Below are 72,089 nucleotides of genomic sequence, written 5' to 3'. Positions count from 1 at the left end.
TTAATATCTTTAATTATGTGTAATAATAAATTATAAAAATTTGATATTAATAATCCTTGCATTTAGACATACAAAAATAAGATCTTACTTGACTATGGTTTAATTTATAAATTAATAATTAATCACAAATTATAACTTACAGATTAAAAATTAATCATAAATTAAAAATAATAATAAATAAGTATAATATTTTTAATGTTGTAAGTAATTTAGGACGGAGATGTATATATATATATATTTGTCTTTGAGAATGATATTCCTCCACGCCTTGTTTATTTTGGAGTATATGACGATTCCTCAATAAGAAGCTAGACGCCAGCCTCTTGAAGGCCTGTGAAACCTTCACATACAGTGGTAGTAGCAGAGCAATAGATGATAGGCAAAATACGTTTACTGGTGCCATGTGCTCACACCCTTTAGAATCATCTATCGGTTTAATGTACCAATCATCTTGATTGAATTCTTTTGAAAACATTTTTATTGTTTATTTTTTGTGGATATTAATAAATTATAATAAAATAATTTTTCTTTAAATTAAGGACAAAAATAATTGACAAAAATGGAAAAATTAATAATTTTACTGTAGACAGTAAAAATCAAACTAAGAATAAAAAACATACATTTTCACCTTAAGAATAAATCTTATTGTTTTTTGTAAAGTTAATTATTTAAAATTAATTATGTGTCAACTAAATTTTTCTAAAAAATCTAACTAATTATCCAACTCTCAATTTTGTTTTCCAGTGTACTCTGAGATTTTAATTAGACTGAAACCACTTGATATTAAAGTATAAATATCTGTTGCTAATTTTAAATTTGAAAACCTGTTTTATGCCCAACAGTTTGCTTTCCTTCACTAATTTCAAAATGAAAATTTTTTAACAATTTTTTAACTTTAAGAGATCCAAAATATTGAAAATAGATAACTAGATTAACAACAATATAATAGCATATCAAAAGTCTAATTCCAAACAAATTTTAGATGAGAAAATGAACAAGCGGCTGTCCTATGCCCTTCCATATTCATATCCATATCCATCTAAAATCTTCAAGTCTACCGTACCACTCATGACAAAAATATTGTATATCTAATTTAAAATTTCAACCGTTTAAAGCAAGACGATAATTAATATTCTTAATTTTTTTCTAATAATTTGTAAAAATAATATATAAAAAACTGATGTAAAACAATACATTGTAGATATGGCGAAAATGGGTATGAAGCGTAGGGGCTAGTAGTAGGACTTTTTATATCCATATATAGTATCTTACCCACCTAATTCATACCTAAAAATAAGTATGTCATTTCTAAAAGAAAACTTAGCAATATTATACTAATATCGTTATATTTCATAACTTAATATTGCGAGCTATGCCAAAAAAGTACATCTTAGCTTAATATTCAGAAAAAATAATACAGCAACGTCAGATGCTTGATCAAAGAGACTAAATGACTACATGAATTTAAACTTCCCAACTTATTGTGAGATCACAAATTCTTCATCTTTAATTAAAATTTATGATCTCAAAATTTATAAGGAAGGAACTTAAATGTATAAATTCTTTATTAAAAAAGGAAATTACTTGGTGATAAGTGTTGTAAGTAAGCATGCTTACCCTTTCCAATTCTGCTCAATTAAGAAACGTCATCTGTGAGTAAGAAGAACCCATGAAACTCAGGATAGATAGCGCCACTAATTTCTATGATTAATATTTGATAAATTTCTTTCATAATCAAGTTATTATTTTTCTAATTAATTTAATTCATTTTATATTAGCACAAAAAAAATTAATGGCGCTATCCCTCCTGAGCTTTACAGATTCATCTATACTTATTTGAATGATATATAGATAAGAGAAAAGAAGGATTATTTTCTCTTTTTTATAATAAAAAAATTTCTTGTAGAGAGAGAAGGATGAGAATGAGTGATGACTTTTTGTGGGGAATGTTGGGGAAGAGGTGGGGAAAGGGAGTGCTTATTTATAAGGCCAAAACCAAGAGGCTATCAATGTAAATTTGCCATATAGGTTAATATCCTATTTCCTTTGTCCTTTTATTTAACATTATTTTTATTTTACATTCTTCTTTCATTTTGTATCATTTGTTTCTTTGAAAATAGATTTAATATTCCCTCCGTTATTTTAAGTTTGTCCACCTTATTATAACGGATAATTTTAAAATTTTATTCGCTTTAGAATTCTTTCTATTTTTGGAAAATTTTTTTCCCTAATATGCCCTCATTTCTCTCTCTCACTCCCTTATTTCTCTAGTATATTCACTCTCTCACTCATTTTTTTGTTCTTTAAATTTTATTTTATTTTAATTTTTTCTCTCATACTTCCAATACAATCATTACTTTACACCACTATCTAATTAAAATAATATTCACTACAATAAAACATTATGTTTTTCTTAATAAGCGTGAAAAACTCAAATTGCACAAACTTAAAAGAACGGATGAAGTATATTTTTCTATTTTAATTTATACATTTTAATCTATTTTAATATCATATGTACAATTTAATATATTTTTTCATTTATTATCAAAATTCTACTCTCTCCTATTTACCACAAGTGTTCCATTTGCTTTATACATTCTATCTAATGTACTTAATTAATTTTTAATATCTCTAATATTGCATAATTAAAAAATATGGAAATTTGATATGAATAATCCCTATATTAAGATGAATCAAATAAGATTTCTTTTGACTATGTTTTAAGTTATAAATTAATAATATACAAATTAAGAGTAATAGATAAATAATGTCCAAATATTAAATAAGACACTTATAATAAATATGAAAGAATATTATCTTTTAAAAAACAACTCACTTTATCTTAAAATGTATTTTAAAAGGACAGATGAGCTACTCCTCTTCAAATTTGGTCAAGATTTCATGTGAGCAGATAGGGGAGTTTTGAGGACCTTTTCCTATGTTAATTATCTCTTTATTTATTTAATTTTTTTTTTTTTGTTTTTTGAGGATATAATCATCTCTTTAGTTCAAAGGATTATTTGTAAAAAAAAAAACTTGGATTATTCAAATTTAATTATGTCCAATTCAAAAATGAATGAAAACTTTGCCTATTTTACGTTAAGTGTCATTGTGTCAAAAAACCAACTCAACTATATATCAACGTCAATTTTATTGAGTTGGTTTCTTGATATGGTCTTAGAGTCAATATAAATAAAAAATTACGGATTCGCATCTCAATCACCCATTATTTAAAATATCATGTATAAGGAGGGCCTATGTTGCATCCACACTTCTAGTCCCAAGGGATTTTGTGTGAGTAGACGTATTAGAATATATAACATATCTTAAAGTTTCAACCATCAGTTTAAGCTTTTAATTGAGTTGGTTCCTTGATACATTGTGCCATTGAAAGTTCATAAATTTGAATATTGGTAAAAATAAAAATAAAAAATGATTATAGTTTATACTATTTCAAACGTTAAAATAAAATGATATATGTGTTGACTTGAATAATACTTCTAACTATGACTCATTTGTCTAATACTGATCTAATTATTAGAAAATTGTACTTCCTCCGATTTACTACTAACGTCCAATTTGTTTTTTGGATACAATTTATTTTTTACTCTTAATTTGTATTTTATTATTAATTTTTAAGTTAAGACATAGTCAAGTGGAATCTTGTTTGATTGTTTCAATGCAAAGATTATTTATATCAACTTTTCATAACTTTTAATTATGCATATTTAGAAATATTAAAGATTGAATAAGTGTATTGGATATAATGAATAAAGCAAATGAGACATTAGTAGTGAATTAGAAGGTGTATATTTTTATATCTATTTCTCAAGTCTTGAGTATTCATGGTAGATAATTTTTTTTATTCACGTAGTAATTTTATGTCAGAATTTAATAGACTAATGTGACCTTATTGATCATATGACACAGTTGACCATTGAAAAGTGTGCAATAAGTTACTTTTTGTGTTTCTTTAAATTTGCATTTTAGAATTTAAAAAAATTTCACATATTTAAGTTTTAAGGTGTAAATTCAAATAATAATAGAGTAACTTTTAATAGCCGCTTAATTAATAAAAATTGAACTTTTATTAAAAGACCACTTATATTGATGAACCAATGCCTTTGGACTACCAAAATAAAGGGGCTATTGGATTTTTTTTAGATGTTTTTTTTAGGTAGAAATTAAAAGTTAAGATTTGGAAGATACTATGTACATTAAGAATATTTAAATGAAAACAAGTTCTATTTTTGTGCTTTTTGCATCTCTTGTTCTAGTAAAGGACCGAACACAATTAAGTAGTACTAAACTTGGTTAGTACTAGTAATGTTTGGAAGATAAATTGCTGGTAGAGAAGCTTATCTTTGCAACCTAACCCTTCTTGTGATAGGATCACTTTATTGATCAAGACTGCACAAGCAACCTACGTTAGAAAGGCCTAATTGGTTTCTTCGAGGGTCTGCTACGATGCTCAAGTCAATCAGAACAATAGTTGAGTACTTAGGAAGACAGATCCCAAGTACATTGTGACCTAAGCATGGAGAAACTTTGTTAGAGTTTATTTGTGTTGTGAAACCTTGATTAATGTTTTTTAAGAGTAAATGCAAATGAAATTATTCTTAAATGATTGAGAGCAATAAGTTCAGTACTTAATTTTTGGTTACCTTGAGGGTAGGAGAAATAGGGATACTTATATATCATCATTGACTTGAGCAGCTTAAAACCCTAAAATTATTAAGAAATGTTCTTTTTGATCTTTGTGTGTACCGTAAGGATTTTTCAGTGGTGGTCCCTATTCTTTTTCATAACTTTGTGTGTAGAGTAAGTTATTTTTACTGACATGGTGATTTCATATTCTTTTGTGAAAATTTCTCTACTTTATTAGAAAAAGTAGCATTTCGTCCTTTCACAAATGCAAGGTATTGTTCTCTTTCGCCATGTATTTAATGCTATGTCTTTGTCAATATCTAAAGTGATTATCTTGTTTGAGCATCGAAAACTAGACCCAAATTCATAGGATCTGAATCCAGACACAAAGTTTTTCCTCTAGCGTGTGAAATACAATATTTATTTTACGGGTATGTCTGGGGGATAATCCCTCATCTGAATCATCTCGACATTAAAAAATTCCTCCCCATGTAGGGGCCTTTTTAGAGTGATCTCTTGGCTCATCATCTGGGATGCATTTGATTCGTACACTAACCCCCGATTTCTAATTTTCAAATTTGTTGGTAAATGATTGCAATTTACTTGATGTATCCCATGGGTATTCACCTCTCCTATAAACACCCCCAATTTACTCTCTCATTATTTCTTTAGTTTTCGAGGGCTGAATAAAGAAATATTACCATATAAAAAAAGAATATTTATGATCAACATGCCAAATAAGAAAATGAAATTACTTTCCGTTACATACAATTTAAGAAGATATCGTATATAACATATTGATTTAGATATGTAATAATGTAATTTTATAATTTGTATCAGTGTAGTCAATTACCAATGCTCAATAAATTATATATGAAGTATAAAAATTGCAGAAAATATAAATTTTCAACATAACTAATATAAATTTTCCAACACAATTAATATAAATTATATTGAGTATGAAAAATGCAACTAATACAAATTTTTCAATACAACTGTCACTTATCATCAAAATAACCTCAAATTTTTTGACTACAGAATAACACGAGTCACAACAAAGAGTATATTGTATATAAAAGACTATACCCATGATTTTTGACCTCACAAAAGTAACAATGATAAGTATGTAGCATAGATTAATCTTCATTTGATCACACGTCTTTTTATCAATCTGAGAATATCCATTGCTTTGATACTTGCCATCCCTAAGAAAACAAAAAATTATTGCAAAATAATAATTCGAATTTATCTGAAATAAAGTCGGAGGGTGGATCCACCCTTTGCCATCCCTAATTTGTGCTCCATTTTACTTATTTTCATAGACCTATTTAAGAAATTAAAACTAAAAAAACCTTTAAAATGTAAAAAAGGGTAAAGTAATAAAAATTAGGGAAATTCCACATGGTAGCATCGAACTTTCATGAAACGTCAGCGGTAGCACTTTTGTAAGATTTTTCCACATGGTAGCATCGAATTTTCATGAAACGTCAGCGGTAGCACTTTTGTAAGATTTTTCCATATGGTATTACGCAGTTTATGTGTTATTTAACTGCCGTAGCATTTTCTGTTAAATTCTTATCAATTTCCGTTTAATTCATTATTTTGATGTTTCTACCCTTATTAAGTGTTGGTTGTTATCTTTATAATTTGTCGTAAATCATTTTTATTGTAACATTTGAGAAATTAATATTTCAGAATAGAGAATTTAAAATAAATATTTAGAATAACAATTAGCTTGTATCAAAGTTAGAAGAAATTGGAGAATAACTATAAGGCCTTAAAACTGTTGTATGATTCAATTGAATGTTAGAATATATATATAAAAAAAAATAAAAAAATAAAAAAATAAAAAAATAAAAAAAGAAAACAACAAGCCATCAAAATGAATCAGATTCTTTTTCAATTCCCACGTAGCACTATTCACCATCTTCAACATTTGCTCTTTTCAAAACCAATTCGTGAGTTCAAGAACCAAAACAGGTGGTTGTTTCCATTCAAGCCTTCGAAACCTTCTCACACTCTCGATATTGTTCTCCCTCTTCCTTTGAATTCCCGTTGAACCCTTCTCCATTGATTCTTTGTTTCGGAATTCACCCTAATCCGCCATTGTTGATGGCTTAAACACCAAACACAACAAACATTGTGAGATTTCGAACAAAGAGAAACCCACGACTGCAGGTGGTGGTGGATGTCTAGGGTTCGAACTACACTTTCCTATTCTTCTTACTTAATCTTTTCCCTTCCCTTGTACCCTAACACATGAACATTGGAGCTGAATTCTGAAATTTGGGGCTGGAATTCGAAGCAGACAAGTATCCTGTTCCTTTATTCATTCGAAAACAGGGCCATTCTCTTACAAATTGAGGTAATGGCTTATCTAGTCAACCCTTATATATTACCTAGACCTTTTGTACATATATTCTTTTCTTTTCTCTAGTATTTTATTTCAATTGCCTATTTTTCATGAAACTTCAATCAAAGACCAAGGTTGAGAAAACTATAATACGGGAATAATCTGTGTTGTCCTTTCATTAATTCCAACCAATATTTATATAATACAAGATGGTAACCGTAGAATTAGTAAAAAACCGTCACCAAACCGTCACCAAAGATAATGAAACTGCTGAAAGTGTGATAATGTAACCGTCACCAAATATACCAAACCGTCACCAAAGATAATGAAACTGCTGAAAGTGTGATAATGTAATCGTCACCAAATATCTGATGTATACCGCGGAGTGCACATATCCTCAATACCCCCCTCAAGTTGGAGCATGGGGTTCAAAAATGCCTAACTTGGACATAAGTAACTCAAATTGGAACTTTCCGAGAGCCTTAGTGAAAATGTCCGCCAATTGAGAAGAAGTAGAAACATGAGATGTTGTAATCAAACCCTCGAAAATAGCATCCCGCACAAAATGACAATCAACCTCAATGTGCTTCGTACGCTCATGGAAAACCGGGTTTTTGGCAATATGCAAAGCAGACACACTGGCACAAAAAAGGGGAATAGCTTTGGGATGATGAACTCCCAAGCTCAACAACAAACCTTTCAACCATTTCAACTCACAAGTAATGGCGGCCATAGCCCTGTACTCTGCTTCAGCAGATGATCTAGAAACCGTATGCTGTTTCTTGGTCTTCCAAGAAATTGGAGAATGCCCAAGAAACACAAACCAACCTGTCAAAGACCGACGAGTGAGAGGGCAAGCCTCCCAGTCAGAGTCACACCACCCCTGTAAAGAAAGCTCACTGTCTGCACTCAACAAAATACCTTGTCCAGGAGTACCTTTCAAATACCGAACTACACGCATGGCAGCCTCCCAATGATCAATGCGAGGCTCCTGCGTAAACTGAGACAAAATATGCACCGAGTATGCTAAATCTGGGCGAGTTACTGTAAGATAAATCAAACGACCCACAAGCCGTCTATAAGGCGCAGGATCGGAAAGGCGATCTCCTGTAGCTAGACCTAGTCTGTGTTTTTGTTCCATAGGAAAGCCACAAGGTTTCGCCCCAAGTAAACCGGCCTCAGAAATAATATCCAACGTATACTTACGTTGACAAAGAAACAAACCCTGTGAACTTCTAGCAACTTCAATACCCAGAAAATATTTCAAACAACCCAGATCTTTCATTTTAAAACAGTCACTAAGATATGCTTTGAAAACACCAGTGGCAGCGGAATTATTACCAGAAATAATGAGATCATCAACATATACTAAGACATTTATTTGAACTGTGCCTTTAGTATAAGTGAAAAGAGAGTAATCAGAGTAAGATTGTAAGAAACCATACCCTTTCAAAGCAGAGACCAACTTAGCAAACCAACAACGAGGGGCTTGTTTCAAACCATACAAAGACTTGCGAAGACGACACACCAAGGACGGATCAGAACTCTCAAAACCAGGAGGGAGTTTCATGTAAATCTCCTCGTCAAGATCACCATGAAGAAAAGCATTGTGAACATCCATTTGATGAAGTTCCCAATTCTTAGAAGCCGCAATAGCAAGGAAAGCGCGAACTGTAGTCATCTTAGCAACGGGAGCAAAAGTCTCATGATAGTCAATTCCGACCTGCTGATGATTGCCCAAAACAACCAAACGAGACTTCAAACGTTCAACTTCGCCATTAGACTTGAACTTGGTTTTGTAGACCCACTGGCTACCAAGCGCACGCTTACCCGCGGGTAGATGTTCCAAAGTCCAAGTTTCATTGTCCTCCAAAGCCTGTATTTCATTCTGCATAGATTTTTGCCAATCCAAGGATTTCATAGCCTCTTTAAAAGATTTTGGTTCCTTGTCAATCACAAGGGCTGCAATAACCTTCCTATAATTCACAGAATACTTATGACAATGTATGTAATGTGCCAGAGGATAAGGATTACCTGAAGAAGCATGATTAGACCGAGTGTTTGAAAGAGACGGATTATGAGCAATGATGGAATGAGTTACAAATGGTTTCCCAGAAGGATCAACAAAATCACGGAGCAAAACCGAGGGATACTTATCCCGAAAACCACGACCCAAAGGCTCCGGAGAAGAGAAGTCAGTGGTAGGCTCAGGGGACAATGAAGCAGTGTTGTCTGGCTGCTGTGGCTGCTGATCAGCAGCTGAAGGAGAGGAAGACGCGCGCTCCTGCAGTAGTCCATTACCTACGCTCGGGGAATATGTAGCGTATGGAGCTGACTGCTGCGAATGTGGCTGCTGCAAAGGAGAAATAGCTGGCTGCAGACTGTCCGCATCTAAAGTTTCTAAAGTCTCAAACTCCAAAAAATCATCATGAACAGGAATAGGTCCATCAAAAGTATTAGGAGCAAGATGGACATCTTCCGGGGATCCAAAAGGGAGCACATCCTCAACAAACTTCACATCTCGGGAAACAAAAAACACCTTTGAATCAAGATCATACACTCTCCAACCTTTCATACCGTAAGGATAACCCACAAACACACACTTTCTACTACGGCTAGCAAATTTATCGCCATGAGTTTGCTGATTATGCGCAAAACACAAACACCCAAAAGTACGTATGGCATCAAAGGAGGGGGGTTTGTTAAAGAGGATTTCAAATGGTGTTTTGTTGTGTAAAAGTGGAGTTGGTGTGCGATTAATCAAATGAGCAGCGGCAAGGACACACTCCCCCCAAAAGTAAATAGGTAATTTGGCCTGAAATCTCAAAGCTCGGGCAACAGATAAAATATGTTTGTGTTTACGTTCCACTCTCCCATTTTGTTGAGGCGTACCCACACAAGAATGTTGAAAAATTATTCCAGTCGCATTGAAAAACTCAAACAAACAATTAAATTCATTACCATTATCACTTTGCACGATTTTAATTTTTTGATTAAACTGACGATCAACCATTGCAACAAACATCATAAACATTTTAAAGACCTCCATTTTATCAAGAAGTAAATAAATCCAAACTGCTCTAGAATAATCATCAACAATTGTCAGAAAATAACGAGCCTTACAAGAAGAAACATGTCTATACGACCCCCACAAATCACAATGCACTTTTTCAAAAATTCTAGAAGCTCTATTAGTACTCAAAGGAAAACGAACTCTAGAGTGTTTAGCACGCATACATACTTCACACCCCTTATCTAAAACATCTCTATTATTACGAAGTTGAGGAAGCAACTTTACTACTTTCTCGGAAGGATGACTCAAACGACGATGCCATAAATCCAGGGACGAAGCTTCAATCGCACCCACTTGAGGAACCAATTCCGTATTGCTAAAATAGTATAATCCGTCTCTCCTAGTTCCCGTCCCAATCAGCTCCTTCGTTGGGTCCTGTATGACACAAATGTGTTGAGTAAATTGAACAGTACAATTAAGATTGTCATTAAGCTGTGAAATAGAAAGCAAATTGCAACGCAAATTAGGAACAAATAAAACGCCTGTGAGAGTGAGTTTATCCGACAAGCGAACAGAGCCAATTAAAGAAGCATTAACAATGTCACCATTGGGCAATCCAACAGGACAATTAAAACTCTCAGTGTCGAACAACCAAGAAATATCTCCTGTAACATGATGTGTAGCGCCGGTGTCAATGATCCAAGAGGTGGAATCAAACTTAGGTGGCGGCGGTGGTGGTGTTTCACTGTCCACCATTTTACTGAAAAAAATCTTTGAGAGAGAAAAAAAAAATTAGTGTTTAACGTGGCTCCGATACCATGAGAAAACTATAATACGGGAATAATCTGTGTTGTCCTTTCATTAACTCCAACCAATATTTATATAATACAAGATGGTAACCGTAGAATTAGTAAAAAACCGTCACCAAACCGTCACCAAAGATAATGAAACTGCTGAAAGTGTGATAATGTAACCGTCACCAAATATACCAAACCGTCACCAAAGATAATGAAACTGCTGAAAGTGTGATAATGTAACCGTCACCAAATATCTGATGTATACCGCGGAGTGCACATATCCTCAATAAAGGTATTATACCAAGATTCGTTATTATGCTTGTTTTAGTTATCTTTGGCCAAATTAAGATTAGTAACAAGTATTCTTTGTGGAAATATTAGATTCTTGTGGAAATTATGAAATTAAATAGAAGATAATGGTGATGGTAAATATTGAATAACTTGATATTTTGGATGGATAATTAGATTCTTTTGAGCGTTGGGTGATTGTAGGTTTGAATGGCCATCTTTATGTTAATAAAACATAATAAAACATACATAAAAGAATAATGATGTTGGATTGAATTTGATAGATTTTAATATTTAGTACAAAAATTATACAAAGTATTTAGAATATGGGTGTTGTTGAGAAAGGTTTAATATTGGTGTTGTTTAATATTAGTCAAGTGGGAAAATTGATATTTATAGACTTTTGTTGAGGAAAATGCTTGCAAATGAAAAGCGTGGGATAAATTTAAAATTCTTGGATGTTTCTTAGATTTATTTGGATAACTTGATATTCTTGAAGGATCATTAGATTCTTGCCTAGATTATTTATTTTGGGTAAATAAACAATTGTGTTTGATAAAAATATATAAAGAGGATGATGAGTGTTGAGAAACCTTTAGGAGAGTGTGAATAATGCTATACTCTTGGATCATAAAGTCTTTGTGGCATATGATTGGACTAAGTGATGAACATTGTTCGTTTACCCTAGATTCTTTAATATATTTAGAAGTGATCTTTGGACATGAGAGGTTGTAACGCTAGAACAAGAGTCATAGTTAAACTTTAGTTGTAAAAGGAGATGTAATAAGTTATATGTTAGATTAGTTGTATCGAACGCTCTTGGTGATTTTGTTGTACTTCAGGAGACGATATTATCAAGGAAACCCTTCTACTTGATAGCTGCAAATCAAACTTGACTCCTTGAAGCGACATTGTCGGTGAGTAATAGCGTTCCCTTAAAAAGGGTCTAGTCAGACTACAGTTTCTAAAATTGTTTTATTAAAGTTTGTGTAATTTATATTGTTGAGATAAATTTGTATGAATGATTATGTTGATATTGATATGGTCAATGAATGGGGCTTACGAGCTGGTCATTGACGGAGTGGTGGGACATTGTCTCCTATTCCCCTGTTTTGAGGTGAATTGTCATTCAAATATTGACTAGCCTCACCCGAGAGTAACATAGCCTTAGAGCTATGAATGTTCCTCTCAACTAGACTCCCTGTGCGCACATAGATCTAGAAAACTGATGTTGCTTTTAAACCTATGATTTGAATTGTGTGTTTTGTTATTTTGGATTGTTACTTCTCGTTCAGTTAAACTTGACCCCTGTTGTTTCCATCTTTTAATTTGTTTGCAGATCGGAACCGGTCGGGAATGATGGGTTAGCAGTGATGATTAGAGTTACAGAGATGTTATATTGAGCTGAGTAAGTGAGAAGTGTAGTATTGTATTAGGTTTTTGATAAATGCATATTAGACTTGGTTGTACTGGTTATATTGAACTTATAGAGTGACTTTTATGATTACTTTGTCTTTTAGTTAAATGTTTGGTTTCAAAATTAGCTGAGTTAGTTACGTTAAAGAACTGGTGACTCCTTTGCTCAAGTTTTGAAAGTGTGATTTAAGTTTCTTGGGAAATAAATCCCATGATGACCTTGTTCTCAGTCAACAGTAAGTTGGGTTATTACATTTATACTCTCAAATATTTGATTCACCATTTTGATGTTTAATTCACCGTTTAATTTATCAAAGCTCTCAAATGTTGTAACAATTTTGTTTTTATTCAAATTTATTGAACTTAGTGTATATATATATATATATATATATATATATATATATATATATATATATATATATATATATATATATATATATATATATATATATATATATATATATATATATATATATGATTTCATTATCATTAATTAAACTTATTATTAGATAGATACTCTAAAAATATTACAATATTTACAATTCGATATATATAAAATTCATTTTCATCAGTTATTTTTAAATACTCATCACATCACATGTATATACTGTGTCAAAAAGAACTCAAAAAAGAAACCAAATTTTATACATGCAACAATAAGCAAGCATGAAAGCATAACGTTATATATTAATTTTATGAATCGATATAATAATAATATTAATAATAATAATAATAATAATAATAATAATAATAATAATAATAATAATAATTCTATATTGGTAAAAATGAAATTTCTATAAATTCCAGATTTTGGGGAATAGAAAAGGGGGGAGAGATTCGTTTTTGGAAAAGAAAATAGAAAATGAGTTGGAGGAAGTAGAAGAATTGGCCTGCCGACTACGCTACGTAAAGTCTGGTAATAAATATTGGAATACGAATATTTTGTGTACAAAAACATTATTACCAAAATATATTGCATGGCCCCTGCCTTTTGCTTCACTGTTTTTGCTAAATCTTTTGTCATCAACCATCTCAAGAACCCTAATTTTACTCATCTTGTCGGATCAACTAGTACTACTACTCGAACTAGTGTATTCATATATCTTATTTGGAGCAGTATTAGGATAAGATATTATCATGCAGCACTATACGTACAGTCTCATATACTTATTCTAAATATGATTTTTGTGATCAATAATTATACAAGTTTATATGAAAATGAAAATTGTCGAAAAATAATCCAAGTTTTCACTTATCGGCTTTAAATATTCTCCCATTCTGATTATTTTTTATAAAAATCTCATCTTTATTAATTAAAGAAATTATCAATGATACCTCTGAGTTTTTGACACTTTATAAATAGTACCCTTAAGTTTTTTTTATAATCAATGGTACCCTTGTATTACTGAACGTTTTACAACTGTAACCTTTTTTAACTTTTTCCATCCAAAATCGTTCAAAATCATTAACTTTCTTTTATATTTTTAATTGAAAAATAATAGAAAAAGAAAAAAAGTTAACGGTTTTGGATGAGTTTTAACGGAAAAAGTTTAAAAAGGTTACGGTTGTAAAACGCTCAATAGTACAAGGATACCATTAATAATAAAAAAAACTTAGGGGTACTATTAATAAATTGCCAAAACTCAGGGGGTACCATTGATAATTTTTCTATTAATTATGTATTTGTTCTCAGTATATATATGTAGCTCCCAGCATATCCGGTTACTCATTAGCAATATTTTTGGTTCTTAGATTATAGGAAAAATTACCTAGAATAATCCAACCTATTCATGATTTTCCTACAATAATCCCGCCTATTGATTAACCATAAATAATCCCAATTTTGAGGGGTATTTTCCTAGAGTAAACCCGGTGACTAGATGACTTGCTATAACAAGTTTTATTTATTTAAAAAAAGATAAATTAAAATAAAATGTCGAAAAAAATGTTTAAAAAAAATTTATGATTTTTTATTATTAAGAATTTTTTATGTAAATTTTGAATATTTTTCTACTAATTTTAAATTAATTTTCAGTTTATTTTTTTCATGAATTACCTATTATAGCAGGTCATCTGGTTACCGAAATTTACTCTAGACAAATACCCCTTAAAGTTGGGATTATTTATGGTTAATTAATATGTGGGATTACTGTAGAAAAATCATAAAAAGATTAGATTATTCTAGATAATTTTTCCTAGATTATATCGTGGTAAACATGTTTTCAACAAATGTGATCATTCTGCAAATAAAAAAAAAAAGATTTACAATATTTTTCTTAATAAAATCTTAATTCAATAATGTAAGTAGTAGGATAAGATATTATCATGCACTTATACAGTATGACAACTATAATTTTACATTGTAGCAATTAATGGACAAATTAAGATGTGATAAGATTTATGCAGCTAACTAGCTAATGGAAAATCTAAAGTAATTTATTAAAAAAAGGCTTAAGACTAGAGAGTTCCACATCATATTCTCATGTCATGACTCATTTGAAGTGGAAATTTTGGATATAACTCAAATCTTAAATATGATTTTTAGGATCAATAATAATACAAGTTTATATGAAAATAAATTATTAAATTTGAATTAATTCTTTGATAGGGAATAATACAACATCTACATAAAAATTAACAACAATCAAATACATTAAATTTAAGATCAAAAACAATCTAAATTATAAAATTATGATCATTGTAAATGATATACTTCATATTTTTGTATACCATCTTTCACATTATTGTTTAATATAACTTTTAACGAGTTAAACATTTTTTCTATCCCTTGTAGTATTCATTTAAAATTAAATCTGATAGAACTTTTTGTAGATGCATGCGAGATTGATATCTCCATTGACACTAATGATTTTCGCCAACAACAAATCAATTTTACAATGAATTAAAATTATGGACCCAAACTCTCATATGGAGATATTTAAAAATTCAATAAAATAATAAAAATTATACAATTTAATAATTTTATTGTAAAATAGTAAATGATAATCTTATAGGTATTATCATATGCAGCAATATGATTGGTTCTTAGATTCTTACAAGGTAAACATGTTTTCAGCATGTGATTATTCTGCAAATCAAAGAATCAAAAAAGATTAGATTTACAATATTTTTCTTAATAAAATTTTAATATAATAATAAGTATTTTAAGGGATAAAGGTAAATTTAAATATTTTATAACATTCAATTTTAATACCGAAGTAAAGATCATAAAAAAAATTATTGCTTTATTAGTGACGAATATTGAATTTAAGAATTTTCCTAGATTAAGTAAGGGAATCAGAAATTCAACATAGTGACCATGTGTTTACTTTTTTATATTTTAACCAAATTTTTTCGTCCGGTCTACTGAGAGACCATTTTTTTGAGAGATCGTCTTTTCGAGACACTTCTGTCATGCCCAACTCATTAAATTTTAATGTCCACTTATTGTATCTTTAATACCTACTTATAATATATTGAATGTTCACCGAAAAAGTACTTAAAATGTCTTTTTACAATATTCTTACTGCCTACCAAGAAACTTAACTAACTAGCCTACATATCAAATTCTTAATGCTTACTTACAGTATATTTAATGCCTACTTACACTATACTTAATACCCACCAATTAAGTACTTAAGTTTTAACAATATTCTAAATATCTACTTACAATATTTTTAATGCCTATTAAAAAATTAACTCTATATTTTTTCTTTTTAGGCTAGTCCAATTAACTATAATCTTTAAAGATACTGTTTTTCACAAGAATTTGGGAAAGTTTTTTTACTCCCGACTTTTTTTAAGGAAAAGTTGTTAGTGCTCTGTCATTATGGTTCAATTACCATAGCACCCTGTTGATTTTGATTGATGAAGTTCAAAGACAGCAGAGAAAGAAAGAGGGGAAGAAAGAGAAGAAGCAATGAGAGAAAACAGAAAAGAATTGACCTCCTTTTTTTTATTTCAATTAAAAATCAAAAAAATAAAATAACAAGAGAGTATGAGTATATATACTAGACATAAAGAAAATAAGAAAATATAAAGCTAATTATGTCTAACACCCCCCCCCCCCCCCCCCCCCCCCCCCGCGCAAGTTGGAGGGTGTTAACATCCCCAACTTGGAAATCAAGGTGTGATGAGCAGGCCCTGAAAGACTCTTGGTGAAGACATCTGCCAATTGGTGTTGAGTGGGGATATTGCAAACTAATCAAACCATCTTGCAGCTTTTCTCTCACAAAGTGACAATCAAGATCAATATGTTTAGTGCGTTCGTGATAGACTGGGTTCTTGGCAATGTAGATAGCAGCCTGACTATCACATTTGAGAGGTACAGGAACAATTGCAGGTATTGTGAATTCATGTAACAATCTTATAAGCCAAGCAAGTTCTGCTGTAACCCTGCGCATTGATCTGTATTCAGCCTCTGCTGAACTTAAAGAGACTGTAGCTTGCTTTTTACTCTTCCATGAAATGGGACTACCACCTAGAAGGATGAAATAGCTACTGACAGATTTCCTAGTGTTGGGACAGGAAGCCCAATCTGAGTCACAATAGGCTTCAAGAGTTAAATCAGTAGATGCATTGAGATAAATACCTTTAGTATAATCTTTGCTCAAATATCTCAATGTATGCAGGGCTGCTTGCCAGTGAGGTTCTCTTGGATCCTGCATGAATTGGCTTAAGAATTGTACTGCATAAGCAAGATCAGGCCTTGCATTTGTTAAGTAGTTTAACTTGCCAACCAATTTCCTATAAAGACTAGGAACTGGGATAGGTGTGCCAAAGTCAGGTCTTAATTTCAGATTGGTTTCCAAAGGGCAATGTGCAGGTGTAGCATGCAGATGATCAAATTCCTTCAATAATTCTTCTACAAATTTTCTTTTTGTCATGATTACACCATGAGATCCCTGTAAGAATTCTATACTAAGGAAGTAATGTAAAGGACCCAAATCCTTGATCTTGAATGTGGAATGCAAGAATGTTTTCAAAGCATCCATCTCCTCTAGATGATTTCTAGTGAGTAAAATGTCATCCACATAGACAGCTACAAATATGATACTTTTGCCCATAGTCTTGTAAAAAAGGGAATAGTCATTCTTGGACTGAATATAGCCCCTTGATCTTAGTGCTGTAGAGAGTTTAGCATGCCACTGTCTGGATGCTTGTTTAAGGCCATACAAGGATTTCTTTAACTTCAGAACGTTAGTTGGATCAGATTGAATTAAACCAGGAGGTGGTTTCATGTATATATCTTCATTCAAATCCCCATGTAAAAAGGCATTATTAACATCTAACTGATGCATAGGCCAATACATCTTAACTGCGGTAGCAATAAGACTCCTTATGGTTGTCATCTTCACTACTGGAGAGAACGTTTCAGTATAATCAATTCCATCTTTTTGAGTGCAACCTTTGATAACCAATCTACCTTTATACCTTTCCACAGTACCATTTGCGTGCCTTTTGATTTTGTAAACCCATTTACTGGAAATTGGCCTTTTGCCCTGTGGTAATACAACTTCTTCCCATGTGTCATTGGCTTCAAGGGCAGAGAGCTCTTGTTGCATAGCGTCTTGCCAAGTAGGTATAGTAGCAGCCTCTTCATAACTTGCAGGTTCTTGTATATTATTAGTAGAGTTAAGCAACTGCTGACTAGGAGATGAAATGGTGAAACAACAAATATGATTTGGAATAGAAAACAATGAGGTTAATGTGTGAGGACAATCATGAATACAAGCAATGTCAAAAGGAGATGAATTCAGGACAACATGATTGCAAACAAAATCATTTAAGTAGGCAGGTTGGTGTGTAGGTCTAACAGACCTCCTGATAAGAGGAGCAGGGGTGAGAACAGGAGGTGAAAAAGAGTGTGTATGAGGTGCAGAATGAGGAGTAGATGAAGATGATGAGTGACTGGTAGAAGAAATAAGAGGAATAGACTGACTAGATGGGGAAGAAGTGTAACTACAGTCAAATGGTGTTTGTGTAGAGAAGGGATGAAAAGAACTTGTGTGTTTTAGTGAGGGAAATGTTGTTTCTTGAAAAACAACATCTCTAGACATCTGAATCTTGTGATTATCAAGATTATAAAGTTTATAAGCTTTCTTTCCTAAAGGATAACCTAGAAAAATACAAGGTGAAGCTCTTGGTTGAAATTTATCACGACCTTGTTTAAGAGTGGATGCATAACATAAACAACCAAAAGACCTAAGGTGAGAGTAAGATGGGGAATGACCAAATAGAATTTCAAAAGGTGATTTATTGTGAAGAATTTTCATAGGAAATCTATTAATAAGATAGGTAGCTGTAAGAATAAAGTCACCCCAAAAAATGATAGGTAGCTTAGATTGAATGAAGAGAGCCCTAGCTGTTTCCAGCAGATGGCGATGTTTTCTTTCAACGACTCCATTTTGTTGAGGAGTATCTCTGACACTAGTCTGATGAAGGATGCCCTTAGTTTGAAAAAAAGCAGTGGCTTTTCTACTAGATCCTAGCTCAAGAGCGTTATCAGTCCTAAAGACTTTTATTTTGGTATTAAACTGCGTGGAGATCATTTCAGTGAAGGTCTGAAGAAGAGGAAAGGCATTACTTTTGGTTTTAAGAAGATGAGTCCAAGTGGCTCTACTAAAATCCTCAACTATGGTAAGAAAGTAATGATAACCTCCATGAGTAGGCGTATGGTAAGGCCCCCAAACATCAACATGAATAAGATCAAAAAGATGGGAAGACTGTGTTTGACTGAGAGGGAAAGGCAGCCTGTGTTGTCTAGCCTTTGGACAAACATCACAGCTACTAATAGTATCAATAGAATTATCAGGAAAAAAGGAAAATTGTTTGAGTTTGTATAAGGGCAAGTGACCTAATCTTTGGTGCCAAATATGACCATTTTCATTATTTCTAACAGAATTACACAAAGTTTCATGTACAAAAGAGGAAAATAGAGAATTATCAACTGATTTATGTATATTAAGCAGTTGAGAAGTGCTAGGAGTACATTTATTTGTATAAGAAAAATCAGCTAGATTACAAGCTTTGTTAGACTGAGCATGAACTCTGTGACATTTCTTTGCATCAGATGTAGAAGATTCGTATTGTGTTTGAGCTTGAGAAGCAGGAAAATGTTGTAGCAAATATAGCCCTGAATGAATATCACCAAGTTCCAGAGGCCTCTTCATTGAAGGGCCCTGAAAATAACACTTAGAATCAGTGAAAATGGCGTAAGAAAAAGGCTCTTTACATAATTTGCTTATTGAAAGTAGGTTATACTTAAATTGAGGAATATAAAGCTCTTCAATTTAGTAAAATAACCAGCAATATCATTAGTGCCTTGGTCTGATAATCGAATATCCTTCTCCAATTGAAAAAGCTTGGCACCACTTGCTTGACCATAACGGTCTTCAAGTTCTTTCCAGATATCATGAGCTGAATCTGAATAAAGAACACTTTCAGCTATTTCTTGAGATAAGACATTTAAAATCCATGATGTGACCATATCATTGCATCTCCTCCATTGACTATATTTGAAATCAGTTATACTAGGCTGAGAATTCGAATTGATAAAAATCAATTTGTTCTTTGCCGACAAAGCTATTGACATTGATTTCTTCCAAGAACCAAAATTCGAACCATCAAAAGGTTTCGAAACTAATAATGATCCAGGGTGATCTGCAGGATGAAAGAAAAGAGGATCTGAATGATCAAGAGAACTCGAACCAGAATCTTGAGAACCAGAATCTTGATTCGTCATTGTGAGTGAGCAGTTGAATCAGATCGAAGCAAAAGAAGACACAGAAAAATGATTAGAGATGATGCATGCGTATGATATGAGAGGATATTGATAAGGATTCAGCAATGCTCTGATACCATGTTGATTTTGATTGATGAAGTTCAAAGACAGTAGAGAAAGAAAGAGGGGAAGAAGGAGAAGAAGCAATGAGAGAAAACAGAAAAGAATTGACCTCCTTTTTTTTATTTCAATTAAAAATCAAAAAAATAAAATAACAAGAGAGTATGAGTATATATACTAGACATAAAGAAAATAAGAAAATATAAAGCTAATTATGTCTAACACACCCTCACTATAATTACCCTCTTTTATCACATTTTGGTTAATTTAATTGGCAAACATGTAGCCACCGGGCTTGAAACTCTTCTCTATACACAAAATTCTGATACTATTAATGTTTATCTTATTATGTATTACCTGTCATTGACAAAGAAAATTAGAATTTGTAAATAAAGTAGACAGAAAAAGAGAAGACAACAAAAGGATTCACGCATAATATTAAAATTAAATTGAGAAAAAATCAACAACATATCAAATTTCAAATTAGAATAATTTGCAAATTAAAATCTGACTTTTAATTCACAAAACTTATTGGAATTTTGATTTTGGAAGGAAAACAAATAACGAGAGGTTGATGGGATCAAGATTGAAAAAGAATGAGAAGAGTAAAGTTGTCATTGTTATAGCTTGAAGGTTGGGAAAAGAATGGAGGTGAGAACGTGATAGGAAGAAGATGACTTAACTTGGGTTAAGTGAGTTGAGTTGCTTGTGATGTCCAAACTAAATAAGGAAAGTCAGACCAGATCATTTCAAACACCAATGACGGGAATTCGGTGATATTGTTATAATTGTTGCATTTTTAATATATGGTTGCTAAATCAAAATATTAAACTTTACAACTATAATTAATAAATGACTTAAACTTTAAAATAAATTATTTTTTTTCAAAAAAAAAAAACAAAAAAAAGTCAATCTTAAATATACATTTAATCCTAATATTGTTGACTCGTATTACCAATGTCTCTTACTTAGCAATCTCCATCTTCCAAGAGCTTGTCACGTGAATTAATCACTCTTTGTAAATGTTTATACCATGTTGCATACATAAAAATTTTCTGTCTTTATTGAATGAGACAAGAAATTTGATAATAGTATTAATTAAAAATGGAAAATAGGATGAGAGGTAGTTTTCAAACAATCAAATTCATATGTAAAGTTATGGTACTTAGTAAAAATGGTATTTTGCATAAAGATAAGCAAAAATGTCACTAGTACTTGACAATCGGTAGGTGTGGCAATTAAAAGCAAATGGTTGTACACATTGTTAAATGATTTTTGTATATTAACTATCTAAGTTAGATTCTTAGTATGAGCATTCTTTCTCAAGCTCCATTCCAAAATTAGTTGTTTTTGGAAAGGAATAATCACTTATACTATTGTACAATGTCCTTAATGAAATTTGGAGGGGGGGGGGAGGCTTGACTTAGCTTGAGAAGAAACCTATAGCAATAAATAAATTGAAATAAAGAATTATCGATGAAACTATGGGTTAAAACTCTAGAAGGAGGGTTGTATAGAGTATGACTTTTTATCAAATTGTTTGTCAGGAATCTAAATAAATATGTACGTCAACGGTTCTAAGTTAGACAATTTAGAATTAAAGTAGTTAATTAATCTCGCTTTAGAGTTATCCAACTCCTAAGATTTCAACATTACACCTCTTTATTATTTCATTTCACTTATGAGTTTATTACACAATCGAAAAAAAGTTACACTCATCACTCAAAGTAACTTAAGAAGAAGTTAAACTTATTTTTCTAGTGATTTAGTGGCACAACAAACCACCAGACTCAGATTCAAATTCAATGATCATCAGTATTAACTTAACTTAGACCTACAATTACTAAACTAATTACCTTAAAACAAAAAAGATGTGATTTTAATTTTGTTAACTTTAAATATAAAGTTTCTTGATCTACACTCCAAATGTAATAATAATAATAATAATAATAATAATAATAATAATAATAATAATAATAATAATAATAAAATGTAGCCTTAACTGAATTACAATTCAATCTAATAACACGATTGAATAATACTTTTATGCACAAATTCTCTTTAGATGATTTACAAGCTTAAAAATGGAGATAGCTGAATGGTGTTGTGTAGTTGTCGCCACTTCTCCGATTGAGTTGTTGACTTCTTTAAATACCTTAAATTCTAAACAAACGTATTTCAGCCAAGTTTCTAAGGATAATTCAAATTCAAAATTGTTAAAATAATTCTTCACTTGAGAAACTTGCAACAATAATTTCTACTCATTATAAATAACAAATAACTGATGATATATTCAAATATATTTAATATCAAAATTCAAAATTTAAAAACCTTAGATATAGCCAGTTACATTTTTACTAATTTTAATTAATTTAAAATTGATATAAATTAAACTAACCAGTCAATAAATCGCTAAATGTGTATCATCACTAAACAATTATCAATAGGAATGGCAATGGGTCGAACTCGGCTTGGATTATCCATACTCCGACTTTGCTCCAGATAAAACTCGAATTATGTTTTTCAGTCCACCTTTACGTGGTATAGGATTATGCATACTCTAACTTTGTTCTGACTTGATCTCTCAGACCTCCGATGGAGTTCAGATTATTATCAAGATTTAGTCTTATCAATATTATACAAATGATTTACAAACATAAAAAACTAATAGAGTAGTATTTTAAATACAACTTAAAAACGAAAATATATCTTTCAAAATCTATAATCGCAAATAGAATTGTTAAAATCGTAGAATTGCATCTAAAATCGTATGATTCTGCCAATTCTACACCATTCTAAAAATACTCCACAAAAAGGCTAAATTGGTCCTTAGGCCTCCCAATCAACTATATCCATGGACCTTAATATCTATTTTTTTTTTTGCTTTGAGTATCTTGACCATAATATGACTATTTTATGAATAGCACGCATAAGAGTTGGACTCTTAGCCTTTTAATATAATTTTTTTGCTACCTTAGATCAGGTAAAGTCGGAGCTGGGTCAAGTCAGAGTTAGGGTCGGGTCAAAGAATCGAATTTTTATGAGATCCAACTCCGGTCCATCTCTAATTTGGACTCGAAGTATATATAATTGGATTCAAAGTCGGATACTATTTTTCTCGTACTCGAATCGGATTGAATCAGGGGCGGATTCGGACTGAATTGTCATCTCTAATTATCATTAACTAAGTTGTCCTTCAGTTGTGGTGTTCCCTTCTAGCTCTATTTCTCTCAAGTAGATCTGTTGGAGGAAAACCTCCCCATTTAACTCTACATTTGGCCTTTTATACTCCCCTCAATATATTAGTGTTTTTGGTAAAGTCCTCTTCTAATTGCTACTGAAGTAGACTGTTGTTGTTATTGTTACTATTGTTATTGGAATTTGTTATAAATTTTAAGTGTCTATTTTAACACACTCTCAAATCTAGGGATTATTTAAATTGAATAGACGGTAAAATTTTCATGAATATGTTTGCTAGTTGATATTTGGTGGGGAGATAGAATAGTTGTAGTCGAAGACCTTCCATTACCTTTATCCTGGTAAAATGACAATTCATTTTTCTGTATTTTGTCCTATTATGATAGTTTGAATTCTTTTTTTTTTTGAAACATAGACTAGATTCTTTTTTTTAAACATAGAATGGATTCTTATCAATGTAAATAGCGGATAAATTGTGACAATGTAAAGTAACTAGTTTTAAGTACTCTACAGTTTACACCAAACTCTTATATTGCAGTAATCTAACTACTAAAGTTACCTTTGATACAACATTAGTCATTGTACGATATTCTCCTTAAACTAGATTTATCTTATTATTTACAAAAAATTATAATATAAATTTGTAAAAAATACTTTCAATTTTATTATATTAATATATTATTTACATAAAATTATAAAAAAATATTAACTAATTTAGTTTAATTTATTTTGTAAATTAATAAGTATATTTTAACACTTAGTAACATAAAATTATAAAATACACATTACTAGCAATAAAGATAAAAGTATTTATATATCTATTGCATTGCTAATGACCACAAAATTAGACTTCAGCATGAATTACGACCACCAAATTTGCTGCCACACTCTCGTCACTTGGACGGACTACTGCAGCCTCAAAAAGTACCACGGGCATTGTTACAAAAATAATTGTTTAAAGAATGTCGTGTAAACTTTTTTATGTAAACTTTCATTATATTGTTGTGTAAATTCGTTACAAATTTTTTTAAAATTTTGTTTAAAAAGTTCAAAAATTTTAATTTTTTAATTGTTAAATGATAAGGAAGCACTACAACAAAATTAACTTTTTGTGACATAAGATTTAATAACATTAATTAAATGTCAACGATTCATATTTTAGTGTAATAATTTTTTGTTTTTATTTTAAGTTCCACAATAAAGTAATTTAGTGACATTTTATTTGACCTTTAGTGATATACTTCATGTAATTGTTACTATAGTATATAGTGACATTTGTGAGAAATGTCACTAGATTTTATATCCCAAAAAGTTTTAGTATCCTTTTTTATCATGCTGCTAAATGGTCTAATAAATGTCACTAAATCTATTACACAGCATTAGAATATTAAAATAGTGGCATTTATCTCTTATATCATTATATTTTTATTATCTCTCCTTTTCTTTATCATCCTTATATCATTATATTTTTTAACTTTCATACCCTTTTAAATTTATCTATATTTGTATAGTTTGACTTTTATTTTCTCTTTAAATATTTACCTTCAATACAAAAATGATGGTAAATTCTTTCTACCCTACTTGCTCCACTATACACTAGGAGGTCTTGTTAGAAATTTTGTTTACCGAATTAAATAATTCTGGTTAATGATTAGTCTGAAAATGACTCGATTTAAGGTTTATTACTCGATAGAAAATAATTTCGATCATTTTGAGAGGTTTATTACTCTTACCTAGGTTAAAATGATTGCACATATTCCTTTTCTCCTCTCTGTCGACATGGTAGGAGAATGGTACGATTGCTACCTCTTTCCTCAGATTCTGACTTTATACAAGATATTAAGTTGATAACCATGACCATAATCTTAACCTATTACTCTTATCTAATCGGCCATTACTAATGTTTTTGTCCACGTACTATTAGCTAATAGGTATATAGCACGTGAAGGTTACAAATTGAATGACAATTGACAATGCAAGAGCAAAGTTCCAAAAGTCATCAAACGAAAATAAGATTCACAAAACCAAAAAAAAAAAAAAACAAATTAATCCTTGAAATAAAAAAGGAAGTATTGGTGTTTGTCCTTGAAGCTTGATAAAAGTATTGTGAAACTGAAATGGTAAGCATTTAAACTATTTGGCATGCTAAAATGTGATGTGACTTGTTATTTGAAACTACTAATGTCAATCAGTTGATGCAATTGATTTAGAAAGAAGACAGGTTTGGAAAGAACTGTTTTAGAATATCATTAAGTATGGGCTGGAATGATTGGATGGTGTCAACCTAAACCCAAGACATACTTTATCACAAAAATGTTTGCGAAAGGGCCCATTACAAAATCACATGTAATTTTGGATCTATATATTTTGTCTTCTTTTTGGTACTGACATCTCTCTTAATTACTCTCTCTTCCACTCAATTTTGTTGACATTTCTCATGTATAAATAATTAAATATACTCTTTTCGTTATCTTTAATTTGCATTAATTTTCATTTTGAGTTGCAGCTAGTCTTTTGATAGACCATTTCTTAAAACTTGCTCACTAACATTTTAGAATTTGAAACAAAAAAGAAAAACCAAAAAAAAAACACGTAATTTTTAACCTCTTTTAACCTATTAACCTAGTGAAGTTAATATTTTAACTATTCGAGTTGGTATCTTAAGATATTAAAGATGGTATTTAAAATAGATGTTTTAACATGCAGGGGATCAATTTTTGGAGGCACCCCTTAGCACGTGCACCATGATGCATTTAAAAAAATTAAATTCCAAAATTCAGACTTGAAATCCCCTATTAATAATTGTGTTTCTGTTTGCATCCTATCAAAATTTTTATAACGTTGTATATTAATGTCTTGTTTTCCTTAGAAAATAGTTCATGAATATGGTTGAGCTCTACTTGAATTTGTAGATGAAGAAGAAGACAAGTATATAGTATGAAAATAGTGACTTGATTTTTGTGATTAGCATAATTTGAAATGTGAATTGATTTTGCTATGACTAAATATGTGTTTATATTTTGTTGGTGTCCCATGGAAATCTAAAATCTAGATCCGCCAATGTTAACTTGTTAAGTTGTTAAATTATTAAAGTTGGTATTTTAACATATTGAAGTTCTTTAACCTAGAGGAGTTCGTATATTAATCTATTGAAGTTGGTGTTTTAACCTATTATAGTTGGATAAAACATCAACTTTAAAATACCAACTTCAACATGTTAAAATATCAACTTCAACAGGTTAAAACAGTAAAACTTCAACTTTAAAGGTTAAAAATACCAACCCCAACTTTAAAGGTTAAAATACCAACTTTAATAGGTTAAAACACCAAACTTAAATAAGTCAAAATACACCAACTTAAATAGATTAAAATATCAACTTTAATTGATTAAAATAGCAACTTTAATTGGTTAAAACACCAACTTTAATATGTTAAAACACCACTCCAAATAGGTTAAATATCAACTTAAAATACCAACCCAACTTCAATATGTTAAAACACCAACTTAAATAAGTTAAAATACCAAATTAAGCAGTATAAAACACCAACTTAAATAGGTTAATATACCAACTTTAACAAGTTAAAATACTAACTTTAATATTTTAAAATACCAACTTCATAAATTAACAACTTAACAGGTTAAAACTCCAACTCCAAATACATTAAAATACCGGCCATTTTTAAAGGATAAAACAACAGCTCGAATAGGTTAAAATAGGTTAAAAAGCGCGTGTTTGTTTTTAAGTTTAATTTTTTTTCTAATAACATATTGGACCGGACCAAATAGACGTATCTCTCAAAGAGATCTTCTCTTTCAACAATTTGTGTTTGAGTTGTTCTACTTATTTTACATTATTTCTTTATTTATAAATGGATCTTATCACCTTTTTTAGATTTCAACCACACATTTAAACTTTTGTTTTAATATCATTCTCACAATTCTTTATCTCCCTTTACAAAATACTTATATCACATTTTCATAATTCACTATAAGTTTCTTACAAGGGATATTTTATAAGGTAGTAATGTGTTTTTAAGAAACGCGAGTAGTAGCTTTTTTAATATTTTTCCAATGCGTAGAATCAAACTTGTTTGCTTATGTTTCAGTAACATTAATAACCAAAAATTGTTAAAATAACTCTTAAGTAACCATTTTTTAAAATTCCATGAAGGCATCAAACTTTAGTAATTTGTCTTCCTCACTCCTTGAACTTTTTTTAAAATAACTCTTCTTCCCCTTCATTGTGACCCAAAATTAAGTATAATTTTGGATTGTTACTGCGATTCACAAAATCTACAATTTGAGATAATTTTTCATAAATTTTAATTATTTCAAGTTTATTTATATGTGAAAAATTAGGATTTGTTGCTCCTATTATTATGTTAATGGTTGTTATTTGAACATTTAAATTTGTTACATTTACTAGTTTTTCCAATTACTAGTTTTATTTGAACAAAACAAAAAAATCTCCTAGCAGGTCATGATACCTAATTTGGTATTATGTACAAATTTTGTAGACTTGACATATTCAAACTAACAGGAATATTTAGTTCAGACATTTAGATACCCAATCGGTTCTTAAGAGAATATAACTAATCAGGTATCGGGAAACTTGACCTGGTCTTTTTAACTCTAAGCCACTGCCTTGGTGGAGGTGTGATACTATGGATACCCACGCGGGTTTGAGCTTCTTCTAGCTTGTTTTACTTCTTAATGTTTCATCTTTTGTTGAAATGCAAGCCATGTATCTTTAGGCCCTTAGAACATGATTCCTCTAGACGGAGACAGATATTAAAACACTAAACAATCGCAAAATGCAATGGATGGACAATAAAATGACGTGAACATACACAATATAAGTACATTGATAGGGATAAATAAAGAGTAATATTTAGTATTATCAAAGACTTGGCATTTAAAGATGCAGACTTGCAGAGTTAGCTTCAACCGCACTCGATCCCATTAGTTGCATAATTTTATCTTATTCTTTCTCGAGTCGGGCCGGGGGACTCTTTGGCCGTGCTCTCTTTTATGGGTATAAGTTGCCACCGTTCTTTCCTCCCTAAACCCTGATCATAGTTTTATATGGACGGAATACACTGGATATAATGATTTAGTATTGTCAAGTTTTAATTAAGAGGTTTCCCTATTTAAAAGTCTTAACAATGTTAATTGATATTAGAGTGAAACTTGAGTGCAATTTTGTAATAAAAAGTTAGTTTAAATTATTCCCTGAAGATTTGGAGCAGATATATTTGATTGGTTGCGTTGGCCAAGGGAGATAACATGGATAGAGAGCATAAAAATGAAAGTTTCCACTTTAGTGCAAGACATGTGGAATCAATTGAGCATGTAGCAGTGTGCATGCCAAAATTAGTCAATGAGTCAAAGGGTGTTTTTTTAAGCTATCAATGTGCTTGAACGAGAATCAAGATCAAAATGCAAGCAGAATGGCACAACACCATGTCACATAAACGAGCAGAGAGCAGGCTGCGGGCTCGTTTGAATGAGCTGAATAAACCAATCTTATTGTTAAGGCTTTGTATTAAGTTTTCTTAGTATATAAATGTTAAGAAAAGTGACACTAAACATTCATATAACATTTTTCACTTTCACACTTTGTGTTATTCGATAAGCCAACTAAACCAATCTTATCAAGCAACAATAAAAAAACCACAAACAAACACAATTAAGTAAATAATCTAAAAAGATAAGAGTTTTGTGCGTGTAACTCATAGTGGGTAGAATAGCTTGATTTTTTTTTCCTCTCCCTTTTTAACTCCTTAGAAAAATGAATTACATTTCCTTAGCTCATTAAAAAATATAGGGCTCTTCCACCAAAGTGGGAGGGAACAACCCAACAATAAAGGGCTTCATACTTAGCCTAGTTTACTACTTTTCAATCCTTAGATTAATAAACACAAGGCCTCAGTAATATTATCTATCTTAAAATGTAATCGATCTAAGGTCATGTTTATATTGGACATAAATATTTATGAAAAAAATAAGAAAATATTATTATTGTCAAAGATAAAGAATAATGTTAAGTGATGGAGAAATAGTCTTGGTGCGGATTTAGATGATAGAAAACACCCGAATCAATCACCCAATTGCGATACATCACAAGATACATTTAAGCATTCTTCATCACTAATGAAGAGCAAATCATCATCACTAATTGCTAAAGCTGCAATATTTTTCTTTTCTGACTTTGTCTCGAAGGAACCATTTTTTCTTTCTTTGGAGTCGTCTCTTTTCACCTTTCTTCAAAACTTTTTTAATCGCAAACAACTCTAATCCTGAATTAAGCCATGCCCTTAGAATTGTCTATATCATAGGGAGCTTGGTTATGCTTCTAAGTGACACAAACTACCATGGCACTATCCATTGTCAATTTAATATCAGGAGCAAATTTTCTAAGTGACACAAATAACATATCCCAACTTTCTAGCAATGAGCAAAGTAGTATGCATGCAACTCATCATTTAAAGGCATCTTCACTACAGAAAATTAGTTAACAAACCCTAAATTCATTAGATGTACTATGTTATTACCATCATGAAATTCTAACTTTATCCATCAGTGACGCTTCACTTAAGATATTCTTTTCCCCATGCATAGCGTCAAGTTTCTTGCATAATTCATAACAATTTTGTCTTTAGCAACAAGTTGGAGCACACTAATATTAACAAAAAAATTTTAATGGAACCTATTGATTTTCGGTTCAAGATTTTCAATTTACTTCCATCTTGACCAGTAGAGATTAGTCTTATTTAAGATTGATTCATATAAATCGTTCACATAAATAATGTCTTTCATCATAGTTTTTCACACAACATAATTAGTTGAGTCCAAATAAATCATACCGTGCAGACTAGTTTTTTCATCTATCATAAACCAAAACAAGAAACACACTCAAGTTGTATAAACCTGGTTCTGATACCACTACTTTGAGAAAAGTAAAACTTAACACTCTTTACGTTCTCCCTTTGTGTTGTTAAATGAGCAACATAAATCCATCTAATCAAGTAACAAAAATAATATACCCAGAAATAAACATAAAAAAAAGTAAAGAATGCGGGAAAATATAGCTCACACAACTTTTACTTGGAAAACCAATGAGGGAAAAATCTACAAGATGTAGGTGGTATCAAACTCTTCCACGAATCACCAATAAAATTAATCGGTACATCAGTCTTCTCTAGACAATACTAAGGTAACACAAACACCAAAACCCTCTTAATCCTTCACTCAAAAGTGATATGAAAGAAGGGTGAAAGTCTTCCTTGAGTTCTCCATGGAAGCTATGAGTACAATCCCATGATTACAAGAATATAATCTCATAATTACAGGAATATAATTACAATAATTACGCATTAACAAAAGGCACCAAAACACTCGTCAGTCGCAATCCTCATCAAAAAGCTATTCTCGATAGCCCTTCCTTCCCCTCCCTTAGCCTACCCTGGACCTGCAATAAAAAAGCTGTCCCTTCAGATATTGAGGAACATTTTGATGATACCTAAGCTGGGATGGAAAATTCATACCAGGCTGATATATACAAAAAACTCTTTCTTTAGATAATGTTTCTTTACTGTTCTGATCAATCTTATTCCTATTCCAAATCATCTCGCATATCACACAAATGGTATAAGACTGCAAAATTAAGTCATTCTCAAAAATGTATTACATGTAACTGCATTGAAACATAACCTTCTCTCAATTCAAAAGCTACTTGTGGATATTCAATGCAAAATCACGTTTCAAACAATGTTTAAAAAAACAAGTGGTAAATCAAAAGAGAAATGGAAAAGATTTTTAATGAATTGTACTATTTGTTGATGATCAAAAGATTGATTTGGGTATGCTTGCTCAATCATATAACATATGATCACTCAAGAAACAATTAGATATGATAATGCCTTCGATTTACAAGATTAACATTGTAAAAAAAAAAAAAAAAAAAAATCAATCAACATGAAATCATTCACCAAACTGATGTGATGATACAACCCAACAATATGTAAGGGTTAAAAGAGATCACGAAAATGTGCTTAAGATGGCAAGGTCACTAGGTTTGCAGTCAATAGTTATTTCTAATAGTCATCAAGGATACATCAAGAGAATTTTTAAGGGCTTTTTGGTGTGAAGAATGACAATGTAATGACAGCGAATCCATAAAGAGAGGATAAGGGGCTGTTTGACAAGTGGAAATGAGAGTTGAAGAGACTATAGTTTAGACTTGAAATAAGACTTTAGAATGTGACTCTGAAAATAAATGTCTCATGTCCTTGTTTTAAAAATGATAAATATAGATCAAAAATTAGATAAACGTTGATTATATTTACAAATTTGTCCCCCATCTCTTTATTTTCTTTACTTTCATTAGTGGCAAAAATGTCTATAATTTACAAAGTCTCCACAAACAAAAAAGGAAATTTCTATAGTCCTACCTAACAATCTCAATCCCAAACCTCAATTTCCTCCGGCCAAACAACACATAAGGGAAATTTAAGTGTATTTATTATCAGAGATTGAATTTTGTCTTCGTTAAAGAAAATACCACGTTTCCTAAGTAAGATCCTGGGTTCGACTCTCAGCTACTTCATCCCTTCTCTTAGCCAACTCTGTGATAAAAACATATTGTTCTTGTTAATTATTTGGTATAACGAATCGTAAGGGAATGCGAATTAAGAGAGGAAACAAAATGAAGATAATTGGTTGTTAATTAGAAATGAGTGGTAACAATCTGTAGGTATCCATTATCCTTATGAAAGTGGAACCCAATTTTAATGATAACAAATACAAAATAATGAAATGAGTAAAGTAAATCCCTTAGTTATCCTAAAAAGTTCATGCAAAACACCCTTTTAATGTCCGGGGTTCGACATTGTTTGTTATGACTTAATGGTTTTAATTCGTCAATTATATTTGATGATGAAAGACAATAATGTTCAAACATTTTAATATTTAGTATGATAAATAAAGATTTAATTGCTTGCTCAAATTTAAGATTTCAAATTTTGAAATTTAACAACTCGAGGGCGGACATTAGCTATTAATAGTGAACTTCGTACACAAAAATTATACTGTCTACTTTTAATTCTTTTAATTCCACACTTAGAATTTGTTTTACTTCAAGTCCTTGAATTAAACAAGTATTCAAAATCTCGATAAACAATTTGAAAACAAATCATACTCTATTCAAACCCTTTTAGAGTAGTCATCCCACACTTCCATTAATGATTCTTCAAATGATATCAAAGCCCAGACTCACTATTTCAAAAGATTTAAACAAATATGTAAGAAATGGATCATTTTAGAGATGGTCTAAAGTATGATCGTACCCTGAACAGACCTCCTTATTTCAATGGTGATAATTTCGAACACTAGATTAACATGATGAAGATGTTCTTTCTACACCAATTATGGAATATCGCTTAAAAAGGTCCTTTCATTATAATAAAGAAAAACACAGAAGGTGTTGACGTACCCAAAGATAAATCCGAGTTTTCGCAAACGAATCTCTAACATGTATCCAAAAATTACAGTCAAATAAATCATCTTTACTACCATAGAAGAAGTTCAAGACCTTCGCACTACCTTATGACAGTCTTATTGGAAAACTTATTACTCATGCACTTCTTATCAATGAAGACGGTATAATTCCTTCCTCCTATCCTACCATAACATTTAAAACCAAGGAAACTACACTATCTACAAAGGAAGAAGAAGAAGAAGAAGAAATCAAAGATGAAGAAAGTCTTGAGCTTATAACGAGAAAGCTTGTCCAAAGAAGGAACGAAGATTCAGAGATAAAGAGAAATCAATGATCACTTCCTTGAGTGACTTAGACTCATTTGATAATTTGAATCTAACCTGAAAAGGATGAGAAAGCAAAAATTATGTCTAATGGCCAACGAGAACACTCAAGAATCCAGAGTTTCAATCGAGGTAATGGTAAAAAAAAACCTAATCTCAGGACCTTCTGATGCTCTTACCAAAATACGGTGTAATATATATTTAAACGAACAGAGTGAAGCAAATCAATTTGAGAGATGATTTGATAAAACAAAAAAAAATCTCAAAAGATTTGAGTCAGTAATTTAACCTAAAGGCATATCAATTAACTTTCGTAACTCAGATGGACCTTACAGTCATCATGTGACAGAGAGTTCAAGACTCAGATGGACGAAACTATACTTTATAATAAAAGTTCATGTCTTCAAATCATCACATAAATAATTTAGAGACAGAGAAACAAGAATTGATTTATAAATGTATGACTCAGCATGACTCTCTTGTAAGATTTAATCAAAATCTAATCTTAACAAGATGTTGTCAATCATCTCCAAACAAAAGTGGTTTGGGTTTTAACAAATCTTTTCTATTTAAAAGTAAAACTACCTTTGTAAAGGCTTAAGATCATTGGAGAAAATCTAGTAGCTTTTACTGTTGTAATCAGGGTCATACTATGTTTACTTGCCCTTATCTAGAACTGATCCTCAGTTTATCAAAAATTTTATCCTGTAATGATGCACCGACAAATTAAAAAAAATTGGGGTTCCAAAAGGGACTAAACCACAAAACATGGTTAACCCTAAGTAAAAAACTAATGTTCTAAATGGTCTAGCGGATAGGTGTGACGAAAGGTTATTGTAGGACAAAGCTAAACTTTTTGAATATTTCTTGTTTGATTTGAGTGGAGAGGAGAAAGAGAATGTGAATGGTGTTTTTTATGAGGAAGCTTTAACTAAGTTGCGTATTGTTGAAGAAGAAAATGTATTAATTTGCTAAAATTTGCATGGAGGTTTGTAGGGTTGTGATAAAGAAGTTGTTGTCGGGCAGGACGCAGAGCTGAAAGTAAAAATAGCCAGTATCAAGGAAGATATCCTTGATATTAAGAAGGACTTAGCGGCTGTTTCAAGAAGTCTGCAGAAAATCCTAGAAGCTTCAAAGGAGGGGATGTGGATAGATGTGTCCACTGCAGAAGCTAAAGATCAAACCTTGGCCCTTAGTGTTCGAAGTCTAAAGTTGAAGTTTCTCTACAAACAATTTGTTTATTTTGTGTTTGAAATTTTGTCTGTAAAACTGCTTGTAAAACTAAACCAGTACTCACATTTTTTTGGGGAATCCTCCACATAATAATCTTGAGGGGGATGTCCTTAAAAAACCTCTATGATATGTGAATATTATGGTGTTGTTAATACAAGGTTTGCAGCTTTGGCCTTTAGTAGAAGGATGTTGTATGCCTTATTTGATAATAGATCCTAGTCCTTAATGTTATCAACAGGATGCTTCATAATGTGACTCAGATTACATTCTCAGAGTTCTCTTGTCAAGGTTTAAAGTCTCTATAATGCTTCAAATGAAAAAAGTTATAGAAGTGAGAAGAAGAAAGAGTTCATATAGCATATTTTTCTTCGCCTTGTAAGAATCTTTAAAACCTATGTTTTGTGCAGATCTGATTGATTTCCCCGAATGAATTTTTACCAAAATTCCTGTTAGTAAAGCCGGAAAACAGATGTGTAAAAGAAATTGAGGTGTTAGAAGGTAAGGAAAAATATTTCAAGGCTCGGATGACTGTTGTAAGAACACACCCCAATCCATTCATGCGAGCTGTTGCTTAGGTGAAAGTAGCAGTTACTGTTGTAACAACATGCTGTTTCATTATCGGAATCTGCACTGTCAATTCCTGTCATATAATGATGCACAGCCACAACTCACAAGCATATCCTGATAAATTTTGAGGATATTGTATGACAGATAACATCTATGGATGCCAAAATAGCGAAACTGACTAATTGACTATACTCCCTATGACAGGTAAGATATGTGAGTTCTCCCGTTCAATGGAAGACAGTGCCGAAAAGACAAAAAGCTTCTCGGACAAAGGGCTGCAAAGGAGTTAAAACTTAGGATCTGTGAAAACCTTGTCTTTGTTATTTTGGTTACTCAAGTGTACTCATCCTCTCAATGAGCCTTATTACGATGGACAAAAGATTTATAATTATGTGAAGTTGCACATGATATATGTTACCAAGATTTAGTCGAAAACAACCTCTTTGTTAGCCTTATCATTAATAGGTTGTGTATAACCAACCCTTCCAAACCTCACCCTATGTGGGAGTTAATGCAACTTTATTGTTCTTATAGGTATCATTAAGAGAATCAACACTGCTTTTCGTGACCAAAATCATCAATGTCTAACCAAGATGAACCAAAATATAAATTACTTTCTAGCCGTCTCAATTCACTTAATTCAGACCCAATCAACACAAGTCACTTTATACCAACTTAGCATTGTAGCTTCAAACATAAACCTCAGGGTAAAGTGCAATTCTTTGAGCTCTAATTGTATCAAGGAATTGCGGAATTCTTTTTCATATTCTACACATTAAAAACAAACTCCATTTAATGTCAACAATAAAACCGAATTTTATTATAAGTTCATTCCATATACTTTTACTTGAGAATTCAGACATGAAACTTCAGTCGATTAAAAGAAGAAAAAATGTCTAAAAAAAAAAATAAATGACTCCAAGCTACTCAAACCCAACATAAACTGAAAACTTTAACACTATCAAGTATCAATAATGGTTGCGCAAAGTTACACAACAATTTTGAAGAATTGTATAATTTCCATTTTTAAAGAGTTTTTGGCGTCAAAAATTAAGTAATTGAATCAAAAGAGAAGTAATGAACCAAATTTTGAGAGTAACGATACCTTCTTCTGCTAGCGCATTTTATACAGGAGAATGTCGCGGCTGGCGGAGGTGTTGGAGTTGAATAACCCAATTATCCTCCGGCACATGGCGAACCCAATCCGGAGTCGATCCAGCAAATGACACCCCGCGCATGGCTTCCATCACTCTCGTTGCATTCTCTGACGACAACGGAGCATTTCTGCGGTTCTCATCTTCCTCAAACGCTCTTCTCATCGCACGATCCATTTCAGCTCTTCTCATCATCTCATCTTCTTCATGTTTTCTCTCCTCTTCATCCTCACTCAAATCTAACGATTGCACGCCGTTTTCAACACTAGCAGAGTAATCAATACCGTTTGTTAAATTGCTTTGTTGATTAATGGCATCATATTGATGATGATGAAATCCGTTGACAATATTTGGATTATTTTCATCAGTTTCTTCGTTTCCCTCATTTGAAGTAATTGGCTGGTAATAATCTGGGATTTCATCGGAGTTTGTGTCGGAATCACTGTTTCCAGAGTCATCTGCAAGCCGAGCCGTTGTTCTTACTTTTATGCTAAATAGTATGATAGATTAATCAGGAAATTTGAATGCAAATCGAAAATTAAGCAATTACTGACCTGAAATCAAATCGGTTGGGGAATTTGATGCTGCATTCATCATTGAATTTTTTTCCGAGTAGACGATTGCAATAATAGGGTTAAGTTTTACGGGTAAGAGAGAAAAAGTTCAAAAACGAGAGTGGAAAAATGGTTAACAAACAGCATTTATATAATCTGAAAGGGTATAAATAATGTGAAGCAAAAATTAGCTGCACCAGCCGGGAATCGAACCCGGGTCTGTACCGTGGCAGGGTACTATTCTACCACTAGACCACTGGTGCTTGTTGTATTTTTTTTAAATGTTATTTATTTCGTACTTAAAATAATTAATTGGCCATGGGACATAGGTAATGGACCATTGAATTTGTTTTTGTTTTTTAATAATAAAATAAAATTATAGAATACAAGTACACTTTTGAAATGGAATACAAGAACTTAATCTACCATATAAATAAATAAATAAATAAATAATGGTGTTCCCTATTCAAATTACCAATAGTTGATAATGATATACATCATTGGTTAAATCATTTTATGAAACTAGTGACTCTTAATTAGAGATTCTTTTGCAATAAGTTATAAATTGTTTGTCAAATACTGTAAAGCAAAATTGGTGAATGATGTGAGCTTACATCCTTGTAGGAAAAATTAGTTTCATTAGTTACAAAAAAAAATACATCGAATACATGATAAAAAGAAACATATATAAAGAAAAAGTTGTTTTAAGAGTAACGACTTGCACCTTTTTGTGGTGGAGGTTTAATTCAATACTATGTTAGAATGAGAAGAAATGAAGAAAAATGGAAAAGGTAAATAAATTGAAGAGAATTGGAGAGGAAAACACATCATCAATTTCTTGTTCTCCCGTTTCTTCCTAATATTATATTAACATAGGTTTAATATGCGACTAATCCAAAATATAGTTAAGAATATAATTTGCTTCAACAACATACTCTAGATCAAAAATGAATTAATCAACCAATAAACTTAGTCGAATCGACAATGTTAATAATTGATAAAGACATATTCAATCGTTTTCACCATAGTCCATAAGTGTCTGATTTTTTATTGGGTCAAGTCACTTTAAATCTCTCATTTTTATTTTGAGTAAGTTAATTTTATCGATTTATCCTTACTAAAAATTAACCACCTAAAAATTGAAAAAAAAAGTCAAACGGGACGGAACACGTGAGTTAAATAGGAGAAAGTATTACATACACTTCAAATAATTAGTTTAGAATGTATTACGCAATACTATTTAAAGCAAGCATTGAAGCACAATATTTGAATTCTTATCAAAATTTCTATACCATCTGATGATAAGTTGAACAATTTTCTTTCAATTGTAATGATATTCCAGCTTGTTAAGTTATAATGTATAAAATTACGATCTTAATTTGTTGACATATACGTACAATTATTACTTGGTCGAATATACATAGTTAACATTAATTGATATAGAATGCAAGACATGCCCAACAAATTAAGCTTGAACACTATATTTAGTACTCATAATACTCCATATATTAATCATTCACTCATAACCGATTTACATAGAAAATCAAGTAACAAGTATCGTACATGTCCTTAATCTTCTCTATATTCTAAAAACTATAGATCACTTGCCAGGAACAAAGTTAGTAGCGTAAGCCCAAGCATTGTTGTTAACAGGGTCAGCAAGATGGTCGGCAAGGTTCTCAAGTGGGCCCTTTCCAGTAACAATAGCTTGAACAAAGAATCCAAACATTGAGAACATAGCTAATCTACCATTTTTAATCTCTTTTACCTTCAACTCTGCAAATGCATCCGGGTCATCAGCCAAGCCCAACGGGTCAAAGCTACCACCCGGGTAAAGTGGGTCCACCACCTCTCCAAGAGGCCCACCAGCAATACGGTAACCCTCAACAGCACCCATTAGAATAACCTGACAAGCCCAAATAGCAAGGATACTTTGGGCATGGATCAAGCTTGGGTTACCCAAGTAATCAAGCCCACCTTCACTGAAGATTTGTGAGCCCGCCTTGAACCAAACAGCTTCACCAAACTTAACACCATTACGGGCCAAGAGCTCGGGAAAAACACAGCCCAAAGCACCCAACATGGCCCATCGGCAGTGAATGACCTCAAGCTCACGGTTCTTAGCAAAGGTTTCCGGGTCAGCTGAAAGCCCAGCAGTGTCCCAACCGTAGTCACCAGGGAACTCACCGGTAAGGTAGCTTGGTGGCTCACCGGAGAATGGGCCTAAGTACTTAACACGGTCTGGGCCGTACCATGGGCTGCCTGATGAAACTTGTTTGGGCTTTGCAGCAGTCTTCCTCATGGTGATCCTTCCTTCACCAAGGATTTCGGATGGGATGGGGCCGAGTTTGACGGGCTTTCCGGCAAGGGAGGGGGAAGAAAGAGCCATGGTGGAGGAAGCCATTGTTGAAAGGGGAAGAAATAGAAGGTAGTGGGCCGAGATGATGATGGTTATGGAGATGAAGTGAAGTAAACAAGTTTAGGTTAGTTTTATAAAGACTAAAAGGAGGGATGTTGTTAATTCTTATCTATGAAGATATCTTCATCTGATTTCTTATTTGCTTGAGAGGATTGTGGTCCTATTCTACTTGGCTATTTGTCAGCCATCAGTTTGTTAGGTTTTTTTTTAAAAAAAGGTTTATATGGTTGTTGACCAATCAGAGGAAAACATGTGGAAGTTTTAGATAGCAAATTTGCAAAAATCTAGATATATAGATAGATTATAGATATATACCTATGTCCTTTGACAAGTTCTTATGGAGCTGGATTGCATCGAATATTACTCCCAACATTGTAAAGGTGTAAAAAAATCGTATTTTGACTAAGTTGTATTAAGCGATATCCTATCATTGAGAGTTTAGATCCATATTTGGACGTTACGATATCACTCAATTATCGCATCATTGTATTATTACCGTGATCGCGGTAAGCCAACGAGCATTGAGTAATTTCTATTTTAGTTGAGATACTTCACGACTTAAGGTTATGCAAGAAACGGGCCGGGCAAATCGGGCTAATGCAGCTGAAGCAGAAGATATGTAAAGGAAAACAACAAATAGTAGGATTTTCTCAAAATGAAAAAGAATAATCTGAAAACTCAAAAAGTTGCACCAGCCGGGAATCGAACCCGGGTCTGTACCGTGGCAGGGTACTATTCTACCACTAGACCACTGGTGCTCATTGATGTTATAATTAATTCTAATATTTAAATACGCTAAAATCAGCATAAGCATTGATGAAATGTTTAAAACTAGACAGGAAAAAATTTATTGGTGGAAGAAAATGAAGATTATAAAAATTGATATAAATAGTTGCATTATTGAATAAATTTTGTAAAGAAATTAAGTTGATTGAATTAAAATAAGTAAAACCATTAAACTTTTAAAGAGATTATCCTATCAAAATTGAGGTAGCTTTTCAATATTATTCCCATAATTTATAATCGACAACTAAACACATTGTTAAAGTATATTTTAGTCACTAATTGAGATATATTGTGGCATTTTACAGCCAAAAACTCATTTATGATATTTCTCTCATTAAAAATTAAGAGAAAAGATGATAATCTTATCATAAATGAAATAAAGATGATTGTTTTAAAACATAAAAATGATAAAAATTGAAATCTAACTAAAAACATTATGAGTTGACAATCATTGAATAATTGTTAAGCAATTGTACTTATTAAACAATAAAATTAAAAATTAGGCAATGTGTTTAATAAAAGCATCTAAATCAGAAGTAGCTGAACCTCCATCTTGAATAGCCCTTCTAAAGATATGTTTTAAACTTTTAGCCTTTTCAACCACCTCTTTCCTCTCAACACTTTGAGGGTCCATAAAAGTTGTCACAAGCTTTGTTATTTCAACCCTAGAAACCAATTTTTCCTTATTATAACCACTATTAATTGCCCTAAATCCCACCTTCAAATCATTCACTATTAGCTTACTATTGGGCATTTGATCCCAAAATATAGGACAAGTAAGCATAGGAACACCAGCGTAAATACTTTCTGAAGTCGAATTCCAACCACAATGAGTCCAAAATCCGCCGACTGAAGGATGACATAACACTTTTAATTGATCACACCATGGTACTAAGCATCCCTTCTCCCCAACTCCGTCTTTAAATCTTGAAGTGTCACCTCGCGTCACCCATAGAAAACGAACATCACTTTCTTTAATCCCCGCAATGATTTCCTCCATTTGAGCATTCGAGATTGAAAGAAAACTACCTTGTGAAATATACAACACCGAGTCCTTTGGTTGACAATCCAACCATTGTAAGTATGGTTCATCAGAAACACATTTTTCGTTGGGTTTGAGGTTAAAATATGGTATCATAGGTCCAATGTGATAGACTGGAATTGGTAATTTTTCTTTAACACACTTGATCACCTCCTCTTCAATTTCATAGATGGATGTAAATAATAGGCATGTTGCATTTTTTAGGAATGATAAAGTGTTAATGACTTGTAGAAATGCCTTGTTACCATGTCCTTCAAAAATTGTTGTTAGGTCACCAATTTTTGTTGAAGGAAGTCCTGGTATGTAGTCCACAATCTCATGTCCTCTTTCTACAAGAAAATAAATGAGAACATATGGATATGAAGACATGCATTAGTACTTATGTGTTGAGTATTTTTTTTTATTGATCATTTAATGCAAGAAAAAATTGAATCAGCATTTGATCATCTTTTACATAAAATGAATGCAACAATTTTACTGTACAACCCTAAATCGATTACCAATCGATCTTATTTCTAATTGAAATTAATTGAAATTGTGAGTCATCCTGAGTTATACAATAAATAAATGTAAGCCCAAAATTAAATCTTACATGACTTAGTCATCAATAGAGTGGAATTCAACTACTAAAAAGGTTGTAAACAGATAATGACTCATAATTGTCTAATTATAACTGAATTTGACTTGAAATTGCTCGAAATGAGCTCTGAAGTTCTACTGAACTGAATAAAATTAAACTAAACCCAAAGATAGAAATTGAATACGAAGCTGTAGCTATAATTGTTAGATATTAATCGTCTAATTAGTAGTGTAAATTGTACATTATAATGTTTAATAAAGGATATATTAATTAATTTTTTAAATGTACTTTGTTGAAAAAACATATGAATAAGATTAACAAACAAAACTGGATGGAAAAAATAAATTGCATGGACAGTGGGAATAAGTCTATATATGATATTCAAAAAAAAAATGTAGCATTATTATTGAAATTTAAATATAATAAATTTAAATAGACAAACTAAAACATTAGTTACGTTAAATTCAAAGAACGAAAAGAATAACCAAGAAAATTTTTTAAATACTTCTCAACTTAAATTTTAGATTAATATGCTTTGATTTAATTAGAAAATATGGTCATTTTAATCAGGCTGAGATTGAATGCAATAAAAATACACAATTCTGATTTCTGAAAGTAGGGGGCCAAGCATAGAGAAGTCAAAAGTTAGCCCACACTTACAAGCCCAGAAAAATACGAATTTTCTCTATTTTTTTGCTTTAGCACAATTTTAAATATTTACGATGTTTTATTTATCATAAATTTTTTAATGTGACGGTCTTATAGTGAGACCATATCTATTAAGCTGATACACATATATTTAGTAGTTAAAGTAATTACTTACAATTTTAAAGTGATCTATTAAATAAAAATTGATTAATTATATGAATCAATCTTATAGTGAGGCGGCCTCACACAGGATGAGTTGCTTATTTATTGTTGGCCCTTTTAGATTTTGATGATGACTACACTTAATATAAACAACTGTATTTTAGAGATTGTGTGCAGGTCAATATCCGGTCTTGATAAGAATCGTTGATAGTACCTAAGACTTGGTCTATGGACTTTGTACGTGTCTAAAATATCCAAGATAGTTAGATAGGAAGATCGTTGTAGGATGTCAAATATAGACAGGAGATCTACTATTCCTAAGTTGATAGTCTGACGATACTTGTTGATGAGTAGAGACAGTGTCCTGTTCCCAACACTCGAGTATGGAAGAATCAATGTTAGCGGAAAAATTCTGAATAAAGTTCTGAATAAAATTTTTGAAGAATCTAGTTTTTCTTAGTTGATGTATGGGTGAGATTAATTTGTTGCGTAATTAAATTAATGAGTTAGTTGGCAAAGAAATTTTATTTATAACTACTTTTAATTATTGCCACATTTTCTAAAGAAGTGGAGAGAACTTCTCCTAATTTTTCTCCATGTTAATAGGCTTGAACTATTGGGTTTTAATTAAGAAAAACTAACTTGTTTTATTTAAAAAATAAAACCGTAGCTTTATTACTTGCAATACAAGTTCCACTTATTCTTCCTCAAGCTTAGGTTTAAGGATGAAGTGGGTAGTTATTTTCTTTACTAAGCTACGTGACCTTCCAATATAAAAGGATGTAATTTTTAACCGATTATTCAGTTAGCGTAGAAAAATTAATGAGATATATTTCTTGCTCAAAAATTGCCAATTAACTTTGAAATATTTCTTGTGCAACTCATTAATTTTACCCTTAGGTTTTGGCCTTTGTAAAAGAGTTTTTGAGAGAATTATTGTAACTACACTTGGGGATGTCTAGGGGAGAAAAGAGCTTCGTGTGAAGCAAGAGAAAGAGAAGTATTGGCTTAGTTTTGTTTGTTTTACGTAATTGTAACGAATTGCCTAAAATATATTAAAGAATTAAAAATCTCGGGGGGTCGTGGTTTTTCCTTCTATTTAAGCCTAGAAGGTTTCAACGTAAAAATTGTGTTGTCTCTCTCTAAATTTGAACATAAAGTTTAAATTTTGATTCCGCAATCTAATTCCACAAAAATAGGGTAAAAACGCTTAAACTTATCAAACAACAATTCACCCCCTCTTGTTATCTCTAACCGTTTCTACATTTATTCACTTTTTCTTTTAGTTATTTAAGTTATTAATTTTACTATTTTACTTGTGTCATACCATTTATCTTCTAATACCTTACTATTATGAGTAATATTGAAATCTATGACATTATTAAATAAAATAATAATACTTTACACGTATAAATTTTAAGTTATGTATTTAATTTCAATGTCTTGACATTTTCTCTTAATGCGAATATAAATAAACTCATGGACTGCTTTAGAAAAAAATAAGTGATATCACTAGTTATTTAAAAAAAAATACAAGTAGAAACCAAATTATTGTTAATGACTAAGTTTGATCCTTGACTGATTAAACAACTCAATTAAATTTATTTTTTATTTTTTAATACAAGACTAGATTTGTATTATTTTTTAAGTCGTGGGTCTTGGCTTTTCAAGACTACCTATTAGATCCTCTAAATTATTGAAATAATTTATCATTTACTTCACTATTTTAAACGAAGAAGTAATGTATTTATCTATGTTCATTGAATTGCTACAACGTCACAAATCGAGGCTCCAGCGGACAACTACAAAGAATATTAATTATTTAACATACAATACAAAGAAAATTTACTCAAAACATTTGCAATAATTTCGATGCTAGCTTTTTTATACATATTTTAGTTAAATATTACTCCTTTCGCCTTATGTTTTTGCAACAAGGGTAATAAGATCACTCTCTTCACATGAACAATACAGGGGTGATATTGGAGACTGAAAACTCAAGCAATAAAGACATAAGTATCGGGAAACTAGGAGCTGAACCCAGCCCATTCCAAGCAACCCATTCCAAACAAATAAAGCATCCCAAGCAAATACAGCATCACAAGCAAATAAAGCGAATGAACAGCATACATAGCCTTGAAATTGAAAGAGGAAGAATAGGAGCTTAGTGTTCCCAAACGCAGATAGAAGACCCAACGTGTTCTATTTTAAAGCTTCTGTTTTCTGTTATAGCCGTTAGGATTTTAGGCGCCTTTTTCTTGATTGTTAGCCGTTAGAGGATGGAAGCCAATTCTACAAATAAGGCTCTCCTCCACTTTGTAATTAGTTTTGAGTTTTTTAATCATTCATGAACTTTCATCAAAGTTAATTGAGCATTCAGAGAAAAAGTATTGTTTCTGTTTTGTTGTTTCTGTCTTGCTAAGGTTGAGTGTATTCAATTCGTGAGAGAATCATACTTCTTCAAGATCACGTTGATCATTGAGAGAACTGTGAGGAATTAGGCCTTGCATTCCTAAGGGGAATCAGTGTCTTTTCCAGGGATAAGTAGTCATTCAAGATTGCTTAGAATTCATCATAAAACAGACAATCTGATCAAGAAACCTTCTGTTCTTGATTGTCTGTATAAGTGTGTGTGTAATCAAAATATCAAACGACATCTTCCGCTGCAAACTTTGTCCAACTTGGTATCAGAGCAGTGTTCTGATAAGGGACACGAAGATAGGATACAAGGGAAGCAGGCAATAGGTAATTTCGCGTTTTCTGAGAAGAGTAATCAGAAAATCAAGTATTGTACACATTTTGTTGCAATTGGCAATCACAGGTATAAATTCAATTCTTCCTTGATATTAATTTCTGTGTTAAGGGTTGTAGAATTCGATTTATCATTATATGAATTTGATTGTGGAGAAGGATTTCTGAAATCTGACTCTAATATCAATGCATGCGTATCAAATTGTTGTCTAGTAATCGAATTTTTGAGTTTTCGCATAAATTGATTCGTATAATTCAATTCTTGACTGTTTTGATTGTGATAATTGATAAGAATTTAACAACATTTGTTTAGAAATTACTGTACATTACGTGTCTTTTTGAAAAAATTGATGTATGCAATCTGATTTTTGAATATTGTTCTGAGAAATTAGGGTTTTGTGTATCTGTGTATTCATTGTTGTTTCTGGAAATTTATTGTTGGAAAGTTTCTTGCAAGATTGTGGCTGGTATTGTGCAATTGTTTTGGTTTCTTGAAAAATTGTTGTGGAAATCTTCTTGCAGGTTCTGGTTGTTAGTTGCCTTACCATTGTTCTGTTTGTGAGTACCTTGGGAAATATGGACATGGATGAGAAACTAGAAGCCCTTACCAATATAGTCCAGCAACTAGCCCTTACAGTAGCCAATAACATGGGAAATCAGGGATAGAGACCACCACAATACCCTCAGAATAATAGGATCAGTGTGGACAAAACCTTGAAGATTGACTTACCTCTCCAGACCCAGAGGTGTACCTAGATTGGGAAGCCAACATGGAAAGATATTTTGACTTTAAGGATACTACACCTAAACAGCAGTTTAAGCTAGCTAAGATTAAACTGACCAAGCTTGCTGCAGTATGGTCAGATGGAGTTCAGAAGCAAAGAAGGAGGGAGGACAGGGAGAAAATCAGTACATGGGAAAAGTTAAGAAAGCACCTAAAGAGGAAATATGTCCCACGCAATTATAAACAACAGCTGTGCATACAATGGGGAACATTGAGACAGGAAAATAGGACTGTGTCAGAATATATCCAAGAATGTGAACGGTTGTCTGTTGTTTGTGACACTAATGAGACTGAGGAGATGAAGATTGGGAAGTTTATAGGTGGCTTAAGGGAAGACTAAGGAGAAAGCTGGAACTGACCCCAAACCTTACCTTCAGCCTAGCTTGTAGCAATGCCCTCACTTTAGAGAAATATTCAAAGAAGAAACCCAGTACAGGCCACCCAAGAAGTGTTGCAACACCAACACATACTGTCACTTAGACTACTGCACCAGATAAGATTCCCCCTCTGATCAACACTACCAAAGACAGAAATCCCAGGGACTTAAAGGGGGTAGTTTGCTTCAAATGTCATGGACATGGTCCCATAAAGAATGAGTGTCCCAATGCTAGAGCCTTCACTGTGCAGGAGTGGGCAGAAATTAGGGAAGTAGGCAGACCAAGGGTCATGTTAGTCAGCAGGAATGGAAAGGAAGAGGAAGTTTGGCCTTCCACATCTAAGAAGGATCCTGATGGTTCATATTTTGTGAATGATGAAGGAGTTTTAGAGACTTTTGGAGGAACTGAGAGCAGTGAGGAGGAAGAAAATAGAGAGAAAGTTTACCCTGAACCAGATATGCAAAATACGTTGATTAGAAGGAACTTCCATGCTACTCCAAAGATCAAACCAAATGACCAAAGGGATAATATCTTCCAAACTAAGTGCAAAATTGAGAGAAAAATTTGTGACTTAATCATATATGGGGGGAGTGAAACTAATTGTGTTAGCAAGGATTTAGTTCAGACCTTGGACTTAGAGACTAAGCCACACCCACACCCTTATAAACTAAAGTGGTTAGATAGCAAAGCTAGTGGTTATGTGAAGCAGAGATGTTTGGTTCAATTTTCCATTGGGTCATTTAAAGATAGAGTGCTTTGTGATGTGCTAGACATGACTGCCTGTCATGTGCTCTTGGGTAGCCCATGGCAGCATGATAGAAAAACCCTACATGATGGCTACACTAATGTTTATACTTTGAGACATGAGGGGAAGTTGAAAGCCCTTATGCCCCTGCCACCTCATAGAACTGTGCCTCCACAGAAGACAGCAGGTAGTAAGTCCACTTTACCTTCACAGAAACCAGTAGATAGTGTACCTTTGATAAGTAGGAAGGTGAGTATTAAGGAATACAGAAGGGAAGGGAAAGTCTTTCTATTGTTCAACAAGAAGGTCAGACAGAAGAGTAACAACTTAGGTGTTGGGAATGATAACTTGTTAGAACAGTCTGCAAACAATTCAGACCATGAATCCATTAGACATACTTGGGAACAGAATAGACTTAATGCCAAGCGTGCTAAGTGGGTTGAGTTCATGCAGAATTTTAACCTTGCTGCTAAGCATAAAAATGGAAAACCTAAAATAGTGACAGATACATTAAGTAGGACAGCACACTTGCTAACTCTACCAAATGCTAAGGCTTTGGGGATCAAGATGATTAAGGGACAGTATCAAACTGACCCAGATTTCAGAACTGTATACACAGGGGTTGATTGTGTATATGGAATAAATGCTATATTGCCTGTAACACTAATTGTTTTTTCTTTGCATTGCAGAACACATGGGGATGCTACAAAACACGTTGAAACAAAGATGAACATCCACAAGCAAATGCAAAGGAACATTGAGAAGGCTACTGCTGTATATCAACAGGAGGTTAACAAGCACCCCTCAACTACACAAGAGCTCCAGATTGGGGATAATACTTTCAAGACAAATCTGCCAAAGCAATATGGAGTCCTTGCCATATTCCACATAGGAGACTTAGGACCATACTATGCACAATCTGAATTGAGGACAATTCGAGCTGAAGAAGGAGGGAATGCAACAAGTGCAATAAGATCACTCTCTTCACATAAACAACACAGGGGTGATATTGGGGATAATGCTGAGAACTCAAGCAATAAAGACACAAGTATTGGGGAACTAGGAGCTGAACTCAGCCCATTCTAAGCAACCCATTCCAAACAAATAAAGCATCCCAAGCAAATGAAGCATCACAAGCAAATAAAGCGAATGAACAGCATACATAGCCCTGTAACTGAAAGAGGAAGAATAGGGAACAACTTGGTGTTCCCAAACGCAGACAAAAGACCTAACGTGTTCTATTTTAAAGCTTCTGTATTCTGTTATAGCCGTTAGGATTTTAGGCGTCTTTTTCTTGATTGTTAGCCATTAGAGGATGGAAGCCAATTCTATAAATAAGGCTCTCCTCCACTTTGTAATTAGTTTTGAGTTTTTTAATCATTCATGAACTTTCATCAAAGTTAATTGAGCATTCAGAGAACAAGTATTGTTTCTGTTTTGTTGTTTCTGTCTTGCTAAGGTTGAGTGTATTCAATCCGTGAGAGAATCATACTTCTTCAAGATCACGTTGATCATTGAGAGAATTGTGAGGAATTAGGTCTTGCATTCCTAAGGGGAATTAGTGTCTTTTCCAGGGACAAATAGTCATTCAAGATTGCTAAGAATTCAACATAAAACAAACAATCTGATCAAGAAACCTTCTGTTCTTGATTGTCTGTATAAGTGTGTGTAATCAAAATATCAAACGACATCTTCCGCTGTAAACTTGGTCTAGTTTTTGCAGCTGTTGTTATTTTAGTTTTCTTACTTATGTGGTAGTGGGCTACTTGCCTACTCCCTTCCTCCATCCATTTTGGACCAAAAACATATTGAGTTTATTTAAGGAAAATATTGATAATAAATGAAAAAATTAGATAATGAATTTTGGGATGAAAGTAAAAGAGAGTTAAAATATATAGATGATACTAAAAGAAAGTGGTGAACCATTATTTAAAATAAAAATAATGTAAAACGACTAAGACGAACCAAAACGACAATTAGTACAAAAATAAGTGGAATGAAAATAGTATATCTATAAATTTCAAACACAAAATCATTTCAATAACAATATTTTCGTTTTTATGCTATTTGATATTTTATTTTTATCTAAAACAATACTCTATTTTTAACGCCAAATATATATATTTTTAGAATGAATATTTAAAAATTATAACAAACCATATAAATTTTTACTTAATTATTTTATTCTTACATAATACTTCCTCCGTTTTAATATACTTGCTACATGTAATCTAATCTGTCAGTTAGATCATTTATATATCTACCTATGCACATGTAAAAATTATAAAAAGTTAATATTATAAAAATATGCGATTAAACGATTCAATTATATCCCACTTGACTATATTTTTCCTTACACATTAACCGTAATATAAAATAAACTTAAACGATGAATAGTGTTAACAACTATAATAAGTATTTTAGAATGGAGGAACTTAGAAAAAGCGTAAAATAAAATAAATCGATAAATAAAATAATGAGTTTTAAAAATAAATTCAATATAATGAATCTTGAATGAAATTAACTGAAATAATATTCCCTGCAATTCACTACTAATGTCTTATTTACTTTATGCACTATATCCAATGCACTTATTCGATCTTTAATATTTTTAGTTGTGCACAATTAAAAATTATGAAAAGTTGATATAAATAATCTTTGCGTTAAAACGAATCAAACAAGATCTCACTTGATTATACTTAAACTTATAGATTAATAATAAAATACAAATTAAAAGTAAGAGATAAATAGTGTTCAAAAAGCAAATGAAACATTATTAGTGAATTGGAAGAAGTATAAAGATTACCTATAATATCAAGAGGGAAATGACCATGTTGCACCAGCAAGTCGAAATGATGAAAGAAAGTGAACACCGAAGCCGACATTGGAAAAAGCGAAGCCACCGGAATATTCCTTTTGTTTCCAACCTCAACCATCCAACTACTTAACCATGTATCATATATAATAGCTGTTGGCGGCGTCTCAAGCTGATCAAGGAGCCGCTCAAAGGGTTCTTGAAGCTTTGTAAGAACAGCTTTAATGAAGCCATTCATGTCATCGGCTCGGTCAACTTCGGAAGGAATCACCTGAGGAAGAGCAGCGTAACGAATATTAGCCGGTGGCTTGGGCTCGGAGCTGAGGAAGCCGAGCCACTCTTCGGTGACTACAAAGGTAAAGAGAAAATCATTGGATTTTGTAAGGATGAGTTTGCAAAGGTTGAGTAAAGGGTTTATGTGGCCTCTGCCTGGGTATGGCATCACCACTACATGGGGTTGTCGTTTCATGGATGAAACCTTGCCGTTTTGGTGCATTTTGTGGTAGATGAAGAATGTTCTTGGGTATTTGTTGGTGGCTTGACTAGTATATGTTGGAATGATTTAGAAACTAGGTTATCTATTTATAATAATTTATAAAGTATTTTCAAATATTTTGTAGTGTTTTATTTGTTGTTATTTTTATAAAAAAATCTTTCTATTTATCTAATAAATTTTTGACAAAATAAACTTTGTTCATCCTTATTTTAATTTCAATAATGCTTATAGTCTCCACATATCTTCCATTAACTTTATTTTAAAAATATATATTTCTTATGGTCGCTACATATTTTTTACTAACTTTATAAAAATATTTTTTATTAATTATGGTCCTCATATTATTTTTCATCAATAACTTTCTTTTAAGTACTTTTTAATGTTTATCATATTTACTTTTTTACCATTAAATTAATTTATTATTCAATATAATAAATATTTTCTATCTAAAAGATTCAATTTTGTTAATTATGGTGAATATTTGTTTTGGGAACTTCATTAAAGAATTGTAAAGTAATTTGTTTATAATGATTACGTAGTGGATCTAAATCTTTTGTGATTAACGGTTTGATATTGTTGTTGATTTGTTGTATGTAGTCTTAATTAGCAAGTTGTACTCTCCAATATGCCACTTGCCATTTTTTTTGGCCAAAAATTCATAATTTAGGGTATCTTGTATGTTGGTAGTTTTCTATTTTTTGGTTTTTGTTAATTGTCGTAAGATATATATCTAGCTAATAATGAAAAAATAATTAATTAAATTTATTACAAACATGTTAATTTTGAAAAGTACAACTAAAAGATAAAAAATTATTTTTTGATTTTCTATTTTTATTTATAATTTTAAAATAATGAAAATTGGAAAACAAAAAGATAGAAGCAGATCATTTAATAATAGTTTATGTAGAAACCTAGAATAGATCTAAGGGATTTCCAAGAAAGTAGAAAATATGTTTTCAATTAGGTGCATGCGGAAATGATTATGATTTTGACTTTAAAGATCTGTTGAAAAATCAATCATAATTCATGATTCTGATTCAGGATTTTGTACGACGTACTCCAATTACAGATACTCCACGAGCAATCTCAATAGATTTTGGATCTATACCACTAAGAGATTATCAAAAATAGTTGGGCTTACAAGCTCAATCTGAAACTCAAGTAATAATAAGTAGGCCCAAATAAATTCTAATAGGGTACTATTCCAGTGAGAAATCGTTTCTCAAAGAGACTACCTTAAAATAAGAAGTTTATATTCTTATTTTATCTTTAATATGTATTGATTGGGCTATTTAGCCCATATATATAATACGTCGAGAGACCGTTTCTCACAACAACTTGTGGGTAAATTATAGGAAAATTTGTATCTAACAGGTGTACTCGAAGTCTTGTATATGATCGTTTTATCATAAGATAGATCCATACAAATAATCTTTTATTTTTGGGTGGGAGGAATTTGAGAGATTTGAAGGGGTTTAATCTTTTATTTTTATTAACTGTCACATCTTTTCAATTTTGGAAAAATTTGAAGGGAAGAGTATATTGATGATGATATAACAAAAATGAAAATTTTATTCTTACGATTTTGCTTTCTAATCTTGATAAAATTAAATCATTTCTCTTCCATGATTTATAAACACAAAAATTTTCATCTTTTCCATTATCTTTCTCTTCCTAATTCCTTTCATTCTTCTCCAAAACAAACAAATAATTTATCTCCTTTTATTTCTCATCCTTTTCTTTCTTTTCCTTCCTTTTTGCTTTTTTTTTCATCCTAATGCTTTGTCCAAACACTATGTACAAATAACATTTGATTGGTGACACTTTGGTCTAATTAGGCAATCCTTTTATATATATCTATTTGGCTTAAAAATTAGACATTGTTGTTTGTTAATTGTTAATAATACTAGTTTGGGTAATTTGTCTATGATTAGTTTGTTGTGATTGATAGACAAAGTCACAAAGAGGCTAAAGATGTTGACTACACTAGAGTTTGATCGATTTTGTAAGTCTATGAGTATGATTGTGAAGGAGCCAAACGGGAAGAACCGCCTACTTATTAAGGTGAAACGAGGTTATTTATAATTTTATTTTTTGTGATTTTAGGGTAGCTCGGAGTGGAAAAAGATATGAAATTTTAGACTTAATAGTTGGAATGGTTAAAATTAAAATAAATGGATAACAAAAATGAATGTGGACAACCACTAAACTAATATATTAGTTTATATAGGCTTCAGTCGAACCCAATTTTTTGAGATTAAGGCTTTAGAATTATTGGTGATAATGTTGTTGTGGTTTGTATGATAATTAAAGCTATGACTTTGCAGAATGTTGTCGAGAGTTTATTGGAGCGCACTCACATGTCCAATAGTAGATGGATCATAGTTGAAATCGATGAAGTTTGCAATTTCTCTAAATATAATCTTACTAAGGTTGACAGAGGTAAGATATTAGATTCATAAGCAATCTAGGCTTCATGTCCTACGAAATATAAATTTTGCAATCTTTTTATAAGGTAGAAATAGTAGTATGCAATTGCATTTCCTTACTCTTATCCATACCAATTCATTGTAGCTTCTAAAAGAATTTCATGATTTACCACGAACATAATCCATTACTCAAGAAAATTGGAATGATTTAATGGCAGAAATTGATATACTTTTTTTTAGGAAAATATATAAGATTTGTATTTTGGGGAAAATGATGAAATTAGTTTTTACCATGAATGTGAAGGGATGAGTAATTCTGGTTTTCATATAGCAATTGAGTGAAAATAAATAAATGTTTAACGTTTTTTTATCAAAAAGGTCATATAGTTTCAATACGGTAACCTCAGAGTTAACATGTGTCAGAGTTAACGTGTGAATTTTAAAAAAACTTTGTCTACCACGTGAAAAACCAAATACTTTAAGGTTACTACGTGGAATTTTCCTTATATCTATTATTCCTTTGATGCAATGGTTAGTTAGTGACAATAAGCATTGTATTGTGTTGTAGAAATTGTTTTTATTTAGTTGATGTGTTTTTATTCCTTTGATTCTAAACATGTATGCTTTTACATAGTCAGGAATATGTAGCAGCTCTGGCAGCTGGCAAGGGATGTTCATTGTTTAAGGTTAACATAAGTGGTGACAATACTACTAGGACATTGTGTTTCATGAATGGATTATTGGATTTATTCTTTGGAAATCCAAAATTTGATACGTATAAAGATTAGTCATATATGCTAATTGAGTCCCTAAAGTGAAAAGCCATGAAAGCTATGCAACAATAGAAGATATTGGTGCATCAATGTCCGGAAAATATTTCATCTGAGATGCCTTTAAGTTTACGGGTTTGTTTGATGTGGAATGACCAAGTTTGTGTAAGAAGAAAATCTACCTATCTATATATATTATTAGTTGAGATCATTTTTATTTATATTATAGCATTCACTTTATATAGGTATTATTTTTTATTTCCTTAGCTACATCATAGAGTAAATTCATTATAACTTTCACAATTTCAATTTGGTTACTTAAACTGTTAAAAATAAAAATCACATTTTTAAGTTAAATAGAATTTCTTGGGGCCGCACAGATCCGTAGAACGCGCCCCACCTACCTGTATTATAAAATAAGGCGAGGCAATTTGTTCGTGGTAAATTAACTTCATATATATTCGACCCCATAACTTTTATTTTCTGCATTCGTTCTTATATCCATATTTCTCTCACTTTTTCAAAAAGTATACCTTTTGTTCTTTTCTACCTTTTCTTAATCACAATCCTTAAACATCGCCACTCTTTTCATTTTATCGTCACCCCTATTTTAATGATTTGATGATATTACCCCTGGACTTCTTATATATACTCCAACCTCACTAAATAACACCTTTATCACTCTAAAAACACTAAAATAAAACATAATAGTTTGGCTCCAGTAGTTAGTGATACTCATGAGGATCGAGTTGACTAGCTGAAGTCTGGCTGTATAGGAGAGATTCCTTGCGAACCAGGAGCGAATCCGATTGGTCAATTTCTCCACTAGGTAAATGTAGTCAGCTGCAGTTTATCGCTTGAAAGTGAGCGGCATGCCTAAGTATTTAACTGGAAGGGACTCGAAGGCAAATTCGAGCGTACTAGCAGCATGCGATCTGGCACTATCACTGACTCCAGCGAGGTATATGGCTGATTTGTTGTTGTTGGCTTTAAGATCAGAGCTTGAGGAGAATGTTTCCACACTTTTGATGAGGATCTTGATGGCTTGCATATTCCCTTTACAGAACAACATCAAGTAATCCGCAAAAATAAGATGGGTAAGTTTTATTTTGAAGCATCTAGGGTGGAATTTTAACTCCTCCACTTCTCCCGCTACTTTGAGGATCCTAGATAAGTATTCCATGCCAATGACAAAGAGCAGAGGGGACATAGAATCTCCTTGTCGAACTCCATGTTTAGCCTTGAAGGTTTCTAGAGGGTTACCATTAAAGATCAGGGAGCATTGGGTGGAGGTAACGCACGTCATGATTCTCTTGACAAACCGGGGTTAAGAAATCCCAGTTTAAGGTGTCATAAGCCTTGCGGAGATCCATTTTGAGGAGGCAGCTGGGCATGCAGTTTTTTCTTCCATAATGTTTCACCACATCCTGGAAAAGAAGGATATTATGTAGAATGTTGCGTCCTTCCACGAACGCCCCTTGATTTGAGCTAATGATAGACCCTAGAACAAGTTTAAGTCTGCTGCAGATAAGTTTTGAGATGCATTTGTAGATGACATTGCAGCAAGAGATGGACCTATAGTCTCCTGGGCCTTTTGGGCATTGAATCTTAGGAATTAAGGTGATGGCCGTCACGTTCCATGCCTTAGGAAGAACCCCAGAGTCGAATAAGTCCTAGATAGCGCTAATCATGTCTGGGCCTACCACAAGCCAAAAAGCCTTGTAGAAGCCATCAAGGCTGGGGGCTTTATTTTCAAGGATGCTCCAGAAAGTCTTCTTGATTTCCTCCTCAGAGAAAGATAGTGAAAGAAGGTTTTGATGCGCGTTGAGAGAACTGTGCCCTTATGAACAATATTCATATTGATGAGGCATTTATCATCTATATCTCTGCACAAGAGGTCCCTATAGTACTCTTGGAAGATCTCTTTGATCCTTGTCTGGTCACTGATGATGTCATTACTCATATGGAGCACAGTGATGGTGTTTAAGCTGTGTCTATGTTTGATAGACTGGTGGAAGAATTTTGTGTATTTTCATTCCCCATGGTAAGCCAGGCAATTTTGGCCTTTTGTTGAAGGGCTGAATCTCTTTCCTCCTTAGCCTTTTTGAGGATATCTGTCATTTTACATTCAAAATTAATAAGGTGCACGTTAGATGGGTGGACATGTACCTCTTCCTGAGCTTTGAGCAAGTTGCTCTCAGCTTGTATGACCGCAGCCTGTTCATCCATCTTAAACTTCTAGTAGCACAGAGTTTGGATCAGCTTGAGTTTTTCAATGATTTGGTGGCTCATAGGGCCCTAAATATTGGTGGACCATGTGTTCTGGATTGACTCCAGGAAGTCTTCTCTTTTCCCCCAGTGATTGAAGAATTTGAATGGTTTGGACCTTTTGTGCTGTTTGAAGAAGTGGACCAGCATTGGGTTATGATCAAAGTCCCCCTCCGGGAGGAACACGACTTCGGCTGTGGGGAAAGCGTTTTCCCAAGAGTGGTTAACCAAGACACGATCAATTTTATTAAAGACTCTCGCAGGACCCTCTTGCTTGTTGGTCCATGTAAAGAATCTCCCTGTACTTTTCAAGTCGTGGATCTTGCAGACCTCCATACACCTCCTTAAAGGCGCCATCTTATGGCTTCGCGGACGTTGTCCTATTCTTTCATTAATGTCATTATTATTATTATTATTATTATTATTATTATTATTATTATTATTATTATTATTATTACTATTATTATTACTATTATTATTATTATTATTATTATTATTATTATTATTATTATTATTATTATTATTATTATTATTATTATTATTATTATTATTACTATTATTATTATTATTATTATTATTATTATTATTATTATTATTATTATTATTATTATTATGATTATTGTTATTTTAGAAAATTAATTACAATAATAATAATAATATTTAATATTTTTGTTGTTAAATTATATATGTTGATAATGATTAGTTTAATATTGTTGTTGTTAATAATAATTGTTGTTTATGTTAATAAATTATGTTTGTTAATAAATTATTATTATTATTATTATTATCATTTTTTTTGAAAATATATTATAATGATAATAATAATAAAATTATAATAATAATCATTAGGTAATAAAATATATTAATTAAATATTTATTAATTTAATAGTTTTTGTTTTTAAAATGTTTATTAGTTTATATTGTTAAATGTTTATTAAATTAATCGTTCGTCATTTGAGAGTTAATATGTTAATTAATTATTGTCTTTTATTCATGTAGTTAATTTAACGTAATGTTTTATTATTTTAATTTATTATTAATAGTTAATTAAATTATAAAAATTGTAGTAAATGGCAGGTAATATAGAAAAAGGAAAGGGTTTTTTAGACGCTTTTTGCGCGGGAATAGTTCTAGGCCTACCTTACTCAGAGGGGACCCTCATAAGAGGGGGATTACGGGTTCTGCCAGGAGGGCTAGGCAGGAACAGGCGGCCAGACACAGTGAGTCCCAACATTTGAGTACATTGCACCAAGTGCGCACTCGATTTGATGACCAGACTAGCCGCCAGAGTAGTTGGGGGGGGGGTTTCAGTGATGATGATGATGATAATAATGAGTACCAAGCCTCTATTGGTCACCCAGTCGATTGGACTGTTCTCCGCAAGCATGCCGGTAAATTTACACGTGCAGACCTTAGTTCTGTAGGCGCATCTGACCCTGCTGGATACAGCCACGTTGACAATGCGCCTCCACGGGGGAGCAGGCACTCATAGTCCGCTAGAACGGACTGGTTGATCACATCACCCCAGCCCGAGGGTCCCCACTGATACGTGCTTGATACCCAGCTATCGGGGGCACATAGGTAAATTTATTTGTTAGGGCTTTGAGCGTACGCCTTCGATTTCAGAGTGCCGTAGTAGAAAGAAGCCGCTGGAGGCGATCATCGGACTGCGGGATATGTCTAATCAGCTCTACGATGTTTTACCTGCCATTCCCCTCGGCCGGCTACCATACATTATGTACCAGCACATTGTTAGTACTTTAATATCGGCCTTCGTAGAGAGGTGGCAACCGGATACGAACGCCTTCCACATGCCCTGGGGGTAGATGAGGATTATGTTGCACGACGTGCAACGCATATTAGGCATTGGTATTGAAGGTTCACTCTCGACTGAACCTGTTGACGGTGAGTGGAAGCTCGCGCTGGCTAGTCTGTTTGGGGAGCTGATGTCGGAGCTACGAAGGAAAGAGTACTTCACCAACGGTTGCATCAACATTGGTAAAGTTATGCATATGTGCCATCAGTCGCAGGCTATGGAGACGCAGTGTACAGCCTATTACATGGCTATTGTCGGCTCTACACTGCTGGCAGATAAGACCATAACTAGCATGCGACCTCACCCGATACTAACCGTCAATGCCGATCAGGATGAGATCGCTTGGGGTGCAATGACGCTGGCGTACTTGTATCAGCAACTGGGAATGGCGTCTAGGGCTGGTTGTCTCACATTGTTGCAGACATGGATTTAGGAGTACTTTCCAGTCTTCCGCCCCCATCCTTGTCAAGCAGATGTGCCTAATAAGACTAGGGCGGAGTTGTGATCCACACCCAAGCCAGGTTGTGAGCTCAGCAGGCTGAGAGACTGTAGGAGTATATTAGACTCCATGACGAAAACTCAGGTTTTGTACATCATATCACACTTTGTTATACATTTTATTTTAATTTTAGATTATTTAGTTTATGCTAATTTCGCTTATATGCAGGTGGAATGGACTCCATACATTACTTCTCCCAGAGCATTGTTAAATGAGCGCTCACGCACTGCTTACATCGAGGGTATCACTTGTTTTGAGTGGAGATGAATCATCGTTCATTAATAGTTGAACATAATAACTTCTATTCACCCAATATATATGTATAACTTTATTTACACTATGTACACCTGCTTCTTTCCTTAACGGAAGAATTAAACATTTATAGTTTGGATTACCGTCAGCAGAACCATAATACGCAATGCCAATGTTAAAAAACGTCGCTGTAGAGTATAATGCCATCGGTGCTTCCAACCAGTGAATAAACGGTGCAGGTCCCTTGCTATGTGAACTAATACTGAATATAGCATTATCTAACGTCTTCGCCGATAGATACACACGTAGGTATTGCTCTCTGTTCATTTGCATCTCCTTAAACATTGCACGTCGTAAAAGAGGCCATGCCTCCTCGCCTCCCAACTCTGTGACGGCAATAGTTCTAAAACCACAGTTAACATCACCTATAACATCAATCCAATCAAACAAGTTAGGAGGGAGATTATGCGGAATGTGATTGGGCCATGGAAACACTGCAAAATCACGACCTGCTGATCCATCTGCAATTATTAAAAATACGATTAGTTAGATTCAGCTGTAATAAACTAATGTGAACAACGAAAAGGAAAGTCATGTACCGGATAAGTTGCAACAAAAGTTAATTCCAACTGAGGATTACGTTTCTTGACCACTAGATCTTCCGCGGGATGAAAATCTAGATCCACGACCCCGAGAAGATGATCTGTTGTATTCAAAGGCGCTTTTATTTCTCCTTAGGGTTTTACTTGTCGTTGGTCTTCCCTTTCTCGGTGGACTTGCATAAGGCTCAGGTATATCGGCTCCATCAGGGTGTAATTCATCTTCAAGTATCTGAGACAAGTGTCGTACAATTGCGGGATCAGCTTTTAAGACTTCATCAACCAACGATTGAAAGTGCTCTTTGTCGTCGGCGTTTGCGTGTCGTACTCCTTCGTTGGTGTCAGCTCCTACCTCTGTGTACATCAACGCTCTCCGGAATGGATGAATGTCATCCAAATACAGCGAACCTTGTGACCTAATCGACAAATAGAAATAACAAGCACAGGGCAATTAATGGGTGCTTTGCAGTGCACAACCGTATTTGTCAAATACATAATCACCCATACGGTTATGCTCAAGTAGCAATTGTTCCAAGGAAAAAATGGATACATGAAAATATAACGGTCTAAAGAAATTATGTCGCAAAGACCTTGAAATAGAATTCATAGATTCTTGTAGCGCTTGTCAAATCCTAAATTGCTGATTTGTTATCTGTGCGTATGCCCTTTTAAACAGGGTATCAAATGAGCTATTACCGCTACCAAGATAATACTTGAAAGACGAGCGTTTGCTTTCAACTCTGTTGGTAGTGTGGTTACCCATGTGTAAACAATCATTCATCCATGCACGCACAAATTTCTCTTTAAGTGGAATCCATGTTCCAGCCAAATACCGAACGACCTTTCTATTCCTAATCGACCAAGTAGCCACAATCGATTTCCATCTGTCTTCAAATTCGGCGAGCGTAGAACTGTTAACCAAGGGGTTCCATCTAGTTTTCCTGAATATATCTGCCCTTGTTGATTTCTTTTCCCGCCACAGAATTTGTCCACCATGTTCTCTACGTCATTGGCAATATGCCATACGCATAATAAATGTTGTACATCTACATTAAAAGAACAATGAATATAATTAAGATATATTCAATAAATAGAACGACAATAATTAATCAACACAACCTTTTTACCTGGGAAGACATCACGAATAGCTACAGATAAACCCTTATCTCGATCACTTATAATTAGAGTTTGAACTGTGCCAAAAATATCTCTCAATCTCCCCAACACCCACGAATATGACACAGCCGCCTCATCTCGCATCAAACAAAACGCAACAAAAAAGTTGTGATTGGTTGGTGTCATTCCAATTACTTCACACAGCGGCCACTTTTGTTTATTTGTTTTGTATGTTGTATCTATCAACACAACATACGACCACGTATGTATCATCTGGATGAATGTAGGATTTGCAACTAATAATCTGCTCAGTTCCCCTTCACTATCCAAGTCAGTCCAAACCACATAATTATGCTTTGTGGCCATATAAAGACAGTTTTGAAGGGGAGTCCTACCCTCCATCTCTTCTCTCCTAATTGATTGTCTAACATTGTAGATTTGATTCATACTAGCAAAAAAACCAGGAAAGTTTTGTCTAATTGAGGTCATAATAAACGCAGGTTGCATGTCGGTTGCACTAAGCTCTCGTATGTGCTGCTGAATATCTACATTCAACCTATTTGCCCTTACATGACCATCTCTGTACACTAACGGGTGGTTATGTCTTCCTTTTTCCCCAGGGCACACCCTCACCGTCCAAGGTCTTTCGCCTGGTTTACGACTACTTCCTACAATCATAAATTTACACCGACATGCTCTACTTTTAGAACCAGGTCGGGCAGCATTATCTAGGTTATGCAAATCACCCCTAATATTACCATAGCGGTAACATCTTAAATACAAACTAACTCTAGAATGTCCTTCTTTTTTTATATGAAGCACGTATAAATTGAAAACCAATTGCTATTGCTATCTCATCGGCCTCAGTATGTAATTCATCTACAGAATCAAATTCTCTATCTGTAACAAATCTACCAGAGTAATCTACATTGTCCCCAAAGTTTTCAAAGTCCTGCAAATTTAAAATATGAAATAAACCATAGATTAGGTTAATAAAACATTATACAAACAAACATTAATAATAATAATAATATTCAATATTAAATAAAAATTAATTTACTTTAATAATTAAAATTTCAACTAAATTAAAATGTATGGAAATTTCATGATTTACCACTAAGTTTCTCCAAAATTCACCATATACCACACAAAATTTTTAATTCACCATATACCATTGAGTTTTCGTACGTTAGCACAGAATACCATTAATGACAACTGCCGTCAGTGTGCCGTTTGTGGTAAATAATTAATTCACCATATACCATAACTTTATTTTTTTTGTGTCAAATACCATTTTTTAAAAAATATAGCCGTTAAAAGAGTGTAAGGGCTAGTTTGTGCATATATATGTGATTTTTGAGGGAGTCACGTAACAAGGAGCACCTCTAACCTCTAAAAGCATTTGCAAAGATGTCAACAAACTCAAGATCATCATCATCATTGTCTTCTTTTAGTTCTTCGTATGCAAATGCAGACCACCTAAGCAAAGGAGAAGAGCTGCTCATGAAGCAAAAAAAGGTAAAAGGCACAAGAACAACAAATGTATCTTATGCAAAGAACTAGGCCACAATGCAGTGACATGCAAGACAAGAAAGGCATCAGCAAAGAAGATAGAACATGCAGCTTCCTCTTCACAGCAAGGCAACACAAGTGGGATGAAGAGAAAGGCTGCTACTTAGCATTGTTTAGTGTCATTTTTTGGTGACAGTGTTTAGTGTCAAGTTGCTTTTGAACAAAATATTAACTACTTGGTTTGTATGGCACTTCTTTTTTTTTATCACAATTCTAATGTATGTAATGCAAGTACTCACCAATTATGTAAGCATATTATTTTGACAAACAATGTTACCAATTTCAGTAAAACTTAATTAAGCAACGAAATATTTTGTCTTACATTTTTCATTTCAAGGTAAGAAATACAATAAACACAAATAAAATTGCTCCATTCACTATCTTTTGCTGTTTTGCTACTCTTTTCTTTAGCTCCTTTAACTCATGCTTCAACACGGTCTCACTTCTATGCGTGGTATTCCCTCCATTGCTTTGATTTTCATAACCCCACGAGACATTTTTATCAACATTGCCCTTGAACCATTTGAATGTATAACATACATCACACTTGTAGTACAACCTTTGTGGATTTTTTGCCGAATCGGAACTTATTATTGCAAACTTCCTACCACAGCAACATGCTTTGTTCGGCACCCTTACATACAAAGAACTAAAAGAAGACGATGATGATGATGATCTTGAGTTTGTTGACATCTTTGCAAATGCTTTCAGAGGTTAGAGGTGTACCTTGTTACGTGACTCCCTTAAAAATCACATACATATACACAAACTAGCCCTTACACTCTTCCAACGGCTATATTTTTTTGTATAAAATGATATTTGACGCAAAAAAACAAGTAATAGTATATGGTGAATTAATAATTTACTAAAAACGGCACACTGACGGCAGTTGTCATTAATGATATTCTGTGCTAACGTACGAAAACTCAATGGTATATGGTGAATTCAAAAATTTTGAGTGGTATACGGTGAATTTTGGAGAAACTCAGTGGTATATGATAAAATTTCCGTAAAATGTATATAAAATAAAATAATTCTAAGAGTAATAAAATACAAAATAATATTAAATAATAATAATAATAATAATAATAATAATAATAATAATAATAATAATAATAATAATAATAATAATAATCATAATAATAATAATAATAATAATAATAATAATAATAGTAATAATAATAATAATAATAATATAAATTATAAATTGATTAAATTATAATAAAATAATTTAAATAATTTAAATAATAATAATATAAATTATAAAATAATTTAAATAACAATAATATAAATTACAAAATAAATAAAAAAATTATTTAAATAATAATAATATAATATATAAAATAAAATAATTTACTACAATGTATATTAAATAATAAGAAAATAAAAAAATATTAATATAAAAAAGAGAAAAAAAATAAAAAAAATCAGTTGCACGTTTTTTGCGACTCTAATTTTTTTTTATTTTTAAAAAACAACCATTCGAATCGATTAAAGTACGTACCAAATCGGATTCAAAGTCGCTTTTGTTAGTCATTGTAAATCGATTCCAACTTTTAGCTTGTTTAAACTCAGAGAGCATTTTTAGAGAGATTTTAGAGAGATATTACCGGGTTTGAGTTCGTATATTATGCAGGGCCACTACTGGAAATTCAATATATATATATAAGGTGGCGATAAAGATGTTCGAGATTACATTTCCAACGCTTTAGCTGCACCAAAATTTAACTTTTAATTTAATGTTTTTAAACTGATAAAAGTGTTATTAAGTGAGATTGAAGTTTGTTAAACAAGTTTTTAGTTTAGGGGCATTTTTGTCATTTTATTAATATAGGTCTGACAATAAATAATAATGCCCTTTCTTAATTTGCACAAAATGTACTTGTTGCAAAACTCATAGCATATGTGAGTATTATAAAGTAGTAATTTATTGACATTATAGGATGATATCATCTGACAATATTATATCATCAGTCGGTTTTTTGAGAGATCGTCTCTTTGTGAGACATCCCTCAGACCCAACCCATCAAACTTTAATGTTCACTTACTATATCCTTAATGCTTACTTAGAATATACTTAATGTGCAATGAAAAAGTACTTAAATAGCCTACTTATAATATTCTTAATGCCTACCGAAAAACTTAGCCTACGAGCCTACTTACCATATCCTTAATGCCTATTTACAATATCTTTAATGCCTACTTACAGTATACTTAATGCCCACCAAGTAAGTACTTAAGTACTTACAATAGTTTAAATGTGTACTTACAATATTCTTAATGTATACCGAAAAGCTTACTCTATATTTTTTCTTTTTGGGCCAACCCAATTAGAGATGGTTTCTTAAAGAAACCGTCTTTGACAAAAATTTGTGTTATATCATTACCTTAATGGAAATATTCCCTTCATCTCTCTCGATTTGCATCATTCTTTTGTCCCATTTATTGAGCATCATTTTGTTATTAAATTCTCTATCAATACCATCCATGAATTGTAATTTATTTCTTCATGGATCTTGCTAATGGATGCCCTTGAGGCGTTCGTTAGTAAGGATAAATTAAAACTTATATAGTAAACTAGAATCTATTTTAAACTTTTAATTTTATAAACAGTAATTGTTTTATCTAATATAGCATAAAATTTAGAATTTATCACCAAATCACACGTTAATATATATTACATTATATCTATCTTTTATTTTGTTTCTTATTTACTATTTTAAATAAATTATTATTCATGTTAACGAACGCCTTTGAGCTAGGACTTTTTGTTAGCTTTTACCTTTCTTCATTTACATTGTATCTAGATTGAGGGATTTAGAAGGCAAGGAAAGTGGAGGGTTTGGAGGGATGAATTTTTTCTTTTTTGGATAGCAATTTTGAGGGGGTGAATAAGGGAGGAACGGATTTCAGGGGATTTGGAGGAGTTTAATATTTTTATTTTTGTTAATAGTTAAATCTGTTTGATTTTGGAAGGATTTATAAGAAAAAGAGTATACTGATGATAAAAAATAACAAAAATGATTTTTAGTCTTACCATTTTACTTTCTAATCTTGATAAAACTAGGTCATTTTCCTTTCATGTTTTTTAAAATACAAAAATTTCATCTTTTTCATTTCCTTTGTCTTCCTTCCATTTTCCTCCTAAACAAACAAATAATCTATCTCCTTTCATTTTCCTTTCTTTTTTTTCTTTTCTTTTCTTTTCCTTTTCCTTCCCTCCCTTTCTTTTCCATTCTAATGCTCTATTCAAACAGGATTTAGTGACTTTTTTAGTTATGTCTTTTTTATCCCTAATTATTTGAAATTGCTATGACATAATGACTTATTTCATAAAAGAATGAATTTTGTAAGATCTAAATAATTGTGTATACATGTTAAATTAAATTGTGAGAATTAAACAAGCTAGCTTAAACCAACATAAAAAAAACTAACACTTTTATTTGATTAAACATCTATTTTCCAAACATCTCATAATTTTATTTGTCCATCATATAGTTAAATAAAACAATGTTGCACACTTGCACTATTAAAATTCAACTTAAAAAAAATATGCCAAATTCAAAATTCTCCAATATGAATAAGGAACCAATTTGGTAAGAAAATGACGTATGCATGTAGCTTAGGCAAATGGAGGTCAACAGTGTATGCTTAAGGGTGGCCCACAGTCCAAAGCCATAAAATATCTAACGCAAAAAAGTGATGATATTTCCAGAAAGTGAGAATTGTACAAAAGCAAATATGTGTCAGCAAAAAGGTTCAATATAAAAATATCTTCTTTGCCCAAGATATTTTTCCTCCTTTAGACTTTTTCGGAAGACCTCTTTACAAACCGACCCTGCAAAGCAATTAAATACAAATTACAATATTATTTTCTTCGAATAATATTCAAAACATATACTTTGATTATTGTATAAAAATCCCACATTATTATTATTATCATTTTAAATTTAACTTTACTATATTTTAATGAGAAAAACAAATTGAATGAGAGATTATGTTTTATTTATAAATTATATAACTTTATTGATAATAATAGATTTTTTTAAAATGAAGTAAATAATATCTAAGAAATTAAAATTAAAATTAAAATATAATGTTTGCTTAAATTCTTGATTTTTAAAATAAAAATTTTTCAATTAAAAATAATTTTATATGAAAATTATATTTCAATTGTAATGCAAATGAAAAAAATAGTTAAATTACTCTTTTAAGAGTCTTTTTTTTTAATAAAAACGACCTCAAAATAAAAAGTTCATATGCTAATAAATTTATAATTATGAATTATTTAACTTATAATAAAACCATCTCATATAATAATTTATGAAAAATCTTTTGTCAGATTAAATAAAAGCAGTTCTTAATACCTTAAGACGAGGACGTTTATCTGCATTAAGTTTACGAACTTCATATCTTATCTTCTTTGAAAACAGTCTGCTTTGACGTTTTTCCTTGTAACGTAACACACTACTTTCTCTTCTCGTTCTTTCATCTTCTAAACTTGGCACTTCTCCCATCTGTATAATTATTCAAATTAATATCATATATCTATTAATTTGTTTTCTCTATCACGTTTCATTTTTTATCTATATAATTGGATAAGGTGTGAAATACATATCAAATAAATGAACTTTTTAATATTATAAAAGGTTGTGAGTTTTAATCTCTGTCAGACACTCACCCCTCATTTCGATTCAACATTTTACTCAAGTAATCCACACTTCTAGCTTAAAAAACTCTTGTGTGAGAAAGCGTTGCATAGTATATAATTCGACTATCAATATATACTTTTGATTGAGATAATCCATGAACGAGTAGTAAATGTGGCAATCAATTGACACAGAAAAAATGAGTTCTAATCTCACCCAGACACCCAGTCCTCATTTAAATTCAATATTTTGCTCAAGTACGAGAAACTATTGCACTTTATCTACACATTTATCCTAAAAAACTCTTATATGAGGGAGCGTAATATAATCTTTAACATATAATTCAACATCAACTTATACTGATTGAAATAATCCATCAATTAATAATAAAAGTAACAATTAATTAGTTGACATGGAAAATAATGACAAATTAATGAGCTGAAACTTTATAAAAAAAGTAAAAATAAATAAAAAAAAAGGTTTAAGGAGAAGCATTTCAAAGAGATAAGAATTATACTAACATAATGATTATTTGACATGGAATAAGAATGATGATTGTGAGCCCAAAGAGAACCTCTGTTGGACCAAGCTTCAAGCACTTCTTCATAATTCAAGTTTAGATTCAAACATGTTTTTGTCTCCTCCAACACATTTTCATTTTCAAACCCAATATCATTCTCGAATTCTTCATTTTTCACAAGATTATCAGTAACATTAGATTTTAGCTCGTGCGATGCAGAATCATCCCTATTTTCGTGATTAATTGGGAAAAATTCTCGAGTTTCCCAATTTGATGAATTCATAAAATCCCACCCAAAAAATTCATGCTCCACAAAATTATTATTCACCAAAATATTTTCTTCTTTGTCAAATTTGCAAAATTTATATGCATTTTCATCTTTTTCTTCATAATTATTGAGACCCAAAAAACCTTTAATCTCTTCTAAACTCTCAATTCCTTGATAATAATTTTGTGGTGCTAATTGTGTCTCTTCTTTTATGGAACTCTTTAACATAGAATTCTGCTTCATCTCAATATGAATGTCTTTGCCTTTCTTCACTAAGGAAAGGTGCCCTTAAAATTATAGAATCAACTACTTCTATGATAAGACGTGTAGTTTAAAATTTGGGGTCCTTACGTGGCAGCTTATCTTCTATTGATTGGTTATTTTATGGGCTTGCTGTGTCCTAATGGGTTGATATTGACAAAAATGGAAGGAGCTGTCAGTGGGCCTTCCAAAATGGACTTGTTGTGGGCCTCTATTGAAAATTTGAAATATTAGGATCTTTTCAATATTGTAAAATCTGAAAATTTGACGGAAACAAACATTATTTGGGAAAAAATTTCCAAAATCAAAATAAGCGCCTTCTAGTTTAATGTTAAGATTTGATTGTATTCGCTGTTATAAATTACGGGGCCTTACTTAATCTCAGTTAACAAAACTCGGCCAAAGAATTGTCCACTGTTAGTAACACCTAAAATCAATGACAACAAAAAAAGTCAACAAAAGTCACCTAATTGCCCCCTGTTAGTAAGAGCGGCCAATTACTTGACTAACGTTTTTTTGACTCAGTTTAAGTAATCTTTTCGTTGTTGCCTGTTAGTAACAACGAACACAACCAAGCCTTAGTATTGGACTAAAAGGTGTTATTTTGTGAAATACTTCCTTCGTTTCATATTATTTGCACCAAATTAACTTTTGCAATATTCATCATTTTATGGTAATTCACATATTTCGGCTATTATACGAAAAGAAAATATAGTCATGTGGGATCTTGTTTTATTAGTCTTGTCGCATATTTTCATATTATCAAATTTTTATAATTTTTAGTTATTTATAACTTTAGATATAAATGATCCGACAAACGTATTTAATAGTGTAAAAATATGTTTGATGCAAGTATTTTAGAACGGAGGATACCGAAGCATATTTTGAGTTTTTTTTTTTTCCCAAATAAACTTGTTTTCTTTAAATTTTCGTAAAATCTGATGGTAAATAAGTGCTTAAAATTCACGTTGCAAGTACATATAACATGAAGCCCAAGCCCATGAATTGACAACCGTCACTGGGCTAGCTGTCATGAGTCATTATAAGATCCAAGTGCACTAGATTATTTTTATGAGAGTTGTCCCATTTTGTTCTTTTTCAAAGGGTAGTGAAGACGTCCAAATCAACCATAGCCAGTCTTTGTATGAGATTTTTTATTATAAGACGAATTTATATAATTAGCTAATTTTTTTAATTGAATATATTAAAAATTTAAGGTTGTAAGTGACTATTTTAAGGCTATAAGTGAACAATTTAAGACCATGAACCATGGTTACTTTATAATTGTAAGTAATCGCTTTAAGATTTTAATTAATCACTTTAAGACTATAAGTGTACACTACATTAGCACCATAAAAATTATCACCGTGAGATCATCTCATTTGAGTATGAAAAAAATAGAGGAATATTTCTCAACTTTTACAGCAAGAAAATTATATCGAAGATTACTATCTCGCATATGAATGTGTCCATTTTTGTTAAGACAACGTTTAAATAATTAAATATTTTATGATTGAGATTGATGATACTATGGTAATTAGTCCCTTATTATATAAGATTAAATTTGGACATTATTAATATTATTTCAACAAATTTGCAATAATAACATTTAAAGATCTACTAATATTTTTCTCTATTTGATTTTAGTTGCAATTTAAAAGAAAAATCATATTAATATGTAAAAAAATGTGTATGTAATTTGATTTGACAAAATATATAGTTTAATATACTGATATCTAATTCAAATGTTAGATACCTAAGTTATGAAAAAGCGACTTTATCTGATTTTAATAAAATTTTAGAGGTGGGGTGAGCATAAATGGTGCCCATATGGGTCGAGCTTGAATATATCGAATAGAAACAAACAAAATGGAAAGTATAACAAATAGATCCAGAAACTAATTCAACCAAAAAATATAAGTTGTTGGTTGAGGCTTCAAACTATGTTTTATACTCTAACACACCCCTTTACAAGAGAGCCCTTTGGGCGAAAAGGTATAGATTCAACACAGACTCTCCTCAAACCTGGCGTTAAAATATTTCACTTTAAATGGGATGTAGTTGAGATTCAAACCCGTGACCTTTTGTCAGAGTGGCTTCTAATATCATGTCAAGGAACCAACTCAACCAGAAACTTAAACTGATAGTTGAGACCCTGAGATATATTATATACTCTAATACGCCTCATCACACATATACTCTAACAGGTAGAGAGAGTATAATAATACAAAAAATTATTTCATAATATGAAATAACCAAGAAGTGTTAATAAGAAATTTAATATAAAACGCATTTAATAACAATGCCAAAAATCATGGATAAATTTTCAAATAAAACAGTTTTACGGTATAATTATCTCTATTAGGTTAGTTTAATATACAATTACATATTTAAATTGATCACTTGTATACTTAAAGTATTCACTTACAATGTTAAAGTGATTAATTTTAACGTCAAAGTGCTCACTTAATCTTAAAATGTTCAATTATAACCTTTGAGTATAAATTTTCAAATGTGACGCTTCCACAGTAAAATCATTTATGTTAGGCAGATCAAATGTACAATTACAATCTTAAAATGATTAAATATAACATAATATTTGCCATTTAAAAAAAACATATTGGTGTAGATACAGTAAAGGCTATCAATTGAAATCAATGAGACAGAGAAAGTTGTCATTAAAAATGTTGCAACTTACTATTAAGAACGTTTTTGAAAGATAAATATATGTTACAATTAGTATTTAGGGCTGTAAAAAATTCATTCATAGTACTGATATACTCCCCAACAATCGATCCGTAGCTTGATTCGACTTGTGGTGACATGTAATCGTTATGACTTATGAGTTTGAATGATGATGAGGACCTGTGTCCGATATAAAACTGATTACTTCTTCCGGTCTATTTAATTTGCAGCATTTTTTATTTTGGTTCGTTCCATTTAATTTGTATTATCTCTATTTTTGGATTATGGCCCGTTACTTCTTTTTAATCTCATCCATACATTTTAACTCAATTTCATTTTTATTCATTCAAATTATTCTCTCTTTTCATTTATTACTATTATCTACCTTTTACTTAAAAAACAACAATTTTATCTTTAATTCAAAGTATATGGGATAGAAGGAGTACATAATATTGTATTTCTCATTGGCTTGACATTAATTGATAAAAAAATGAGATATACCGAATTCGACTTATATCCAACAGCTCTTTGATTCAAATTAAAAAAGAAAAAAAAAACATTTCTTTGATCTAAACTCAACTCTAACACTGTAGATATTCAATATAATCTGAATCAATGTCTCGCAATTGACCCGATTCGATATCAACCCAACCTATAAGTAACCTGATCTAGCATCAATGATAGGCGACTTGACATGATATCTACATGAAATGCAGTTTTCTAAACTTTGTATTAAAAATACACACTACTACAAATCATCACTTGTGCCACAGTAACAATCTAGTGACACAAGTAAGAATTTTTCACAGCTATAATGTCCAGCCACGGGAAAATTGGTTGTGTGGCACAAGTAAGAATTTTCCATAGCTATGATGTCCAGCCACGGAAAAGGCATAAACTCTTTTTTTTTTGCCACGGTAGATCTCATGGCTAATTATATTCTTTTGCCACATACAATGACTCATTATAAATTATAAATTATAGCTAGTAGTATGGATTTAATGTTAACAATTAGTAACATTCTTTCCACACAAATGCCTTATGTAAGAATTAAACCCAAGACCTCCAGGTTTGTATACCAATATTCCAACCACTAGGCCATCAGTTATTCAGTGATAATCTAAGTAATGTTAGTATACTTGTAACATAACACTCCTAGCATTTAGTGTATTATTATTATTATTATTATTATTATTATTATTATTATTATTATTATTATTATTAAATAGTTGAACAAAATTATTAAAAGTAAGTTAAAAAAAATTATAATTCGTTGAACAAAATTAGTTGCAAAATTACTAAAAATAAATTTGGTCAACTAATATTCTTAAATGCGACGAAATTAGTCATATATTAGAATAATTACACTCATATTAATATACATTACTTAGCTGACACTTATTAGTATATTACTATATTATTGGTCGTATTAGTACATTATTTGTTGCCTTTGTATATTATTACTCGTATTAGTGTATTATTAGTCGTATTAGTGTATCGTTAGTATAATATTAGTTGTATTAGTGCATTATTAGTCGGGTTAATGTAGTATTAGTACACATAATTAGTCATATTGTTATTAAAATTATACAACTCAATAATAACTATAAACCAATAATAGTTTAAGATACTAATCTAATTTTTAAATTTCTTCAAATTGTAATTAGTCGTAGTGTAATATTAATCGTATTAGTGTATTATTAGTATATTATTAGTTATGTTAGTATATTATTAGTCTTGTTGATGCATTTTTATTTATTATTAGTCGTATTAGTGTATCATTAGTGTATTATTATTCGTATTGGTGCATTATTAGTCGTATTAATTAAATTAATATATTATTAGCTGTATTAAACTATTAGTGTAGTATTAGTATGTAATTAGTTTTATTAGT

The 72,089-nt window shown here is 31.9% G+C and overlaps 4 protein-coding genes and 2 non-coding genes across 10 annotated transcripts; all 6 read right to left on the bottom strand.

Moving 5' to 3' along the window:
• Nucleotides 1–30,648: 30,648 nt before the first annotated feature.
• On the bottom strand, nucleotides 30,649–37,018 carry LOC130812543 (uncharacterized). Of its 5 annotated transcripts, XR_009042069.1 has the most exons (5): nucleotides 36,887–37,018; nucleotides 36,284–36,790; nucleotides 32,120–32,183; nucleotides 31,104–31,212; nucleotides 30,649–31,027 (listed from the first exon to the last, which is right to left on the bottom strand). XR_009042069.1 is itself a non-coding variant. In XM_057678054.1 (3 exons), the coding sequence occupies exons 1-2, from the start codon at nucleotides 36,927–36,929 to the stop codon at nucleotides 36,303–36,305; spliced, it is 531 nt and encodes a 176-aa protein (XP_057534037.1). In that variant the 5' UTR covers nucleotides 36,930–37,018; the 3' UTR covers nucleotides 30,649–32,183; nucleotides 36,284–36,302. The 5 variants fall into 5 exon arrangements, 2 of the variants coding, with proteins under 2 accessions (XP_057534037.1, XP_057534036.1); XR_009042068.1 differs by lacking the exon at nucleotides 31,104–31,212; XR_009042070.1 differs by lacking the exon at nucleotides 32,120–32,183.
• Nucleotides 37,019–37,078: 60 nt separating this feature from the next.
• On the bottom strand, nucleotides 37,079–37,149 carry TRNAG-GCC (transfer RNA glycine (anticodon GCC)). Its single transcript has one exon. It is a non-coding gene; the product is annotated as a tRNA-Gly (tRNA).
• A 1,220-nt stretch (nucleotides 37,150–38,369) lies between these two features.
• Nucleotides 38,370–39,480, bottom strand: LOC130812542 (chlorophyll a-b binding protein of LHCII type 1-like). Its single transcript, XM_057678052.1, has one exon. It carries the CDS (start codon nucleotides 39,288–39,290, stop codon nucleotides 38,487–38,489), a length of 804 nt encoding a protein of 267 aa, XP_057534035.1. The 5' UTR covers nucleotides 39,291–39,480; the 3' UTR covers nucleotides 38,370–38,486.
• A 512-nt stretch (nucleotides 39,481–39,992) lies between these two features.
• TRNAG-GCC (transfer RNA glycine (anticodon GCC)) lies at nucleotides 39,993–40,063 on the bottom strand. Its single transcript has one exon. It is a non-coding gene; the product is annotated as a tRNA-Gly (tRNA).
• Nucleotides 40,064–40,419: 356 nt separating this feature from the next.
• Nucleotides 40,420–50,543, bottom strand: LOC130812541 (UDP-glycosyltransferase 87A2-like). Its single transcript, XM_057678051.1, has 2 exons — nucleotides 49,987–50,543; nucleotides 40,420–41,462 (listed from the first exon to the last, which is right to left on the bottom strand). Exons 1-2 carry the CDS (start codon nucleotides 50,489–50,491, stop codon nucleotides 40,591–40,593), a joined length of 1,377 nt encoding a protein of 458 aa, XP_057534034.1. The 5' UTR covers nucleotides 50,492–50,543; the 3' UTR covers nucleotides 40,420–40,590.
• Nucleotides 50,544–65,270: 14,727 nt separating this feature from the next.
• On the bottom strand, nucleotides 65,271–67,546 carry LOC130813862 (zinc finger protein CONSTANS-LIKE 6). Its single transcript, XM_057679761.1, has 3 exons — nucleotides 66,983–67,546; nucleotides 66,180–66,329; nucleotides 65,271–65,650 (listed from the first exon to the last, which is right to left on the bottom strand). The coding sequence occupies exons 1-3, from the start codon at nucleotides 67,490–67,492 to the stop codon at nucleotides 65,615–65,617; spliced, it is 696 nt and encodes a 231-aa protein (XP_057535744.1). The 5' UTR covers nucleotides 67,493–67,546; the 3' UTR covers nucleotides 65,271–65,614.
• Between the last annotated feature and the right edge of the window lie 4,543 nt (nucleotides 67,547–72,089).

Source organism: Amaranthus tricolor, chromosome 5 (genome assembly GCF_026212465.1).
Source record: "Amaranthus tricolor cultivar Red isolate AtriRed21 chromosome 5, ASM2621246v1, whole genome shotgun sequence".
In the NCBI taxonomy this organism is placed as follows: domain Eukaryota; kingdom Viridiplantae; phylum Streptophyta; class Magnoliopsida; order Caryophyllales; family Amaranthaceae; genus Amaranthus; species Amaranthus tricolor.
The sequence above is the reverse complement of the archived record's forward strand: the minus strand, read 5'-3'. Positions and strand labels throughout refer to the sequence as shown.

What these genes read in the sequence shown, in the direction of transcription:
- LOC130813862 (XM_057679761.1), bottom strand. Translation starts at nt 67,492, where the DNA reads ATGAAGCAGAATTCTATGTTAAAGAGTTCCATAAAAGAAGAGACACAA. An exon ending in CCATGTCAAATAATCATTAT is followed by an intron (nt 66,330 to 66,982) that starts GTTAGTATAATT and finishes ATAATTATACAG; the next exon opens with ATGGGAGAAGTGCCAAGTTT. An exon ending in ATAAACGTCCTCGTCTTAAG is followed by an intron (nt 65,651 to 66,179) that starts GTATTAAGAACT and finishes ATTGCTTTGCAG; the next exon opens with GGTCGGTTTGTAAAGAGGTC.
- LOC130812543 (XM_057678054.1), bottom strand. Translation starts at nt 36,929, where the DNA reads ATGATGAATGCAGCATCAAATTCCCCAACCGATTTGATTTCAG. An exon ending in CCCAACCGATTTGATTTCAG is followed by an intron (nt 36,791 to 36,886) that starts GTCAGTAATTGC and finishes CTCGGCTTGCAG; the next exon opens with ATGACTCTGGAAACAGTGAT.
- LOC130812541 (XM_057678051.1), bottom strand. Translation starts at nt 50,491, where the DNA reads ATGCACCAAAACGGCAAGGTTTCATCCATGAAACGACAACCCCATGTA. An exon ending in TTTCCCTCTTGATATTATAG is followed by an intron (nt 41,463 to 49,986) that starts GTAATCTTTATA and finishes ATTTTCTTGTAG; the next exon opens with AAAGAGGACATGAGATTGTG.
- LOC130812542 (XM_057678052.1), bottom strand. Translation starts at nt 39,290, where the DNA reads ATGGCTTCCTCCACCATGGCTCTTTCTTCCCCCTCCCTTGCCGGAAAG.